Here is a 67171-nt window from a genome sequence, read left to right as displayed (position 1 = left end):
TCAAGAGAAAGCAAAAGCTATAGTTCTCTTAAGGCATCATTTACATAACAGTTTAAAAACTGAGTATTTAATGGTGGAAAATCCCAAAGAACTATGGGATAGCCTGAAAGGAAGATATGACCACCATAAAAGGGTACTCCTTCCTTCAGCACAGTTTGAGTGGACAAACCTGAGATTTCAGGACTTTAAATCTGTCAGTGATTATAATTCATCACTATATAAAATCGTATCAATATTGAGATATTGTGATCAACCAGTCACTGAAGTGCAAATAATAGAGAAAACACTCTTTACATTCCATGCTAACAACATTGTATTGCAACAGCAATACCGTGAAAGAGGCTTTGCAAAATATTCTGAGCTTATTTCTACATTATTGGTTGCTGAAAAGAATAATGATCTTCTGTTGAAGAATCACAACCTAAGACCAACTGGGTCTCAAGCATTCAATGAAACAAATGCTGTAGAAAGCTCAAATCCACCCGAGACAAATGTTGCTCATAGAGGTGGACGTGGAAAATATAATAACCGTGGCAGAGGTCGTGGAAATTTCCGCGGACGTGGCCGTGGACGTGGTTATGGCCGTGGTAGAGGCCAATTTCCCCCTAGAAACAACACTCAAAGGGGGCATCAACAAGGAAACAAAAATCAAGCCACCACAAAAGGAAAAGACACATGTTATAAATGTGGCATGACTGGACATTGGGGACGTACTTGTCATACGGCCAAACATCTGGTAGAACTATACCAGGCTTCCATTAAAGGGAAAGAAAAACATGCCGAAACAAATTATGTTAATGAAGAAAATGTCCCTGGAATTAGCCTTGATGTGTCTGATTTCCACATAGACAATGATGAAGCTGGTGGTGAATTTATCTTTGGAGAGAATAATCATGTTTAGATAATTCATCAATTACTATGATATGTATTATGTTTTCATTATGTACTTTTATTATATGTTTTTTTTTTTCATGTTCAAGTTATGTACTCTTAATTTTTCATCATTAATAAAGTAAGTCCAGTTTAATTATCTTAAACTAATCTTGTACTTATTATTTTATGAAGATATGGATCTGCCCGAAGTTGGTTCCAAATTTCAATGCCTTTTGGACAGTGGAACAACACACACTATTCTGAAGGATAGAAAATATTTTTTAAAGTTAAAATTATTTCAAGCAAATGTTAATACCATTTCTGGGTCGCTAATAGAAGGTTCTGGAAAAGCTTGCATAATACTCCCAAATGGAACAAAATTAATCATTAATGACGCTTTATATTCGAGTAAATCTCGAAGAAATCTTATAAGTTTTAAAGATGTGCGTCAAAATGATTTTCATTTGGAAACAATGATAGTGGATCAAAAGGAATATTTATGCCTCACGGCAGAAAAACATGGCAAGAAACATGTGTATGAGAAATTTCCCAGGGTTATATCATATAGATATACGACCAGTTGAAATAAATTCGATATCTAACCAGAAGTTAGATAATAAGAATCTACTAAATTTATGGCATGATCGTTTGGGTCATCCTGGTATAGGAATGATGCACAAGATTATAGCAAATTCAGTAGGACATTCAATTAGGAATGTTAAAATCTCTCGATCAGATGAATTAACATGCTCTGCATGTTCACTTGGCAAATTAATAATAAGACCATCTATGAACAAAATTGCTACTGAATCTCCAACATTTTTAGAGAGGATTCAAGGAGACATTTGTGGACCAATTAATCCTGCATGTGGACCATTCCGATATTTTATGGTATTAATTGATGCCTCAACTCGATGGTCACATGTAAGTCTCTTATCCAGTAGAAATGTTGCTTTTGCAAAACCCCTTGCTCAAATTATTAAACTAAGAGCACAATTTCCAGACCATACAATAAAAAGAATAAGGCTTGACAATGCAGGGGAATTTACATCCCAAACATTTAATGATTATTGTATGTCGATTGGAATTGTTGTAGAACATCCTGTAGCTCATGTTCATACACAAAATGGACTTGCTGAGTCATTAATTAAGAGACTACAATTGATTGCAAGGCCATTATTGATGAGATCAAAATTGCCTTCATCTGCTTGGGGTCATGCCATAATACATGCGGCAACTCTAATTAGGTTGAGACCAACTGCTTATCATAAGTTCTCACCACTACAATTAGTTTTTGGTCGAGAACCTAATATCTCACATCTAAAAATTTTTGGTTGTGCGGTGTATGTTCCTATTGCTCCACCCCAACGAACAAAGATGGGTCCACAAAGAAGGCTAGGAATTTATGTTGGGTTTGAATCACCCTCCATAATTAAATATCTTGAACCAATGACCGGTGATTTATTTACGGCCAGATTTGCCGACTGTCATTTCAATGAGACAGTATTCCCAGCCTTAGGGGGAGAGAAAGTGGACCCACGAAAGAAAGAAATAGAAATCATTTGGAATGCAACACAATTGTCAATGTTTGATCCACGAACAAATATGTGTGAACAAGAAGTTCAGAAAATTGTTCATTTACAAAGCATTGCAAATCAGCTGCCTGATGCATTTATAGATGCAAAGAAAGTGACAAAATCACATATACCAGCTGAAAATGCCCCTGCACGAATTGAAATTCCTTCTGGTGATAAGATCATTGAAAATGAATCTCTAGCACGCCGAAAGCGTGGAAGACCACTTGGTTCAAAAGACTCTAAACCAAGAAAATTAAAAAAACCTGAGAAAAAGATGATAATCCGAAAGGGGATGAACAAGATGACCATAACATCAATAACAATGAAACCTCAATAAATTTTGTTTCTACCAGGAATTATTGGAATAGAAATGATGTTATCGTAAATGAAATATTTGCATATTCCATTGCAATTGAAATGGCATCTGACGAAAATGATAGTGAACCAAGAACAGTGGAAGAATGTCGTTGCAGGCATGATTGGCCAAAATGGAAAGAGGCAATGCAGACAGAGTTAAAGTCACTCGAAAAACGAGAAGTGTTTGGAAAAATAACCCTTACACCAGAAGGTGTAAAGCCAGTTGGATACAAGTGGGTATTTGTGAGAAAACGAAATGAGAAAAATGAAATTGTAAGATACAAGGCAAGACTTGTAGCCCAAGGTTTTTCTCAAATTCCAGGGATTGATTATGAGGAGACATATTCTCCCGTAGTTGATGCAACTACGTTAAGATTTCTGGTAAGCTTGACAGTCTCAGAAGGACTAAAGATGCGATTAATGGATGTAGTAACCGCATATTTATATGGGTCACTCGATACAGATATTTATATGAAAGTCCCAGATGGACTAAAATTACCAGAAAACCACAAGCCTAGACATTTACTTTCCATAAAATTAAAAAGGTCACTTTATGGATTGAAACAGTCTGGGAGGATGTGGTATAATCGTCTTAGTGAATACCTTATGAAAGAAGGGTTCAAGAATAATCAAATCAGTCCTTGTGTTTTCATTAAGAGATCACAATCAGGGTTTGCAATTGTTGCAGTTTATGTTGATGACTTGAATATCATTGGAACCCCAAATGAACTTGAAAGAACTGCAAAATACTTGATGAAAGAATTTGAGATGAAAGACCTTGGACAAACTAAATTTTGCCTTGGATTGCAAATTGAGCACTTAAATAATGGTATATTCGTCCATCAGTCTAACTACACCGAAAGAGTGTTAAAACGTTTTTTCATGGACAAAGCGACCCCAACAAACACCCCGATGATTGTTCGGTCTTTGACTATGAAATATGATCCATTTAGACCTCGAGAGGAAAACGAGGATGTCCTTGGTCCTGAAGTACCATATCTAAGTGCAATTGGGGCTCTAATGTATCTAGCTAACAATACTAGACCAGACATAGCTTTTTCTGTGAATTTGTTAGCCAGGTTTAGCAACGCACCAACGAAGAGACACTGGAAAGGAGTAAGACACTTACTACGATATCTACGAGGAACAAAAGATCTTGGTTTGTTTTATCAATCAAGGCAAGATGCCACCCTCATCGGATATGCAGATGCTGGATATCTATCAGACCCACAAAACGCCAAGTCACAAACTGGATATCTGTTCACCTATGGTGGAACTGCAATTTCTTGGAAATCAACAAAGCAAACCTTAACTGCGACATCATCAAATCATGCTGAGTTGATTGCCCTTTATGAAGCAGGACGTGAGTGTGTATGGCTAAGGTCAATGATCGGCAATATCCAAGAAGAATGTGGGATGAAAGAAGTAACTGAAAGTCCAACCATCATTTATGAAGATAATACTGCATGTATCGCACAAGTAACTGAAGGATATATTAAAGGTGATAGGACTAAACATATATCCCCAAAACTGTTCTTTACACACGATTTGCAGAAGGAAGGGAAGATAAATGTCCAACAGATCCAATCATCTGATAATCTTGCAGACTTGTTTACAAAGTCCCTACCTTCGAAGAGTGTTGAGCGGTTGGTCCACAAGATTGGGATGCGTCGTCTTCATAAACTATGTTAAAATCAGGGGGAGCATTATATGCACTGCACTCTTTTTCCCTTCGATCAGGTTTTTATCCCAATGGGTTTTTCCTGACAAGGTTTTTAATGAGGCAGTACACTAAAGCATATAGTAATGTATTGTTGTACTCTTTTCCCTTAGCTATGGCTTTTATCCTAAAGGGTTTTACCTAGCAAGGTTTTAACGAGGCAACATATACCCTATTCTGTATGGACATTCAAGGGGGAGTGTTAAGAGTTAATTAAATTAGTCAAGGTGTGAATGTCCACACTCCAATTCTTCATTGCATTTAATGTAGTAGCCAACCCTAATTGCCACCCTCTAAGGTTATAGCCCACAATGTAATAGTGGTTCTTACTACTATAAATAGCCATGTAATTTCACTTGTATGATGCACAAAATATTACCAAGAGTAATACATAAAAGTAGTAATACTTCTCTTATTACCTTCTTCTCTTAATCCTCTAATTTCTATATATTTCATAACAAAGATGGTATTCCTCTTTCAATGTAGGATAGTCTGCTATTAGTTCCTTTTCAGTTTTTTTTATCAGCTTCTGAGATTGAGATTTGTTAACGTAAGTATGAATTTTCGATCTTAATTACGCGTATTATAAAAACCGTGGAGGGCCAGCAGGCATAGTGTTTGTTAGGTAACTTTCGTTATATTGTAATAGAAAGAATGAAGGCATTTGATGTTGATTATGAATCTGCAACGGAGGCGATAGAGGTTATCAGAAGTGATCAGTCTGCTGCTCTTTTTCCTCAAACTAGCCTTGGGTTTATGGAGTCCTTAACCATGCCGGATGTTAGTCGGTGAAGCCTGTACTAATTTTTTCTGTAAATGCATTCAGTTTTCAAAATGACAGTTATATCAGCTTTCATTTTGCTAACAGGTGCAGGAGGTTGTTATATCAGCAGACGTGAGATGCTCGGACTGTCAGAAGAGGATTCTCGACATGATCTCTCGTTTTGATGGTGAGTTCTTTCTTTTAGTCTGAATTCGATGCTGTTGTAGACTTGTAGTTGTCGTAGTAGTTCTTTACAGTACAAGGTAAATATATGCATGTTCGTTGTTTCTCTTAATACAGAAACAGAATCTGTGGTGGTGAATTTGTCAGAAAAGAAGGTGGCTATCACTTGTAAGTACATCAAAGGTTCAAAGAAACAAATTATTACCCGTCAAAAGATTACCTTTGGCAAGGTTGCTTTGATTAAGCGAATATTTGGATCGTCGAGTACTTAAATTTTCTGGTCTGAATCATCGATGTAGTGCCGTCATACAGTAGTAATGTAAGTAAACAGATTGGAATAGAGCAGGGTACCTGTATAGTGAAAACTCTTCATTTTCGTATCTTTCAGAACTTATTTGTATAAGCATCTCTCGTTTTCTCCTTTTTGGGTGTACTGTGTGAAGGTTTGTTACTTCAGTGTTAAAAAATTGATCAATTTCAGATGTCAATTCTTTGTTTCATATGTTATGCTTATGCTGGATATCGCGTCTCTTTGATATTTTCGGACCTCTTAGCATATAGTTATTTACTTCCGAAACCAAATTTTTACAATCTTTACATCATCTGTGCTATTGTAACACGGAAAAACACAGGCGCTAGCCTCAAGGTAGATGCCATTGTAACGCGCTACATGCAGTCTCGAGAATGATTAGGTTAGGCAAGCCAGATTCTTGAGAATAACCAAACTCAAAATTTTGTCTTAGGTTTTGTACAGGAGGCCAAGTTTATGGACGAAGAAACATAAAGGAATACTTAAGAAAACCTTAGCCCATCTAGGAGGATATTCTAATTACTTACCAATACACTATGATATGACACAAAATACCTACACCATATATATATGCAGCACATAATTTCATGTTAATAATCTAGAAGAATCAGATTCCAAAATGAAACCCCAAAAAGTAAAACAGAATTTCTTCAGTAAATTCTTAAATTTCTCCTGCTCAAATCCTAATAATAAAACAAAAGTTACAGGGCAAGTTGCTCCAGTTATTTGGTCCAACCCTCATGAAATGTCTATGTCAACAAAGGCAAGTTGAACCTCAAAACAAATTTTTTTTTTTTTAAATTTGTTGTTCTTGGATTTTATTATTATTATTTTTTTTACTCCATTATCTTAAAATTTTTATGTGAGATTATGTTGTTGCAGTATTGTTGCATGCTAATGAGAATCTCAATTGACTGCAAAGGGTGTTACAAAAAACTAAGAAGAACTCTTCTCAATATGAAAGGTGAGGTCGAATTGAGTTCATAACGGATTGTTTTAGTTACATGATTATTGGTTTGTTGGCTTTTGCGGCGCAACTTTGTAAACTTTTTTGATAAAGAGTTTAAAATCACGGTTAATAGGTTAATAGTCATTCTAAATAAGCTGAAGCTTTTTATTTATTTTTTTTTTTTTTATGAATAAATCACCATAGAAAAGAAAGTTCAAGTTCAAAAGTCATTTAGTAATTATAGTTTTTCCTTGTTTGAATTCATAAAAAAAATGAAAAATATTGGTTATCAAATTAAAATCAATAGATATTGTTCACAAAAATAATCACATGTAAACTAATTTTTTTTTAATTATAATTACCTCATCATTTTATTATTATTTATTTATTTAATTTTTTTGTTTTTGTTTTTGTTTTTGTTTTTGGGTATTGGAAGAGTTGGAAACACATGTGATAGAAAGACAATACAACAGAGTAAGCGTATGCGGGAGATTCAAGCCATCTGATGTGGCCATAAAGATTAGGAGAAGGATGAATAGAAGGGTGGAGATTTTGGAAATACAAGAGTTTGATGAAGGAATTCCTCAAGAACAACCCCTTGATAATCAACCTATGGGAAATGGTCATTCTCATGCTCATGCTCATGTTGCATGATGTATATTAAATTTTATTTATGAAACCAGCATTTGACCTACACTAAGTTGATACAGGCTGAAGTAGTGTTGGTTGAAAGGTTATCGGTTTGATGTTGGATAACAAAATTCAAATTAATAGTCCCTAGAATGTTAGAAATACAGATAAGTTGTAAAGTCGGTTTTATGTAAGTGTGAATATATACATACCAAACATTCTAGCTACTAATTGAATGCAGCTTGATTATTTAAACAATTCTGCCAGAAAAAAGGCTTAAATCAATATTAACGATTCTTTGTAAGTATCAATATCAATTTGCTCCAAACGAATTAAAATCAACTAATCTTTCGTATGAAGCATGTAAAGGTCTTTGACCACCATTTGGGTACTCTCATTGACTTTTTAGGAAAGATAAAAAGATAACTTCTGGTTTAACATCAACTAAATTCTGGAATTCTCCCAAGCTTTCTCAACCATAAACGTTAACTTTCATATTAACTCTGTCCGTGTAATGATGACTTCTCTTGTACTTTCTTGCTTTGAGCTTGTCATTCCTAACATTTACGCTTATTCTAGACGACTAAAGATAACAAAGAATTGCATTGTGTTAATATGGATACTATGCATCTTTTTCGCGAATAGGGAAAAAGATGTCCATCTACTTTGAACAAAGCTCTCCTCATGAAGCAAGTTTGGAGAACGTATCCCACACTACATGCTTGTTTCAAAAAAATTATTCAATGCTTGTACAAAAATTCCTTTCAAATGTCTATCTACGAGACATGATTCTTACAAATTTCGAGGGTTGTTTTAAGCGGACAAACCTCTGTTAAAAGGCTATGTTTGGAAAGTGGGTAATGGATGATCCATAATTAATAGCATGAAGTTCAAATTGGGTCCATATTACCAAACTTAAGTTTAAAAGAAAATTTAATTAGCATTGACAAGAATTGAACCATAAGTAACTTCATACATCCTCAGGCACATTATTAGAATTCTAACAAGGCATTGAACTGTTTTCAACATGATGTCACTACTATAATTCTTGCTATGGAATCTCTAGCGATTAAATAAAGAAGACTTTTGTTATTTGCTATTGGTCCCATGTCTTTAAGATGATATCCAATTAACACAAGTTTATGCTAGGCTCGGGAAGTGAATTTATCTTCTACTTACTTAACCTTACTCCGCTACTACCTTTTGGAAGATTCTTTGGTCCCTTAACATACACAACCAAATTTGAAACTTTTCTTATGGATGCTGCTTCATAATGCACTTGCATTTAAAGTTGAATTCAGCACACATGTGTTCTACTTCAAGATGTGTTTTGTGACCTTTATAACAAACGAGGAATTGCTTCATATATAGATCGAATAGCTTGGAGGGGTGGAGGCCTTGACATCCACTGTGAATTCAATGGAAAGCATTTTCTTTTAGTTTGGATCCAAGGTTATATCTGATTTATTATTAGTCTGGGAGATTCTTGCCCCTTGAACATTAATTGATGTTTTAATTCCTATCTTCGTTTTAAAGCCCTCACAATTCTTTAATGATGGTGGTGAGAAGTTTAAACTAAACTCGTGTTCTCATACATAAGCTCAAATGACATATTACATTTCACTTTTTTCTCTTACACCTCACATCTTGTTTATATCATAGGTTTCAAACACTATACCTTAGGGAAACAAGATCAAACTCTATTCACACACAGTTCTTTGATCATATTTTATTAATTATATGTTGGAAAAATCAGTCATGCAGAATCTTGTTAGCTTTATCTCAAACTACTTTCAAAATATCAACTTTTTATAAATTTGAATAAAATATAATTGAAGATTGTCTTAGCCAATTTTAAATCATGTCATCTTTATAAATAAATACAAATATAAATGGCAGCGTAAAATAAAAAGGAAACTAAATATGCAACTTGGGGAAAAATTAAACATTTCCCAAATAATGGAGAATTAAAAGTTGTCTTCCTATACTTTTTATTAATTAATAGAATTTTTAACAATGTTAAGTAGTAACATTATATATGTTTGACATTTGTGCACAACATACTCAACAACCTATGTTTTATTAATTCATCAATTATAATACCACAATTATAATACATATTTGACAAAATGAAAAAAAATAATGATAAAAAAAAAGTTCTTAAAGAAAAATTAATTAAAGCGGTAACCCGATACAACGCTCAGGTTGCACACTAGTTATAGTTTAAAAACAGGCTGCAACTTTGCAACACCAATGTATTCCAAACTTTGCAACTTTGGTGGTTTTGATATGCATGAATTTTGTATAACTACTCATACGCACTACATCCTTAGTCTTAATTACGTGCCCTATGTGTTTACTCCTCGTCCTATGTTACTCACCGTCACCTCAATGTATCCATATGGAAAATACATAATCCACTCACCATGTAAAACTTATTGAATCACAATTTTTCATTTTATTTAATTTTTTAATTTAATTAGAATATACCAAAAGCATTATATCATTCACTCACCTCGTATAACAAATATTTAATAATCGAAATTTTTCCAAAAATATGAGATTTAGACATGATTCTTTTACAAGACTTCAAAATAAATTAAGAGTACCCAAAAGATAATACTTCACCCGTTTTTTTTTACTTAACCTGTTTCTTTTATCACACTTACCATTGTAAAACTTTGACGAATCATAACTTTTATTCTTTATGAGTTAAAATTATAAAAGTTATATAGTATAACAATACTTAATGGTGCGATTTCCCTCAATAATGTTGAAACAAAAACAAATTCCCATTATGCACCCGTTTAACAAACTCCCAAAATACCGTCCATGTAGGATTGGTATTTGGTTTGGCTTGAAATCGCTAATGTTGTTAACGGTTTTATGTTAAAATCGCTAGCAATATTAGCGGTTTTTTATTTTTTTTAAAAGAAGCAAAGAGACCCGTAATTACTGAAATCTGGTCTCTTTTAGTTTAACAGGCATGGTTTCAGAAAAGAGACTATTTTTTTATTGACAGGTCTCTTTGCCTCCTTACTTTTTAAAAAAGGTAAGGAGGAAAAGAGACCTATTAATAGAAAAAGGCGGTCTCTTTTTTGAAACCGCTAACAACAGTAGTGGTTTTAAGCTGAACCAAATAAAAAAAATATACTCAACACCGATCCTACATGGATGGTATCTAGGAAATTAGTTTCTAAATCGACGCACAAAGGAAATTTATTTTTATTCTAGCAATATTGTGGGAAATTGCTCAACTTAATGAGACAAATTTAAAAAATCCCATGTATGTTTTTCCTTTACATATTATTCACAAAAGACGGTCAAAGGAAAGCTGGTGAATAGTGTAAAAGTCAAAGCGAGTCAAGTAAAAAAAATAGAGTACAAGTAATTAAAAGGAAAAATGAAAATTAAAAATCCAAACTTTGCACTTTCTTCTTTAAAAAATCCAACTTTAAGTTAATTCTACAAAAATCCGACCTTTATACCCCATCTTCACAGATAAATCCATTTGACCTGAAACCTGTTAAACTTGTTAAAATTGATTTATTTTATTTTATTTTTTATTTTTTTTATTCACTCTGCCCTTACCTCCCCATCCTCCTTCCATGCCCACCATAACCACCACCCCAAAAACACCTTGCCACCTGAACTGCCCCTTCCCCCTTTGCTGCCACCCTCCCACCCCCCTAAAACCCCTAGCCACAACCCCCCACTGCCCTGAACCCCAGCCCACTCCCCTGCCGCCCTGAAACACATAGCAGCACCCTCCTGCCGCCTTGAAACCTCAAACCCACCTTCCTGCCGCTCACCCCTGCCCCACACAAAGCCCCAGCATCACCAACTCCTCCTTCCCTTCATTCCTTGCTGCCCATACCCAACTTACTATCACCAATTCAGCCCACATTAACAAAACACAACTGTATCAATCACCTCGCATCTCCTCCAACTCACCGTCAACACCAGCACCGTCGACACCAGCACTGTTCATCGCCCACAAAACAATAACCTCACCACCCACCACCAATCCCAGTCCCACGAGCAACCACAACCACGAATTTAGATTGTTCAGAATTAATGAAATTGGAGGATTTTCGTGATAATGATGATGGTTGAGTGGTGAAGATCGCAAAGCAGCCAAGAGAAACAGAGGAAATAGCTGATTATTTTGGAGCTGATTATTGTGGTGCTTTCGGGGAGGAGGTCTGTAGGGTTGTCGGGGAAGGAGAGGTGGGGATGGGAAGGGGAAGGCGGTGGGCTGTTCCGATTGGGACGGCGGCAAAGTGGTGGTCATTTAGGCCGTAAAAGGGGGTTGGGGGCTTTGTATTTTTCTTTTAATTATATTTTGTTTTTTTTTAATTATTTAAAAAATAATAGACTTATAAAAAGCCGACACATGGCATATAAGTTATGAAAATCGGTCACTAAGGGGGCGTTTGGTTCACAAAGTGGTATGGGGTTGGAATCAGGAATGGGGTTAAGGTGGTATCGGGTTGGAACTTGATATTTAATACCATGTGTTTGGTTTAATTCTGGAATGGAATATCTCACTATTCTCTCCTTTTATTTGATACCTAAGGGAATGGAATGAGCCAAACCCAACTCCCCCCTAAGGTTTTTAAACCCCATACCTCATGGGTTTGAGGTATGAGTTTGAAATTCATATTTTTGTCAACCAAACATATGGTATGGGTTTTAGTCATTCTAAACCCATACCTCATACCTATATTTCGTGAACCAAACGCCCCCTAATAAGTAATGGATCTTCAAATTAAGATGGTAGAGAAGAAAGTGCGAAGGTTGGATTTTTAATTTCCATTTTTCTAAATTAAAAAAAAAAAAAAAACTCCAATTATCAATATTCCCAAACACGGCATTTATATACTCGTATCTAATTATCGTTATTCATCTCGCAATCAATCCAAACAATTCCTTTTCCCCATTCCTTCAACTTGCGAAATCAGTCCCGAACCCTAATTCTCCCAAACCCAAATCGAAACCCTAGGAATTCCTCAATTAATGGCGAGCGATTCCCATGATTCTCATCGAAAGCACAGCCGTTCTCCCTCCGATGACAATTCGCCGGAGAAATCGAAGCGCCACAAGCACCGCCATCACCGTCGCCATCGCCACCACCATCGCCATAGCAGCTCAAAGCATGGAGATGCGAAGAAAGATGAAATTGAGGTTGTTAATAAAGAGGAAGTAGTGGAAGAGGTGACGAAACCAGCTCCTCTTGTTGATTATGATGATATGGAGGAAGGTGAGATTGTTGATGATGAAGGTGTTCTTGCTGCTGAAGTCGATTCTTTCGATAAGAAGGTTGGGTCCGATGTCGAATCAGGTGAATTTAAGGCCGGTGATGATTCTTACATGGTGTGTTTCTGATTTCCCCTCTTTTAATTTCTTGCTTAATTGATTGGTTTTTTTATTTTATTTTATTTTTTTTATATGATTGTGGTAATTAGATTGAGTATATGATTAATATGAAAAGAAATTGAACTCTTTATTGTTGGATTATTTTATGAGCTGACAAAATTTAGAATTTGTGATATAGATTTTACCATATAGTATGTACATTGGATATGATTAATGGGGCAATGGGCATCCTAAAGACGGTTACGTAAAAGACAGCATGACTTCTTTTAGGGTGAATCATGAATCCAGAAGACAATGGTTTTCAGTGCGGATTTAAGTTGTAAGACTTAGTTACATGTTATTATTGCATAGTTTTTGTAGGGTGTTGCATTATTTATTTTGTGTTCGATTTGAATTTTTGAGTAATGTTTGCTGAGCTTTTTTACTGTTCCTTGTGCCACAGAGTGTTGATACTGATTTAGAAAATCCTGAAAGCAATCATAATGTGACGCGGAATGATAAAAGTGGAAAGTCTAAGAAGTATTTGAAGTCTCCTAGAAGTGATCGCAGTAGTAGTGAGAGCAAGGAAGACGGGAGTCACTCTCATCACGATGAATTTCCTGTGTCAGATAGGGTGGCCAATGGCGAACTTACTCGCAGGTCTAGAAAGGGAGAATCTAGGTCACATACAAAGCATGAGTCTCCTTTAAAAGAAAGAAGCAAGGAGAAGGACCATATTAGGACCAAAAGCAAACATGCCTTGGAATTAATGGAGGTGGATGAAGATGATCTTAGAGGTAGAAGAGATTCATATTCTCATAAGGTTAGGGATGACCGCCACGAAGCAAGGTATCGCTCCCCTTCTCATGGAAGGTACCATCTAGAGACTAGTGATAGGAGCAGGTCTAAATCTCCTGATCGGAAGAAAGAAAGAGAACGTTCGCAGAGCATTGCGAACGAGAGGTATTCAAAAACAAGGCATCACAATGAAAGAGATGAAAAGCTATATGATAATGGCCAGGTTGGTTTTGAGATGGATGATGAAAAGGATAGTCGTGCAGGTAAAGATTACAGATCTAATGGTGGAGAAAAGGTTAAGGATAAAGGAGGAGAGAGAAGTTCCAACCATCACAGGTCTAGTTTGCATGAAGGAAAGCATGAAGATGGTGATTCTAAGGACAATGAGACAGAGGAGAAGATGTACCGGGATAAGAAACGAGTGGAGCCAGAGCCAATAAAAGAGAGGAGCGAAAGGGATCGTGACAGGATCCGGAGCAGAGACTATGAACGGGAGAAGGATTTTGTGAGGGACAGAGAGATTCATAGAGAGGTAAAGAGTGATATTGACCGGAATAGAGATCGTGGTGGGAGCAGGGACAGGGACCAAGAAAGGGATAGAGAAAGAGAAAGGAGAAGGGAGAAAGATCGTGGAATGAGTCGGGACAGGGACCTTGGCAGGGAAAGAAGGAGAGATGATAGCACATTCAAGTATAAAGATAGAGATGCTGAGAGAGAACGGGATAAGGTAAGGGTCAGGTCTCGAAAGTCTGAGATGGATAGGGGAAGAGACAGATATAGTGGCAGCGATAGACATAGAGATAAGGCTAGGGATGACGAGGATGATAGGAGCAGTAGATACCATAAATATGATGACCGTGATGATGTATACAGTAATCGAGATAGGCGCCGTGGTTACGATGAAGCAGAATATTTCAAGGACCGAAAGACGAAGCATGATCCATATGAAGATAAGGCCACTAAAGATGATTCTCTGAAGGAAAATGAAGATGCAATGAATGGGTAATTTTTGTTCATCTAAGAGCCTCTGTTTACTGTTTGAGTTTCCATGTTTCTCATTTGCATTGTATTGAATGCTGATTCATTATTTTTCCTGTCAGGGATGATGATGACAAGGATACGCTAGAGTTAAAGCCTGCAGAGCCTGAAGAGGATGATATCGACAGAATCAAGGAGGAGAGTAGAAGGCGAAGAGAAGCCATTCTTCAGAAATATAAAGCTAAACAATCGCAGCAGCAGCAGGCTGTGCCTCAAGTCACTAAAGGTGTGTTCTATATCTTGGCATCTATTCAGGGAATTTGGTATTTAATTGTGTTTCCTTTTGTGTGCGGGTTTGTATAGTGTGTTCAAATGTTCTTTAGGCATATAAGATTGTGACTTATGGAATTTGAAGTAGTGTTGCAGTTGCCACGTGCTTGGTAATTGGTACAATTTTTTCCCTCTGAAAGAATCTGTGTGCTACCTTTCTGAGTTGCTTTTCTTTAAGCAGCTCCTTCTTGCACCTTTAGCCTTGTAGTATCATCTTTTATGGGAGAGCTTCTTGTTGAAAGTAATGCGTGGCTCCTGTAAATCAAGAGGAGTAAAGAGGAATGAAATGCAGTCTATTTTTTTTTTTTTTATTACTTGCATCCTATTAGGGACTCAAGATTATTGAAGAGAGAATTCCTTTTTTAAAGGATAAAAGTCAATGGAAGTATGTCTTTGTTGCACCACCATTGTGTCTCTAGAAGGCAGTGTTGTTGCCTTGTCTATTAAGCTATAGCATGTTTTCTTTGTTATACCTGCAATCAGGTAAAATTTGGTGATAGCTTCTTTGATATTGATTTTGAAATTACAAGTGGCTGTTTGCACAATGCCTACTACTTTTTAAAGCTTATCTCTGTTCTGTAGGCATCTATTTGTTACTTAACCATTTCAACTAGTCTTTATATTCTTGTTGTTATTCGTTTTCTACTATTAATCGTCTGGTAATGTTATCTGTCTGAAGGGCCTTAATATTTATCTTCTATAATGTGCAGTATCAGATGAGGAACTGACGAAGCAGCCTTCCCTTAAGTTGTCTTCTGCAAGCGCTGGTCAAAAAGAAAATAATGGTGCTAAGTGTGATGCTAACAAGGATTCTGTAGATGATACTTCCTTATACTTGGGGAAATCTGCTCCTGGAAATGACTCAGCTGCTGCTGAAAGGAATACTGTTATGCTGGGGGAGGGTTCTCCTAAGGTACGGATTTTTCCTGTTGTTTTATAATTCAATTTAGTTTCCTGAAGAATTTACCTTGTATAATGCCTATGCACGTGTGGCATGTTGTCTTCTCTCACCTACTGCCTTCCAATTGCAATTGAATACCGCCTGCTGTGACATTTATTTAACAAAGAACTATTGTGGGGGCTTATAGTTGTGTTTTTGCTAATTTTTGTACAAGATGGTTTGACGGGTCCTATATTTCTATATTGTCAGACCATGTATCAGTTAGACAAAAAGCTAAATGAGTTACCAAAAATAGGTAAAATGTTAGTCTTGTAGATTTATGTGAAATGATGTAATATTCCTTTGATGTTAAAATAATTTCAAAATAGGAAAAGAAGGGTTAAAGTTATTTAATTGTCTGATAGAAGATTACCAGCTTGTACTTGGATATATTTAACCTTTGAAGTAGTAATTTTTAAAATTATTTAACCGTCTGATACAAGACCACCAGCTCATACTTGGATAGATTGATATATTTAACCTTTGAAGTAGTAATTTTTATGTTTTCTAGGGTACAATTATGTGAACCTGCAATCTTAGTCTTTATTATGGTAGCTGATTTTAATCTGGTGTGGTGTGATAATATATGAAATGGGCTTTGGGTTTCGAGATTAGCAATGCCATTACACTGTATTGATGTGTTTGTAATATTCTATTTGTCAAGGCGAGAAATGTTTGCATTATCATAGCTTTAATGGTTTTGTGATTAAAATATCTGGCCCAGTGTTGATGGTATCTACTCATTTTAATGTATTATTGTGCCATTTCTACTGTTGTTTTTTAAGCTTATTGATTATATTTTTTGCAGAGTGAAAGGTCAAATGATATGTTCTGTGATGATATATTTGGAGATTCTCCTGCTGGAGTTCGTAAAATGGTACGTGTGCTTATTTAAAATTATTTGCAACTCCGTATTTCATTTTAGCTGTCACTTTAAAGTTTTAAAGTTTGGCAAGTTTTGCTTCGGGGGATAAATTCTATATATTGTGATGTTGGCAACATACCAACAAATAGTTTAATATCATCAACCTTGAAGGTGTTGTTGTAACACAAATTAGATTTGGTTGGCACCTTTGTTATCTATGGAAGATGAGGGAGAGTTATATTCATATCAAACACCAAGAACGATCTTATTTTTTTAGCTCATGTATTTTGCTTCCTGCCTTTTTTAAGTTTTCTAGAATGATTGTAGATATACTAGGGGTGTTATATTTTGATTCTTTTTGTATTGGGGTAGGTTTGGTCCATTGGGAATTTAGACCGTATAAAATTTATATAGAGTTAGTGAACATTTTGTAACTTACTGAAATTTTTATGTACTTCATATATAATGGCTCATGATTTTTCATTGACTTGACAGGGTAAGGGAGATGGTCTGCCTCTTGAAAGGAGTGGTCTTCATGATAATTGGGATGATCCAGAGGGATATTACAGTAAGTCTGTTTCTTTCTGATTTTGGCATTTACTTGTTTTAACTGCTTTGCATTGACTTTTATGTATGATTTTTCTCGTAATTTACATTGGGGTTGTAGGGGGGAATGTCTATTAATAAAGGATATGCGTTTACTTGTTTTCTTTTAATAAAATTCTGTAGGTGAAATTTTTTTACTTTCCCTTTTCCTTATATTGTATTTTATTTTTTCTTTTCTTTATGCTTTATTGTTCAATTATTAACCACCTAAAAAGGATGTTGCATAGGAAGACTTCTGTTGCATATTGAAATCAAGATTCTCCCATGCTTTATATCTGTTGCATAGGATGGCTTGCTGAGTTGCTGTGGTAGCTAATTGCTATTATTTGGGGTTATTGTACCTAATTATTGCTTTATGCGGTTATATAATCTTGTTATGTGCATCTTTTGGTATCTTGATTGATTGTAGATGTTAAGATCTGTAGTCTGTGTATCAGAGATCTTAAGTGGTGGCGTGGGTTTGTAAAAGCATCTATTTTGCCTTGAGCCCTTAACATGGAGTTTAATTTGGTTGATGGTTTAAAAATTTTGGTTTTGTTGACAAGCTGTGTGTGATAAAAATCTCCTGTTGTGTTGCAATATTAAGAAAACTTCATCAAGTTTGTCATGTTCTGACATTTTTTGGTGGGTGGCGTTTCTGAGGTTTTAAATCGAGGCTTCTGATATTTTTTTTTTTTAAAAAGAATTTCTGCTTACTGAACAGGGGATTGCTGTTTTGTAGTTGTCACTTGTCATCTATTGACTTTTTGGGAGATGTAGGCTGCCAGCTTCTTCTTTATAATCAAGTCTTATTACAGTTAGTGCCTTTTATGCTTCTACCCCGGCTAGGGCATGTTAATGCTACACTTTTCTTCCTGTTAGCTTTCTGCTCTTTTTAATTGGTTCTCTATTTGCTTCTTAAAGGTTTTCGATTTGGTGAAGTACTTGATAGTCGCTATGAAATCACGGCAGCACATGGTAAAGGTGTATTTTCCACTGTTGTTCGTGCAAAGGATCTTAAAGCTGGAAGTGGGGATCCAGAGGAAGTAGCTATCAAAATAATTCGAAATAATGAAACTATGTTAGTACCTCCCCTTGTTGCAACCTTTTTATTATTGAGAATTTGTGTTTTTGTGATTTTGGCTAAAGTCCTAATCTAATTACTGCTGTTCAATTCTTATGAAGGTTAAAAGCAGGGACAGAAGAGCTTGTGATTTTGAAGAAGCTAGTTGGTGCAGATCCCGATGATCGCCGACATTGTGTTCGTTATCTTTCAAATTTCAAGTACCGTAATCATCTCTGTATAGTTTTTGAATCTCTTCATATGAATCTGCGTGAGGTTCTAAAGAAGTTTGGTCGTAATATTGGCCTTAAGCTTACTGCTGTGAGAACCTATGCGAAGCAATTGTTTATTGCGTTGAAGCATCTCAGAAATTGCGGAGTTCTACATTGTGACATTAAACCAGATAATATGCTGGTAAGTTTTTGAAGTTTGTTAATTCACATCATTTATAAACAAGTCCAATTGTTTCTTATTTATCTACATCTTCTGTCAATTAGGTCAATGAATCTAAAAATGTGCTGAAGCTTTGTGACTTTGGAAATGCAATGTTCGCTGGTAAAAATGAAATCACGCCGTACCTTGTGAGCCGTTTTTACCGTGCACCTGAGATTAGTAAGTTCTTCAATTTTAATTTGTGTTACAAGACATTGTTGTTGATGAAAACTGTTATAATGTATTTAATACATATCATCGCTTAGATATCAATGTTTTGGCATATTGTTTAATGCTTGTAATTTTTCCTGGTGCAGTTCTCGGCTTGCCCTATGACCACCCCATGGACATTTGGTCAGTTGGTTGCTGTTTATATGAGTTGTATACTGGAAAGGTTCTCTTTCCAGGCCCCTCAAACAATGATATGCTTCGTCTTCACATGGAATTGAAGGGTCCTTTCCCGAAGAAGATGCTTCGCAAGGTACTCTACCATGGATGCCATTTTAGCATAACTAAGTAGTATTGTTTATTTATTTAATTTTATGCTTAGATTCTAAGATGCAGTTACCCTCTTACAAGAGGTGGGAAACTAATTCTTGTTAAGATATATTTAGGACACTGACTTTTGAGAATAGTTATATATTTATCTAACTATTTTATGTCTTGTCTTTATGTATTCTGCTTTTTCAGGGAGCTTTCATTGAGCAACATTTTGACCAGGATTTAAATTTTCTTGCGTTAGAAGAAGATCCTGTCACTAAGAAGGTAAGGCAGTAAGATTAATGATTATAGTGTATCTCAAATGAACAAAGCTACAGGCATTGTTTTATTAACTTAGAGCTATATATTTGCTTTTGTGCAGACTCTTAGGAAGCTGATTGTTAATATTAAGCCAAAAGATGTTGGTAACATCATTAGGGGTTCTTCTGGTGAAGATTCAAAAATGTTAGCCAACTTCAAGGATCTGCTGGAAAAAATATTTGTCCTAGATCCTGATAAAAGGCTAACTGTTTCACAAGCTTTGAATCACCCATTTATTACGGGCAAGTGAATTCAGATGCTGATTTTCTGACTCCACAATGCTGTAGCTCTAGATTTTTGTATATTACGGTCTTAGTTTATATCAGACTCTAATTATTGGGAATTTACTGTCTATCTTTTCTGCACTACTGTGGGCCTGATTGGGGGAGATTGCTTCTGGCGTCATTCAAGTTGGACTCAGAAGGCTGATATCTGTTGGGAGGTCACTTACTGGCAGTTCTCAATGGAATGTGTTCTGTTTCTATTGTAAGACAACTTGCCAAAGGCGTTTTTTCTTTTATTGTAATCATTTTTGATAATTTATTGTGCACTAGTACATTACATTTATCACATTTCTCTCTAAATATTTGCCTTGTGAGTTTAGTATATCTTCTTGTACTTTATTTTGGTCTGTTGCTTATAATCACACTGGATGAATGTTGCTCAAACATGGAGCTTAAATGCTCATGATAGTTATCCATTGGAAGCCGATGTACTCTCTGCGTTTAACTTTGGTTTCTTGAATGAAAGTATATGATGCTTACAACATCGGTGTTGCTCTTCTTACAATCTTTACTACTTATCTTTCTGAATATTTCTGATTATATTTATCTCTTATCTAGTGTTTGTAGTTGAATATTTCTATTTTCTTTCTGCTTGGAGAGTCTAATCTTGCTTTTGATTCAGGGATTTTCCAGTTCTTGGGGGAACCCTCCAATCTTTATATGCCTAGAAGGCACCATGGAGAAGGTACCTTTGTTGTTTACTGGGATCATTACTTTGATACCCTTGTTAGTTTGACTCATGAGCTAGTCATGGATTGCCCTTGTTAATAAACCTGAAGATTGAATTTATTTATTACATGAAAATTATTTCATGATAGTTTTGTGTTTTGCCTAAGTGGCCTAACACCCCAAAATAGCTCATCTGATTTCTCTATTGTTAAGTTTCATTGTGCATTTTATTTTCTTGGCTTTGTTATTTTCGTCGAGATTATGATTCCATTTGCATTCTTTTTTTCCTCTTCATGTCTGTATTGTTCTAATGAATGTACTACATCTGCTTTATGGCCGGTCATTATGGAGGCTTTGGCTTTGGAGATGTCTGGTGCTACTTGGAAATTTTTGCAGTGAGTTTCTTGTCATAGTTTATATGCTTTTTTTCAGGATCATGCTGAATCTTCTAGGCATTAAATGACCCTTTTTTTTTTTTTTTTTTCCTGTGATAGGGAATGATTCTTGCTCCTGCGACTCTTTGTAAGTTTCCTCATTATTTTTGGTATCCTTTCTCTATCTTCTTGTTTTATTGGTTATTATTAGGCTGTGTGCTGTAAGTTTCTTGGTTAATTGCGAAATGTTCCATTCCCTAAATTCTTTGCTGATCTTATCACATGTTACAATAGTCTAATGAGTTCAAATGTAGTGATAAACCTAATAGTTGATGCAAGTAATCTTTGTAACCACTGATATTCGCAATTCTTCCTGTTAATAATTTTCTGCTTATGTAGAGAATGTTGCAACTTCTGGTGTTAAATATTTCTGCTTATGTAGAGAATGTTGCAACTTTCATATTCTAGTAGATGAAATTGCTTATATTTTTGCATTTTGAGTGACGGGAAAAATTGCAGTGAACACTTTGGTCAAAAATGATATTGTTTGGGTTGTCACTTTTGAAGCTAGGTTTTTATTGTTCTACCAAGATTGGCCATAAACAGAGATTGTGGTATAATTACTCCTAGTCGATGTAGTGTAATAATAAGTTCTTTTTAGTCATTCGAATTTAGTGCAGTGTACAACTACTTCCTTGTGGTGGCTCATCTCTGCCTAGGTAAGGGATTTAACGAAAGAGAGGAAACATTTATCATAAAATGCAAAATACATGTCTTGATTTTTTTTTTTTTAAAAAAACAAATACCCTAAAAAGATTAATTGCTCTAAGCTTGTCATTGCTTTATAATTATATGATTGTCTGACAGCATTTAGTCATATTATATCTAATAATCCGTAGTAGTGAAGCAACTGAAACAATAAATTTTAAATCCTTTGTTAGAGGTGAAATTAACTTCAAGCTTTGGTATGGATGTTTTTCATCTGAATAGCTTTTGTACATGGATGGATTACATAAGCATAAACTTCATTTTCTTTATTTTGATGGTTTGTAGCTGTAAGTTGTACTCCTCTGTTTCGTAATAATCACTACACTTTCCTTTTACGTCCGTTTCTTAACATTTGCAACACTTATTTTATTTGGTAAGTACCCACTATTATCTTATTATTTTTCTCTCTTACTAACTACACTTTCTCAAATATTTTGTTATTTCTCTCCTTTGCCAACCCCACTTACACTATATTTTTTTTTTATCTCTCTTTCTTACTAACTGTACTTTGTATTATAAAAAAATTTCTTTTGGTCCCTACCCTATAATTTTCGTAAAACTTTGTGCATACCCTTCTATTGCGATTATTACGAAACGTAGGGAGTAATATTTTTGAAGTATGTCTGTGCACCTAAGGGCGAGGTGTAGAAGCAATCAACTTGTCGTGCCAATTGGTAAAGAAGGGACGAATGATAAACTTTACCTCGGCACCAAACTGTTTTATTTGCGCTTCATGATAGGTTAGAGAAATTAGAATTTTGGAAGTGAGAATGAACTCATTTACCGAGAAAGATATAGAATGAAGAGAGGAAGCCTACTCGCTGGATATAGCTGGAGCTCTTGATCATGGTGATTAAAGGTCACGATTTGGAGTAGGTAGCTGAAGTTTAGATCCTAAATTTTTTTTATTAATGTATATCGTATGGTTTTTTTTTTTTATTAGTGAAATACTAGAGTATAGCTAATTAGTTAACCAATGTCAAAGAGGCAATGAAGTTTACATATAGCTGGAGCTCTTGATCATGGTGATTAAAGGTGTCACGATTTGGAGTAGATAGGTAGCTGAAGTTTAGATCCTAATTTTTTTTTATTAATGTATATCGTATGGTTTTTTTTGGAGTGAAACACTAGAGTATAGCTAATTAGTTAACCAATCTCAAAGAGGCAATGAAGTTTACATATAGCTCAGTTTACAATAGCCCGAATGTTTTACCGAGTAAGGAGGGTAAAAAAAAAAAAAATAGCAATCTGCTTATCCTGAAAAATGGGTTGGGGTCCATGGATCTGGACCAGGTTTTGGACCCATTGCCATCCCTAGGTATAGCCGTATAATCACTTTGTGTATGGTATTGTAAACTGGGGGACAAGGGAGGAATTACTAAAGATTTAAATAGTCGAGAGTCAATAGAAAAGCTGCTCAAAAAGATTTGCATTATTGTATGTTCTTAGGGGGATTATTTACAAGAAAATTACCAAAGATATACTTCCTCCGTTTCTTTTTAGTTGACACTTTTTTTAGTCACGTTTGCTAATGCACAACTTCAACCATTCATTTCTTTAATTATCGATAATCAAAAATTATGAAAAGTTGATATTTCGAAAATATATATCGTGACGAATCTAACAAGATCTTACATGACTATTTTTCATTACGTATAAAGCACAAAATATGGTCAAAGGGGAGTGTGTGAATAGTGCTAAAGTCAAAACGTGTCAACTAAAAAAAGATAGAGGTAGTATTTATTATCATTTCTAGTTTTCAGTTATCTCGAAAATGTAAAAACAGTGTTATGGAACCAATTAGTTATGTCAATGGTATGTTTGTTATCTGTTTTTTAAAAAAAGCATGTTTAGTAAAGGTATGTTGCTTTTGAAATTCATCTGACTTACTCCATATATCTATTGGCTATAAAATACTTGCTCTGTACTACACTGTACACAAAACTGAAAACTGTCCGTGGTACCAAATGGGCCGGTCCCTAAATTATCTTGTTTACAATTTTGTTGTATTGAATTTAATTTCGTCCAAAACTTTTGTGTACACCTAGTATGTAATATTTAGCCAATTTGGTGTAACTTCAAACCTGATGTGATTTTAATGTAAAAAGGCAATGGGATAACCGGATAAGCTTTAAAAGGATAATGTAGCTATGTTTTACCCATTGAGATTTGATTTTCACTCATTTTGAAAAGAGTAAATCTATCATAAAGCATAAGTAACTTCTAATTTTATCAGGGTAACTTTTATATATATCGGGGTAACTTTTGATCATCTTAGATTTTTTGGGGCAACTTTACAACCGCTGTACAATATCACCCTATTTCTGTACAAGTTTGTGTAATTTTATTCCTCAAGTCGTGTACATTAAATTCTTTTTTGTCTGGGCCAAAGTTCATTGTTCCCTCTTAGGAGAAATTTGGTGCTGTTTAGATAAATTTTTTTGTCATATTTCAGCTAAAGCATGGTTATAGTGTGCATCTTTATCTTCTGTAGGCTGGGGCCTTCTAGTCTTTGGATTTCTTCTTTTGTTTGTTGTACTACGTATATGATACTTCTACAGGGTCTAGGAGAAGGCGAGAAGCACTGCTGTGGCAAATTCCCTGAATATCTTGTGATTGTTGTTTTTTTTTGTTAATAACTCGTGGGTTCTTTGCTTGATTTAGATTGTGGATTGAAATTCTGGTTAAGATTTATTTTTGCCCTATGTTTTGGTATGCTTTGAGTTTTGCCAAGGGGGATAATGATATAATTTAGTCAGATGTGTGTTATGTTTGAGCTGGTGACCCACTATCTTCCTGCTAATTTTCATTCTAAACTTAGATACCATAGCTCATTAGTGTTGGACTGTTGGTATTTTTTAACCATTCAAGGCAAAAGAGATTTTGAATTTCAAAATCTTGGGTGTGTGTTTGTCTGTTGTCCATGTGTGCATTCCATGAAATTGGCTAACTTGATTCTTTTGATCTGTAAAAATAAAACTAAGTGTTCAGAATGTTACAGCATTCTAGTAGACTGGAATTCTAGTAGACTGTTGATAAAAATAAAACCAAGTTGGCAGCATGTTAGTTAAGGTAACATATATTTTTTTTCTGACCTAAGCTTGTAGATAGCTGCTACTATGAAATCTTTTGTTTTTAGTGTACAAGCACTAATTTGGAATATTGACTTGTGCATATGGTGTTGTGAAGGCACCACCATACTTATCAGAGTAGAACAAGAAAATAACTGAAGCTCTGGAACTAGATATGTTAGAATTGGTTGTAGTAAAAATGTTCAGTGATGCATGTTGACTGAGTTGGTGGGTGTCCTGTGTTCAGTTCTAGTTTTCATACTGTAAGAGGAATATTGTTAAGGGCTTAGGGCCCTCTTTTATTTATTTATTAGATATGTAATTTTCTATAAAAGTTTAATCCATTTAAGTATATAAGTAATTTCAGTCAATAAAATACAGCTGTTATTAGTAAATAATCAGTTTTATTTAGTGAAAAGTTATAATCAGCAATATTTTAGCAACTTGAACTATCAATGAAGGATGTATTAGTTATTTGTGGTGTAAAAGGAGAAACTGTATTTCCTTATAGAGGAATATAAAAGGTAGTAGTAAATTCGTGGAATTATCCTTAATAATCTTTTTTTTTTTTGTTTTGTTTTGTTTTTTATTTTGTCTTATTTTTTTTTTTTTTGGGAAACAACATCATATTCTTTATATATTTATTTTTATTTATGTGATTTTTATCATGTAGCCGACCCCACATATGGGTTTAAGGCTTTGATTGATTGATTGATTGATTTGATTTTATCATCATCAATGTATATATATCTGCTCTTTGTGCTATTACCTTCAATTTTCTATTCTTGCGGTCTTGCCTGTCCATCCCTATTTTAATTTCCTTGTTTTTTGTAAATATTTCTTATAATTAAATTCACTCAGTTAAGCACAGGTCATTTCGGAGATAAGAAAACTCTTCTTCAGAGTAATGTTTTAGAGTAATGGCCGTATATGTTTAAATGTTTTACTTATATTGAGAGTTTCTACCTCTGCCAATCTTCAATGGCCTGCAATCATGCTTGGCTAGTTCGCTGAACACTAGATGCTTGTGAGGGTTTTAGTAAGTGGTAATATTTTTTGCACTTGACGCATTTTTGCTCTTTGCCCATAAAGGTGGTGTCTTCTGATTGTGCCATTTGTTCGGGCTATTTGTCCATTTTGTATTATAACTTGAAGGTTTTGGTATATTTTATAGGCACTGATTGTAAAATACAAACATATGGATTCCTGGAGTGATATAGAAAATAATGAAAGTTACATTCTTTTGAGTTCTTAATCCAGAATAAACATAGATGGGGTCCTGAACTCTGAACTATTCCTGAACTCTGAACTATGTTGTTTTAAGTCCCGGTTAAGGATTCTAGTTTATGTTCTACAAGATTTGGCTCAAGGGCTTTATGCTTAACTTTTGACTTGACTTCTATCTGCAATCTAATTTTTTTTTTTTTTTTTTTTTTTTTTTTTTTTTTGGGTTTTTCTACATGGTACCTCCAAATTATTGTGTTTTCTATGTTTGCCCTTTTAAATCCAAACTTCTACATGGTGCCCACAAGTTTAATTAACTTAATCACTTTTAAGTTTTAACCATTCATTAAACACTTTTAATTGACTACTAGCTATGGTTAGCAATATATAGTTTTTTCCCTTTTTTTTTTTTTTTTTTAAATAAAAAAGGTTAGTAATATGTTATTATAACTTTATAAGATAATGTGGTTATATTTCCCCCAAATTCACGATCTTCCACCATTGTTAGCTTCTTTCTTCTTCTCCATAATAAACATTGATAAAATGAACTCTTTTTCTCTGAACTTTCTAATCTTCTCATCACTAATTGAAATCTGAATCCTACATACAACAATGAATTAGCAAACAACCTCAGCTCAACCAATTTTTAATCCGCAACCTTCCCTGTTAAAACCCAGAATTCTCTTCCCTATAAACCCCTCCGATTCAGTCCCAATATTCTCCGTATCGTCATTCTTCGATGTCAAATCGACTTAAATGTAATTGTAAGATACCAAAACATGCGAAATTGTATGTGTCTTCTACGAATCGCAATTTCAAGAAGGGGATGAATAGCAATTCATCATTATTTTCTGGTTATTTTGTTGTGGAAGTAAAATCATTAGATTACATGGCATGGCAAATATACAATAGATTGATTAATTGGACAATCAACTCAACAACGAACTAGTATGAAATTTACCAACTCTTTTAGTTAATGTAATCATTTTTAATTATTGTATACATAAAATAACAAGAAATTAATTATCAATTTAGGATGAAAAATGTTGTTCAATCATACCTTTCTGAACGAAGAACACCAAAAATCTGGTTTCAAAAAAAAAAAAGAACACATAAATTCTGATCGAAAAAAAGCAAAGAAGAATTCTGGATTTGTTATTGTATATATTAATCAATCCTTATTAGCTTCGAATTTTTGAGCAAAAATCTTAGGGTTTATAACAATCGGGAATTCAATGAGATAACCGTTCTCAATAAAAATAGGGGCGCGTGAAAATGGGGTTTTAATTTTGTTTTTTATGCTCTTGAAATTTAAGTACTAGTAATTAACTAATTAGGTGGGTGGTTAACTTAACCACAAGTTAATTACTGTTAATAAAATAGCTTATGAAGAGCATATATAAAATAATATATAAAACTTGTGGGCACCATGTAGAAGTTTAAATTTAGAAGGACACAACATAAAAAACGTAATAATTTGGGAGTACAATGTAGAAAAATCCCTTTTTTTTTTTTTTTTTTAAAAAAAATAAAATAAAATAAAATTAGAGAGGTTTTTCCATCTTCAATTGAATCATAATATGTTGCACAAGTATTTTCGATCAATATGATGATGTAAGCTGTTGTATTTTTTCCCCAAACATTATAAATTGAGGGGTTAAATCGAGGTGCTGAGACATTGTAAAATGTGCTTGCAATTTAACACCCGTTGTGCATCATTCCCTCGAATTTTATTGTTTGGGGACTCCATGGGAGTGAATTCTGCTCATGTGAGATATACAAATAGGAGATTAAGTCATCCTAATGAATAATGATGGAGCAGAGTACTATGGATCATGGTACTCCATACCCAATATGTTTGAGTTATTTTGCCTAAACTTAATTTTTTTTTTTTTATTTTTTTTTTTTTTGAGAAATTATGTTATTTTGCTCAAGTCTTGTGTTATTATGGTAAAACAATATGTTATTTACTTATTTACTTCAACCTTAGTTCGTGCTTTTTTACATAAAAGAACATGTACTTATTTAAAAACAACATATATTTCCTCCATTCGTATTATCTGCAACAAAATGAGTTGCACATTTCCCAAGAACAAACTTTTAAGGGAGATTAATTAAGGAAAGAAAAAATAATTAAGCTCATAACAGAATAGTAACACCACCACCAGAAACCACCAACACCCACCTTGCTGCCACCATAAACTCCGACCTGCAGCAACCACCCGAGATCTACCAGACCCACAACCACCCAAAATCGACCAGACCCATAACCACCCAAAATCGACAAGGCTCAACCACCAAATCCAAAACTCGCAACCTTGTAAACACCCTCAACCCTCCGCTCTCCACCCAGTCAACCACCAACCACCCACGTCTCCCAAAACCACAAGCACCCACCCTCGCCTCTCACCGAAACCCACAACCACCCACTTACCCTCCCCTCTACCCGAAATCCACAACCACCCAGCTCCTTCCCCTCTTCTCGAAATCACTCCACGATTGAAGTAAGGGTCTTTTAGTAAATTTACTCAGAAAAATTTACTTAATGGAAACTTTTTTTTTGTTGCACGTAACTTATAACATCCCAAAAGGCAAATGTTGCACATAATACGTAACGGAAGAAGTATATAAATTGAAATAATAAGAAGTTCACATCAAAATAATATTAGCAGCCATCGTTGAGTGAAACCTAGTAAATTGAAAGAAGAAAAGAGGAGAGAGAAAGTGTGTTGATTTCTGGAAAACCGAAAATTGGAAGAAGAAAAGAGAGAGAAAGTGTATTTGATTTTGAGTTGGAGTAGGTGAGAGGGAGAGTGAGAGGAAGAGAGAGAGTGTGTGGGAGGTTGATTTCACGGAAACCTAAAAAAATGGAAGAAGAAAAGAGGAGAGAGAAAGTGTTTGATTTTGAGTTGGAGTAGGTGAGAGGAAGAAAGAGGAAGTGTAGGAGGAAGATGATGTACTTATTTAAATACTAGGGTGGTTCCACGCGCGCGATGCGCGCTAAATTGTATGGTTAAACTTCTAGGATGTAACATTAAGGTGTAGTTAGTTACCATATAATGTTGGTGTGCGATATGATGGACTACACCGTATAATAACTATGTAGTATAAGTATAGTTAGCAAATACTGCAGACAACATTGTTTGGACACGAGACATTATTCATATGTGAAATGATAAGCACTGTTAATAACAAATAATCGAATTGTCCGACATTTTTTACATCATTTATGCTAGGTAATTGTAAGTAAAGTAGGAAAAATGACTTCTTTAGCCTAATGGTTTCTGCATAGTTTTATGTAATTTACAGGCAACAATAGCCAACAAAGGCAATAATTGATGAAGCATAGCATCCCAGCTGAAAGCCTGAAACTATTAGGCAAAGCAAATACGAAGTACAAATTAGTAGAAGACAATACAGAAGTTGGTTTTGCAAGAACATTTACTTAACTTCTAGGCCAATTATTTCATTAATTAGCATCAAGTCATAAACTAAGCCAAATAGTAGAAGTATTATAGCAACAGCGGAATTATACAAAAAAAGAAAATAATTAACATATCAAATAATATTAAAAAATAAACTTGAAACCATCACTCATCGGTGTTCATCTCATCCCTTCTAACATATTCAACAACTTTAACAACGCTCTATATGTGACAAAGAGTAGCGCTCATGTCAATTGCTAATTAATGACTAAGTTGTAAGTCGTGGCGGGAATAATTTATGGTAATGACGAGTAAAGTTCTGTGATTCATTACTAAGTTTTAGTTCAACAACATATGACTCTGTATAATTAAGTAAATTAATTGATTTAATTAATATAAAATAAATTTTATACAACATAAGTTTATGAGCAAGAACACCCAATCTAAATAGTACTCCCTCAGTTTTTTTTTATTTGTATCACTTTTCTTTTATGAGTGTTTTTTTTTAAATGCATCACTTTTATATTTAGTAACTTTATATTATATTTTATCATTTCTTTCTCTTACTTTAAACCCCACTCAACTTATTTTATCATTTCTCTCTCTTCCATGGTCCCCACTAAAATAATAAAAAATATCTATCATCTCTCACATACTTTTTCTTTCACGGTCCTCATCTTACTTTTACTATAATAATTTATTCATCCACTCACAATATTATATTACTCTCCTAAAACTTTGTGCAATCCAAAGTGATGCAAAAAAAAAAAAAAAAAACAAAAAACGGAGGGAGTATGTTTTATTCATCTCTAACCCTTTGTTAGGTTTCAAACTTCCTACTCTTGTTTTTGTTGGTGTCATCAAAGTAACCTGCATATGGACTGAGTGACTTTCAAATCATCAATATGTGCATCATGGGAAAATTACAATTTTTTTTTAATATTGTATATTCCTTGTATTCTCTTAATCTTAATTTTAAAATCATTTTGTATCTTCTCTAATCTCTAAGTATAAGAATTAAATTTTGACTACAAGGTTGTTGCAAGAATTAATTGCTAAAAATAAATAAATAAATAAAAAACCCGAAGCCACTTAATGTGCTTCCTCAAGAAACTCTATCAATGCCCATCAAAAGAAATCAAATTGATCTATGTGTAACAAGTGATGGTCTATATTCAAGTAATTTCCTCCCAGTAAATACTCCCTACAGGTCAACTACTAAGGTCTCTACTTATCTGGGCACACTACTTCACTACTTATCTGGGTAGAATATGAACTAAACAAATTCAAGCTAAGCAAAGGAGAAAATATCCAACATTTTGCAGCTACTCAGAAAACAAAGCTCTAAACTGAGTAGTTCAGATAAACAACAGTTTGTGCAGCGTTAGAGGAGCAAAACCAACAATGATATCAACTCCATTTGCTTCTCCCAAAGCCCAGTCTCTAAAGATTTCTTCGTCATAGCTTGTTGGTCCACCAGCAGCACACCTATCACCACCTCTTATGCCTCCATATCTCTATCCCGACCATATCCATTTTAGGGGCATCAATCCATATATTTATCGCTTCTATAACAATCACCAACAGGTGGGGGTACCTTCAGTGCTGCAACGATCACGGGAACACATACCCATATATGTTCTCCAAACGGTCTCTACTATCATAGCAACCCCCAGCAGCGCGCTCATAATAACAATTATAATCACAATCTCCCTAAAGACCAAAGCTACCAAATTCAGATTATGAAGGATACCTGCCACCACCACTCGATGGGCAATCCCTAGCCCTGCACGCTCACACTTAAGAGGATGAGAATGCTACAATATCATCATTTCAGTAAAGGAGAACAAAGAATTGTAAACGAATATATTCAAGGGCAAAAAAGTTAGCACACTAAAATAAATAATAATAATTATCACCCCTTCCCATCTCTATTTCATAGCTTTTCTATTGCAAATTCTCAGTTAATTATAATAGTTCACCATCTAAAATTCATTGGTATTCTAATCAGCGTATAATCACATATTACTATTTGGGTTCTAAAATCCTACAATTTTCATTCACCAATCTAGCATGATAATTATTCTACTTCATAAATGATATAACATGTCATGAAAACAAATAGTTAACAAACATCTATAAGAAGCAGACCTTGGTGACTATCCTCGTACTCACTTCGATTTTATAAGAAGCAGACATTGAATTGGTGACTAACCTTGTACACTGGTTGAAAAATGCTTGAAGTTTCACTGCTTAATTTCTGCATGAAGAGATTGCATATAGTTACCTTCAAACTAAGAGACAAACTGTGCTGCTGCAAATGGAAGTTTTAGCTCGATGATATACTGGACAACATAGTTTCTATAGAACACAATATTAAAATTAGCGTCACAACAAGTAAATAGCATATTATCGACCGAAAAAATCAGTCTGTAAAACAGCAAAATCGGTTGCTAAAACTGTTACCGACTGAATTCAGTGGGTAAAAATCGGCTAGTAAAGGCTTGGTCGGTAAATACGACTGAAATTCAGTCGATAAATATGTAGCGACTGATTTTATAGATTTATCGTCTGAATTTTAATCTGTTGGTAAAAACCGACGAAAATCAAACAAGTCGGTATTTACCGACCAATTTCGGTCGCTATTTTGCAACTGATAACAATACAGTCGGTAAAATTGTTAGGAATATTAAAAAAATAAATAAAAGCCTGCAAACCAAACACATGACTACAACTCTGTATTTTTTATACGGTACTCAATTAATACATTTTGTTCATCGTATACCATCTTCACTAATTATTCAATAATTTTCACAATTTTAAATAGTTCTCAATAAATTTTACAATTAATACAAATCAATTTAAAAATTACAAAAACAGAAGTTCAAGCATGATCCAATTTTGTTGATGTTGAACATTGAGTAGAACCTACAACAACACAATTTTCAGTAAATAAATTAATCAAAAATCATAAAGTATGAAAAGACAATATACTAGAGATAGTAATGAAATTAAAAAAAGAACTCAATTGTGAAATTTAGGCAGTCAAGAAAATCCAAAACAAAAAATTAAACAAAGACCAAACCGATATACATATGCAAAAACCATAAAACTGGGCTTAAAAAAAAAATAATAGATCGAAAAATGCAAAGGTAAAAATAATATCAACCCGAATTTACGAAACTCAGATCTGAATTACCCAATTTTTTGTTACTCTGACATACAAATTTTAACACTTAAAAATTGAAAAAGCAAAACAGATCTATGCCAAAATATACTGCAAAAATAAGAATATTATCACTCAAAAAGGAAATCCCAAATCGAAAACGCAAATCCAAATTAAAAACGAAAAAAAAGAACATTAGATAAAAATAACGAGAATTAATGTTAATAAGGGCCTATTCTCATTGACTGAAATGAGCTGAGCTGAACTTAACTTATTAGAGCTGAACTGAACTGAACTGAACTTATTAATTAGTGATTTTTAACTACGGATTAATGATCTTTGATTATTTATTATTATTATATATATATGTGTATATACAAATATACATATTAAAATATTTAAGAAAAATATACTATATAATTAAAATATTTATGAAAAATATATTAAAAACATGAAATCCCAAAATATTTTAAAAACATATAATATATAATTAAAAAATAAAATATTAAAATGAAAAAAGAACACAAAACACTTTGTGAAAAGTTATCAAAATTAAAAAAAAAAAATAATAATAATAAAACCAAAAAAAAAAAAAAAAAAAAAAAAACATAAAACTGGAACGAATTTAAAACAGAGTCAACCGTCAACTAATCTCTTTATTTTTATTGTTATTGTTATTATTATTGTTATTATTATTATTATTGTTGTTATTGTTATTCTTATTATTATTGTTATTCTTATTATTATTATATTATTATTGTTATTCTTATTATTATTGTTATTATTATATTATTATTAATAATATTATTATTGTTATTATTATTATTAATTATTGTTATTATTATTATTATTATTATTATTATTATTATTATTATTATTATTATTATTATTCTTATTCTTATTCTTATTGTTATTCTTATTATTATTATATTATTATTGTTATTATTGTTATTCTTATTATTATTGTTATTATTATATTATTATTAATAATATTATTGTTATTATTATTATTATTATTATTATTATTATTATTATTGTTGTTGTTGTTATTGTTATTCTTATTATTCTTATTATTGTTATTCTTATTCTTATTGTTATTATTATTATATTATTATTATTGTTATTGTTGTTATTCTTATTATTATTGTTATTATTATTAATTATTATTATTATTGTTATTATTACTATTACTAGTATTACTATTACTAGTATTACTATTACTAGTATTATTATTATTATTATTATTATTATTACTACTACTACTACTACTACTAGTATTACTATTAGTACTATTACTACTACTATTACTATTATTATTATTATTATTATTATTATTATTATTATTATTACCACAATTATTACTATTATTATTATTGTCGTCGTTGTAATATAAGCTTAGAAGTATGAAATTTGGCTTTATATCATTAGCAATATCATTAGACATAAATTGAACTGAAATGAAATTAATCTGATGTGAATAGGCCCTAAATAAAATTGTAAACTTAGTAAGCAAGATCTGATATTAAATTCATTAAAATTGATAGTTGAACACAAAATCAAAGTAAAAAAAAAAACGGATTCCATACAATATAAAATATAAAAACTAAAACGAAACATGGTATTATAAAAATAAAAAAATCTGATTCCATACAAAAGTTTTATAAAAAAATGAAACACGAAACATGGAATATAGAAACCAAAATATAATTTCATCAGTCGGTAATTGCCGACCGTTATAAAAATCAATCGAAAATGTTATTTTATTGACTAAAATTTAACCCGTCGGTAAAATCAGTCGGTAAAAGCGCGTTTTTTTGTAGTGCATGTGATCCAGCAAAGATTCATGTAGTGAGTGTACTGATCACAAACCCTTTATCTGTTAAATTTGGTTGAACAAAAAACCACCCCCAGTCCCCCCTACCTCCAAGATATTTTTCAGGGTGCACATATGTAAAGAGGTCCTGCTTATATTCCAACAACACCTAATCTTTTCATATAGATCCTCATCAAATCAACAAAAACACACAAGGAATCTAAAGATTTTGTATGATTCAATGGTGATGATCAAGGAATGTAAATATTTTGTTTGCTTCACAAAATCGTTTTATAGCATATGCAACGGCAACAAGATTCCTGCAAATCAAGCCAATCGACAAGACTTTTCCATACGTATATCTGCTCCTAAGTTACTTTACATACTTTTCCAGTAAAACATAATTTAATCCATAGACTTTTCCGGTAAAAGTGTAAAACACTCAATAGATGATCAAATGACAATGAGAAGTGCAAGCAGTGAGAATTAGGAGGCAGCCCCAAAAAGAAGTTAGAATTGAAAATATCCTTGGATTATACAACTACAAATTAAACAATGTTTTCAGTATGATATATCTAACTACGATGAACCTGAACACAAACCCATTTAATATAATACAACAAACTAACCATAATTAAACCAAATTCATACAAACATTAAGAAAATCGATACCAGTAGAAAAATGAAAGAAAGGGAAATTAAAAAGAAAAAGACAAGAAATCAATACCAGTAGAACAATGAAAAAAGAGAAATTAAAAAGAAAATTACCTCCTTGTCCAAAACCATTCTTTTAAACTTCACTCGTCAATTTAAACTGATATTTGCAAAACAATCAAAGTATACCCACAAATAAATTCCATAAAATCACAATGTCCGACATCCTCACCTTTAATTCTCTTTCATCCTTCTCTTAACCGGTTTTTTGTGTAGCCTTGAATCGCTTCCGAAGCTCCTCAATCTGCAAAACAAGAAGATCAAAGAAAAGAAAGAGAAATAAAAAACAAAGGTCAGATCTAGTAGCAACTTTATAAGAAGGGGTGATTTGATGCAATTTGGGGGTGACTTGATGCAATTTGGGGTTGATTTTTTGTTACGTACAAAGCAGATGTTTATCACTTTTTCGCTATAACAATAAAAAAATAAAAAAAAATAAAAAAGTATTTGCATGTACCCACACCAAGATATATGAAGAAAATATCATTAAGAGGCCTAAGTTCCATAAACAAAGAAAAGAAAGTAGAGACACAAGCAATATTGGCCTGAAAATTTCATGTGTTAGCCAACAAATCATCAATTGTAGCTTTTTACACAAAAGATTATTATGCATTAGATTCAAAAATTACAGAAACCATGCATAATATTATTAATCAGACAAACCTGATAATTGTACATAAGAAAGACGTTCATCTTCAAGCAGGAAACTAAACTCAGGACCAAAATCTAAGAAATCACCATGATCTGTGACCTAATCCCAATTGAAAAATCTATTATAACTCAAATATTCTAGCATCCCATGTCCTCCACTTAATAGGGAGATAAAAATCAGCATATGCCATTGCTAATAAAGGTCATATAGGCATGATGTGGGACAAAATCTCTAGGAAGATCACAGGTTATAGTTTCCATTGTTCCACCACATAAACCTGACACTGATGAAAAATATCAAATCTTGAAGCTACATGTTTCTTGTATTCTTGGTGACTATTTGAATGAACTTCTACTTGGCGGCTTTCATTAGTTCAGAAACTCTAGCACCCATTATCTTAGGAATTGGCTCATCTATTGACTGCAACAGCTTAAGTGCTGGATAATACAAGGAGAGATTATGTCTAACAAAGATTTAACACCCTTTTTTTTTTTTTTTAATGATATTCAAATATGAACCTGAATTGATGACCAATAATGTTTACATGACATAAGAATAGGTAAATTCACAACATAAAGGCAAAAGATATGATCATATGATCTATAAGTTTGCCCAAAAAAAAAAAAAAAAAAAAAAAAAACAAAAACTGAAAGTTTTGCTCTCTTGAATAATGCAATTTCATGGTTAATGCAAACAGTTAGGGTTGAATAATAGAAGCATGACATTTCAATAATCAGCTTAGGCATGTAGTTAAAAGAGTGAATCCTGAAATTCAGAGGGTTGAATAACTGTCTGATAGACTGCTAGTGCTGACATCTATACTCAGGTAGAATTTCACCAAGGAGGCAAGGATTCGTCAAATCGCAGGTAAAAAGAAATGCGGAGAAATTTATATGCATAAACTAATCAAAACAGAAGCAAAATAGCTTAAGCCTAATGGATAGAGGATATGAATCTAAGCTGGTCAAAGATATCAAACTTTGACCAGAAAAAGGTTAAATGAGAAGCTTGAAGAGAGAAACAAGCTGGTTATGCATAACTTTCATTCAACTTTTAGCTGCTTTCCAACAAGGATCAGAACAGCCAAAGTTGTGAAATTCTTCAGCCTTGCTTTCAAATAATGAAAAATAAATACAATTTCAATAAGATATTCTTTGAGTTTTATGCAGTTTCTTTTAGCTTTATGGCCCAATTGGCCTTTATCCACTTATTTTTGGCATATGCCAACAACCAATCTATCCTAAACACCGCAGGATATTCTTGAAATCAAGAAAACTGGCTCTTAGTGATTACTTTTCCAAAAGTAGGATCAAACTTGACTAAACAAATCTTAACGCATTGATGAACTCGATGAAAACAAAAAAAAAAAAGTTCAATAAAGTTTAATGTCTTTCTAAAAATCCAGTCAAGTACTTAAATTTAGCGGACTTAAATTTAGCAGCTTTAGGATCATACCCATATTTCTTAGCCTCAACAGGAAAAAGATCATCGTACTTCATCTTCTTTGCAGTGTCATTTGTATAAATAACCTCTATTTTCATCCCCCAAATTCTTGCTGGTTATGTTCATTTTAACAAAATGTAATCACACAACATTAATTCAAAATACCAGTATTTGTCCTGAGGTTAACAACAATGACATCATTACCTCAATGTGTAATGCTCCCGCTCCAAGTAGGATATATGGGGCCAATTATACTTAATCTTAACCCAGCAATAACATGTAGGAGTACACACATAATATATGAGATACTCATGGATTTGCCAATATTTGAGCATTCAAAATACCAAAATGCAGGACTCAAATCCACACGAACCACAATCAATTAAGCATAATAGCATGAAAACTCGGCTTAAATTACCTCTTTTATGATTTTCACAGCAATCTTGTCCTTGACACTTCCTCTGGGATTCAAGAACTCGGCTTTCCCAAGAATCTGCCCAAACAAAAACTACTTAGGGCTTATGCTTTGATAATTAAGGTTATATAAAAATAAATAAATAAATAAATAAATAAATAAAAAAAATAAAATTCAGCTACTACTGGTATTTGTTTTAAAATCATCAAAAAGCACAATACAGAATCCTCAATTCTAGACTATTAGTAATTTAGTAGATCTTCCCTTAAAAAAAAAATTTATTAGATCAATTCTATCAAAATAAATTAACAATTTAGCACATATTGGCAAAATTAACATCTAAAACTTAATCAATCGAACCCACAATAAAAATTAGCAATTAACAGGTAAAAACAAAAATCTTGACCAATGATTTCACCTTCACCTTCGTTCTAGATCCGTTTTCTATCTCCTCATTCAGCGGCTATTTGTCCTTCCGTTCCTTGGTCTCTCGGAGTTTGATAGTGCCGAGTGGTGACCGTGGATGGCAGACGCATTGTAAATGAAGACAATTAAGGTTCCGATGACCCAATCACCGTCGCCGGCTCATTGTTGATAGTTGTATAGAAAGTGAAAAGGGAAGAAGAGAGAGAAAAGGGGCGTATGGAGGAGGAGAAAGTAGGGGAAGTGAAATACAGATTCCATTGTTGGCAAGAGCATGCTAAGTTGATGCAGTCGAGGTGCAGGAGCTCTTGCTATTACCTTGCAAGCAATATACATTGGCTAAATTTTCAGCCCAAAAGCAACTCATTAGAGACAAAAATGAAGAAAGAAAAAAGAAGAAAGAAATTATTATTTTGCCACATCACAATAGCTGCCTCACATGCCCTCCACACATGTGGACACTGTTCATAAGGAGAACAAGTGAAACATTTTAATGATTGAGGATAAAATTTTTCAAAAAAAACCTTTTAAATGCATCATTTTGCGAAAAAAAACCTTTTAAAAGCTTTATAGTATAAAAAAAACTCGAAATTAAAAAAAAATTTGTTCAAAGAAACCTAGTACCACTAATTCACTTGATTAACCTCTAATATCTTCTAATTACTCTCTAACTCTCACTTAATAATTTAATAATTAAATTAATTTATAAATTAAAAAAAAAAACCACCACCACCACCACTCTAACCACCAACCCAGCCACCCTACTCTCTTTTCCCTCCTCTGGCAGCAGCTCCTACCACCGTGACCCAACTCCACCGCAACCCCCCTCCATAAACCCCGACAACTCCCTACCCAGTACTTACCTCCTCCTCTGTTCTGCCATCACCAGAGTTCCAACTTCCTCCTTCTATCTGCCATTATCATATCGCCGATTGTTAAAAATTAGCAATTAACAGGTAAGGGAGATTATCAGAGGAACATGGATAATGGGTTTGATTGAGAAGGTAAGAAGAAGGAATTGGAAGAAGAAAGTCAATTGGAGGAGAAAGGGGAGAATTGACGAGGGGAGTAATAGAGTTGTGATATTAATGAAGATGACGACATTGATGGAGCTTCGAGATCTATCAATGGTGCGCGGAACGGAGGAGGAAGTGGGTAGGTGAGTTGTCGGGGTTTAGGGAGGGGAGAGGGTTTTGTTGCGGTGGAGTTGGGTTGCCGATGGTGGAAGTTGTTGCCAAGGGAGGTGGAAAGGGATGAGGGTGGTTGTGCTGGTGGTTAGAGTGGTAGTGGTGGTGGTTTTTTTTTTTTTTTTAATTTATAAATTAATTTAATTATTACATTGTTAAGTGAGAGTTAGAGAGTAATTAGAAGATATTAGTGATTAATCAAGTGAATTAGTGGTACTAGGTTTCTTTGAACAAAAAAATTTTAACTTCGGGTTTTTATATACGATAAAGCTTTTAAAAGGTTTTTTTTTGCAAAATGGTGCATTTAAAAGGTTTTTTTTTTTGACAAATTTGCCTAACATATATTACCTTCGTTTCATATTATTTGCAACGATTAGACATTTTTCCTCTCTATTTTATGTCAAATTGTTGTAAATAATATAAAATGAAGGTAGTACATAAATGGAAATAATAAGAGTTTCACATCAAAATAACACAAATTTTATAAACCTGGAGTACTGTTAGAGGCCTCAATAAGATTTTGTAGATGGAAGCTAAGGTGTGGCTAGGTGAAAATTACTAAAGATTTCTAGCTTTGGCTTAAGATTTACCTATGTTGTACCACCTCCTAAAGTACTTTTCATTCTATTTTGTTTTGGTGTTCTTGTTTAGAAATTATACCAATTTGTTAAGAGTTAATCAATTTAGTCAAGGTGTGAATGTCCACACTCCAATTTCTTCATTGCATTTAATATAGTAGCCAACCCCAATTGCCACCCTCTAAGGTTATAGCCCACAATGTAATAGTGGTTCTTACTACTATAAATAACCATGTAATTTCACTTGTATGATGCAAAAAATATTACCAAGAGTAATACATAAAAGTAGTAATACTTCTCTTATTACCTTCTTCTCTTAATCCTCTAATTTCTATATATTTCATAACACGTTATCAGCACCATCTTCAATCAGGTATACTTATACCGATTATCCAATTTTTACAAAGATTCAATTTCCTTCACAAAATATATTTTGAGGAGTATGCTCTATAGTTGCCCATATGGGATCCTCTATACCAGAAACTCACAATATATTTCTCCACAAAATTACTCTACATAATTAGCCATGTTGATTAAAAATGAGGATATCAATACATACCTTATTTATGATACTTAGTTTGGTAACTCTCATGCATGGTTATAGAAAGTAATATATAATTACTTTTGCATGTGGAAATATTTGTTGTATGCATGTTAATAGAGTAAATTTCATGGTCACACAAATCATGTTTATACTTACTTACTTGTGCATAATTACTAAAATGAAAAAAAAAATGATGCAGCCTTTATATTTATTTAATTTTTAGATTACACACTTTTATGTTTCTTTCAATTTTCGAACCCTTGACCTCATGAATAGATTAGGGTTCTCGGACCACTACGGCTTGCATCCCAGTGTGATACTTATTTACGTTTGTAAATATTAATAGTTTGATTACGATTATTTTACCAGTCTACTAGAACATTGTATGATATTTTTACAGTAGTGTAAAGCTGAAACGGATAATTTACCCCCCTATAAAAGGCGGATTACACCCCCTTATTTCACCATACAAACCTTATCCCCTCCTTAAACTTTACCCAAATTATCTCCTCTTCTTCTTCCTCCATTTACACCGGTCACACACCATGTTCCCCGTCGACAACCGACAACCACCACACCCCTTTACCTTTGAAGAAGATTTAAGGAAATTAAAACTATATTTAGTTTTAATTATGGCCCTAGTAGTTTTATTAATGGCAATGATGATTTTCATCATTTTACATAAGTAACGCTCGGTTTTTCGACAAAGGGAATTCATGCATGTAATCTCCGTAGTACTTCAAGTTTTTTTTTGTCTTCTAGGTAGATTATAAGTGCATTTTGTTATAATAAATGTTCCTTTTGTCTTATCATTAATGTATGTCATTAATATTATTATTATTATTGTTATTATTATTATTATTATTATTATTATTATTATTGTTGTTGTTGTTGTTGTTGTTGTTGTCGGTGATGTAGTGATAGTAGTAGTATTTATTGTTATTGTTATTATTATCATTGTTATTGTTATTATTGTTGTTGCCGTTGTTTAATTAACGTAATTATCATGTTTAATTTTAGCTTAACTTTATGTAAATCATAATAATAACCCAAGGGGGAGAAGCAAATATGTTTTAAATGGATTATTATTATGATTACAATTTGATTACTTTAATTATCACTTGCTTAATTGGCTTAATAATAATTACCTATTTGATTGTAGTTAAAATGGGAGACTTGATGAAAGACAATTTGACGTATTAGACTTGTCCGGACATAATTATCTTGAATGGACAGTTGATGCCCAAATGAATTTGAAGGCTCAGGGATTGGAACATACAATCAAAGAAATTACCATCCCAGGAAACGAAAAAGATGCCCCTGCTCAAGTTAAAGTTCCAACTGATCAAGAGAAAGTAAAAGCTATAGTTCTCTTAAGGCATCATTTACATAACAGTTTGAAAACTGAGTATTTAATGGTGGAAAATCCCAGAGAACTATGGGATAGCCTGAAAGGAAGATATGACCACCATAAAAGGGTACTCCTTCCTTCAGCACAATTTGAGTGGACAAACATGAGATTTCAGGACTTTAAATCTGTCAGTGATTATAATTCATCACTATATAAAATCGTATCAATATTGAGATATTGTGATCAACCAGTCACTGAAGTGCAAATGATAGAGAAAACACTCTCTACATTCCATGCTAACAACATTGTATTGCAACAGCAATACCGTGAAAGAGGCTTTGCAAAATATTATGAGCTTATCTCTACATTATTGGTTGCTGAAAAGAATAATGATCTTCTGTTGAAGAATCACAACCTAAGACCAACTGGGTCTCAAGCATTCAATGAAACAAATGCTGTACAAAGCTCAAATCCACCCGAGACAAATGTTGCTCATAGAGGTGGACGTGGAAAATATAATAACCGTGGCAGAGGTCGTGGAAATTTCCGCGGACGTGGCCGTGGACGTGGTTATGGCCGTGGTAGAGGCCAATTTCCCCCTAGAAACAACACTCAAAGGGGGCATCAACAAGGAAACAAAAATCAAGCCACCACAAAAGGAAAAGACACATGTTATAGATGTGGCATGACTGGACATTGGGGACGTACTTGTCGTACGGCCAAACATCTGGTAGAACTATACCAGGCTTCCATTAAAGGGAAAGAAAAACATGCCGAAACAAATTATGTTAATGAAGAAAATGTCCCTGGAATTAGCCTTGATGTGTCTGATTTCCACATAGACAATGGTGAAGCTGGTGGTGAATTTATCTTTGGAGAGAATAATCATGTTTAGATAATTCATCAATTACTATGATATGTATTATGTTTTCATTATGTACTTTTCTTGTATGTTTTTTTTTTCATGTTCAAGTTATGTACTCTTAATTTTTCATCATTAATAAAGTAAGTCCAGTTTAATTATCTTAAACTAATCTTATACTTATTATTTTATGAAGATATGGATCTGCCCGAAGTTGGTTCCAAATTTCAATGCCTTTTGGACAGTGGAACAACACACACTATTCTGAAGGATAGAAAATATTTTTTAAAGTTAAAATTATTTCAAGCAAATGTTAATACCATTTCTGGGTCAGCCAAGCTAATAGAAGGTTCTGGAAAAGCTTGCATAATACTCCCAAATGGAACAAAATTAATCATTAATGACGCTTTATATTCGAGTAAATCTCGAAGAAATCTTATAAGTTTTAAAGATGTGCGTCAAAATGGTTTTCATTTAGAAACAATGATAGTGGATCAAAAGGAATATTTATGCCTCACGGCAGAAAAACATGGCAAGAAACATGTGTATGAGAAATTGCCAGCATATTCTTCAGGGTTATATCATATAGATATACGACCAGTTGAAATAAATTCGATATCTAACCAGAAGTTAGATAATAAGAATCTGCTAAATTTATGGCATGATCGTTTGGGTCATCCTGGTACAGGAATGATGCACAAGATTATAGCAAATTCAGTAGGACATTCAATTAGGAATGTTAAAATCCCTCGATCAGATGAATTAACATGCTCTGCATGTTCACTTGGCAAATTAATAATAAGGCCATCTATGAACAAAATTGCTACTGAATCTCCAACATTTTTAGAGAGGATTCAAGGAGACATTTGTGGACCAATTAATCCTGCATGTGGACCATTCCGATATTATATGGTATTAATTGATGCCTCAACTCGATGGTCACATGTAAGTCTCTTATCCAGTAGAAATGTTGCTTTTGCAAAACTCCTTGCTCAAATTATTAAACTAAGAGCACAATTTCCAGACCATGCAATAAAAAGAATAAGGCTTGACAATGCTGGGGAATTTACATCCCAAACATTTAATGATTATTGTATGTCGATTGGAATTGTTGTAGAACATCCAGTAGCTCATGTTCATACACAAAATGGACTTGCTGAGTCATTAATTAAGAGACTACAATTGATTGCAAGGCCATTATTGATGAGATCAAAATTGCCTTCATCTGCTTGGGGTCATGCCATAATACATGCGGCAACTCTAATTAGGTTGAGACCAACTGCTTATCATAAGTTCTCACCACTACAATTAGTTTTTGGTCGAGAACCTAATGTCTCACATCTAAAAATTTTTGGTTGTGCGGTGTATGTTCCTATTGCTCCACCCCAACGAACAAAGATGGGTCCACAAAGAAGGCTGGGAATTTATGTTGGGTTTGAATCACCCTCCATAATTAAATATCTTGAACCAATGACCGGTGATTTATTTACGGCCAGATTTGCCGACTGTCATTTCAATGAGACAGTATTTCCAGCCTTAGGGGGAGAGAAAGTGAACCCACGAAAGACAGAAATAGAAATCATTTGGAATGCAACACAATTGTCAATGTTTGATCCACGAACAAATATGTGTGAACAAGAAGTTCAGAAAATTGTTCATTTACAAAGCATTGCAAATCAGCTGCCTGATGCATTTATAGATGCAAAGAAAGTGACAAAATCACATATACTAGCTGAAAATGCCCCTGCACGAATTGAAATTCCATCTGGTGATAAGATCATTGAAAATGAATCTCTAGCACGCCGAAAGCGTGGAAGACCACTTGGTTCAAAAGACTCTAAACCAAGAAAATTAAAAAGACCTGATGAGATCAACAATATTCCCCTTACAGAAGGTCAAGAAAGACAAAGTACAGATGAGAATAGAGAAAAAGATGATAATCCGAAAGGGGATGAACAAGATGACCATAACATCGATAACAATGAAACTTCAATAAATTTTGTTTCTACCAGGAATTATTGGAATAGAAATGATGTTATCGTAAATGAAATATTTGCATATTCCATTGCAATTGAAATGGCATCTGACGAAAATGATAGTGAACCAAGAACAGTGGAAGAATGTCGTTGCAGGCATGATTGGCCAAAATGGAAAGAGGCAATGCAGACAGAGTTGAAGTCACTAGAAAAACGAGAAATGTTTGGAAAAATAACCCTTACACCAGAAGGTGTAAAGCCAGTTGGATACAAGTGGGTATTTGTGAGAAAACGAAATGAGAAAAATGAAATTGTTAGATACAAGGCAAGACTTGTAGCCCAAGGTTTTTCTCAAATTCCAGGGATTGATTATGAGGAGACATATTCTCCCGTAGTTGATGCAACTACGTTAAGATTTCTGGTAAGCTTGACAGTCTCAGAAGGACTAAAGATGCGATTAATGGATGTAGTAACCGCATATTTATATGGGTCACTCGATACATATATTTATATGAAAGTCCCAGATGGACTAAAATTACCAGAAAACCACAAGCCTAGACATTTACTTTCCATAAAATTAAAAAGGTCACTTTATGGATTGAAACAGTCTGGGAGGATGTGGTATAATCGTCTTAGTGAATACCTTATGAAAGAAGGGTTCAAGAATAATCAAATCAGTCCTTGTGTTTTCATTAAGAGATCACAATCAGGGTTTGCAATTGTTGCAGTTTATGTTGATGACTTGAATATCATTGGAACCCCAAATGAACTTGAAAGAACTGCAAAATACTTGATGAAAGAATTTGAGATGAAAGACCTTGGACAAACTAAATTTTGCCTTGGATTGCAAATTGAGCACCTAAATAATGGTATTTTCGTCCATCAGTCTAACTACACCGAAAGAGTGTTAAAACGTTTTTTCATGGACAAAGCGACCCCAACAAACACCCCGATGATTGTTCGGTCTTTGACTATGAAATATGATCCATTTAGACCTCGAGAGGAAAACGAGGATGTCCTTGGTCCTGAAGTACCATATCTAAGTGCAATTGGGGCTCTAATGTATCTAGCTAACAATACTAGACCAGACATAGCTTTTTCTGTGAATTTGTTAGCCAGGTTTAGCAACGCACCAACGAAGAGACACTGGAAAGGAGTAAGACACTTACTACGATATCTACGAGGAACAAAAGATCTTGGTTTGTTTTATCAATCAAGGCAAGATGCCACCCTCATCGGATATGCAGATGCTGGATATCTATCAGACCCACAAAACGCCAAGTCACAAACTGGATATCTGTTCACCTATGGTGGAACTGCAATTTCTTGGAAATCAACAAAGCAAACCTTAACTGCGACATCATCAAATCATGCTGAGTTGATTGCCCTTTATGAAGCAGGACGTGAGTGTGTATGGCTAAGGTCAATGATCGGCAATATCCAAGAAGAATGTGGGATGAAAGAAGTAACTGAAAGTCCAACCATCATTTACGAAGATAATATTGCATGTATCGCACAAGTAACTGAAGGATATATTAAAGGTGATAGGACTAAACATATATCCCCAAAACTGTTCTTTACACACGATTTGCAGAAGGAAGGGAAGATAAATGTCCAACAGATCCAATCATCTGATAATCTTGCAGACTTGTTTACAAAGTCCCTACCTTCGAAGAGTGTTGAGCGGTTGGTCCACAAGATTGGGATGCGTCGTCTTCATAAACTATGTTAAAATCAAGGGGAGCATTATATGCACTGCACTCTTTTTCCCTTCGATCAGGTTTTTATCCCAATGGGTTTTTCCTGACAAGGTTTTTAATGAGGCAGTACACTAAAGCATATAGTAATATATTGTTGTACTCTTTTCCCTTAGCTATGGCCTTTATCCTAAAGGGTTTTACCTAGCAAGGTTTTAACGAGGCAACATATACCCTATTCTGTATGGACATTCAAGGGGGAGTGTTAAGAGTTAATTAATTTAGTCAAGGTGTGAATGTCCACACTCCAATTTCTTCATTGCATTTAATGTAGTAGCCAACCCTAATTGCCACCCTCTAAGGTTATAGCCCACAATGTAATAGTGGTTCTTACTACTATAAATAACCATGTAATTTCACTTGTATGATGCAAAAAATATTACCAAGAGTAATACATAAAAGTAGTAATACTTCTCTTAATCCTCTAATTTCTATATATTTCATAACACAATTCACATTTTAAGGGTATTTTTAAATTATTACCAATCTATACTGATATATTTTTAAAAAGTGTTTATAAAAAAAATGTCCATGTGCCACGTAGATCATTTTAAATTATGTCATATCACTTCACAAACACTTTATGATGTCACATCATCTACCCAACGAACATCGATCTCTTTATGCCACATTATCATATAATTAACCTTAATCGTTACGCCATGTCACCTAAACAACCCACATTACTTTATATAAAAATAGAAGGTTAAGGGGATTCGAACACCCAACCACTTATAACAAAGTTGGCTATTTAACCATATTAGTCCATTATCATGCATGTTATAAATAAGAAAAAGAAATTTACATAAGTGTAAACGACATGATTTAGTTACTGCCTTCATTACACATTATGTGCAACAATTGAGTATTTTATGTGAGATATAAAAAATTCAATTGTTGCACATAATATGAAATAGAGGAAGTATTTAAAAAATAAAAAATAAAATAAAAATAAAATAAAAAAACCAATTGCATGATTACAAAGTAGAAACTTTTTTTTTTTACAAGAAAAAAAAAAAGATTTCATTAATGAAAGAAGTCAATCGACACTTACAAACAAATCCAATGAAATCTAAAATTCGAATACAAGTACAAATCACCTTAGAACTAGTTACATCGCAGATGCAATCAACGATTGCCTTAATAAAAATCTTCATCCGAAGCAATACAATCTATGAGTTAGCTCTAATTCGGCTTGAGATCCACGGATGAAAAGTTGTTTGGGTGAAGAAACTCATATGACCTTCTAGATACTTCTGAAGATTGTGAAACCTTAAATCTTTAATTTTTGACAGACGAACAAAAGAAGAAATTAAACGTAAAAGGATAAACACCATCATAGAGATGGGATTCATTTATTGAAAGCAATTAAAAATTTTTTTTGGGGCTTACCACCGATAAAAATACCAGTGGAAGTCGCAACAAAAATTTACAATTGAGACCAGAAGAAAAGAGATGAAAGAGAAAGTGGAATCGTACCGTGTCGGGCCACTGCGGGTCGTGCCGTGCCACCTTTTGGCACATCCCAACCCACGGCACGGCCCACATGGTTGGCGTGCCGTGCCGGGCCGGGAAGCGGGCCACTCCGGATTTTTCAATTTTTTTATATTTTAAATTCGATGTATATTTTTTTGAACAACTTTAAAAATGAGTATATTGAAATAATTTTATTAATTTATGTTTTTTTATTATTATATTATTAATTAATAAAAGGCAACAATGCATATAATTAAAAAATTTACGAGTGCGATAAAACAAAAATTGATGAATAACTTATTTTATTATATGCCGGTACTTAATATGGCTGTTGTAATATAGCCGTTTATGGCTGTTAGGCTGTGGAAAGGAGCCATTGAGCACAGGTCCGGCCGTGTCGTGCCGTGCCTGACGGGTCGCTTGCCATGCCTGGTCGTGCCTCGTGTCGTGCTCACGGGTCGTGCTGGCGTGCCGACCTACGGGCCAAGTACCGTGCTGCCCACCGTGCCCGGGCCGTGCTCGTGCCGCTTTTATCAAAATTTTGTTCACGGCACGGCCCACTGCGGGGCCAGCGTACCGTGCTGTGCTCGTGCCGCCCGCGTGCTGGCACGGCCCATGCCAACGTCTAAGAGAAAGAGAGAAAAGGAGAAGAGTGAAGGTACCCCTTTAAAAAAAGCAAAAACAAAATCTAGCAATTGAGACTAGAAAAACCCTTTCAAGGGAGAAGCCCTAGAGGGAATCAAAACACCCTCCCAAGGAGAAAAAAGAAAGTAACTTGGGACAATGCCGGACTACTCAAAAGTATATATGAAGTATATAAAAAGAAAGTAACATTCTTATGGTTGTTTGTTTTGCCTTGATGAGTGCATTAATTTTATTTTATTTTATTTTTATTTTTATTTTTATTTTTATAATTTCTACCACTCCATTATATAATTCGATACATTAGTGGTCAAATATATGTTTGCGCGGCCAAAGTAGAGTTATACAAAAAAAACATTCATATTAATTGACACTTTTTTTATAAAGTCATTCATGTTTCTTATTAATGACATGTATTATCTTATTATTTTTCTCACCTTACTTTTTACCCAATACCTAATTACCTACTAACTATAATACACGGAGTAGTAAAAATATTTTCTATAACGATCATAAAATTATACCGGACTATCCTATAGCTATTATAAAATATAATATACAACTACTCACAAATTGACACAAGATCGTTGTAGACTAAATATATTCAGTTAGGGTTAAGGTTGGAGCGATGATAATGGCCATGGTACGATATTAAAGATGAAAGATAAGCATGTGAATTGGACTCCAATCTATTTTCAATTGTTATAGTTATCATATATTTACAAAATACTACTCCGTAACAACTTCATAACCAATTTTGATGATTAACCCTATAATGTTAATATAAATTGCCATGAGTATTTTAATAGTTAATGGCTAAATTCACCACACAAGCCTTAGGATGATATTTTAGTGTATGTTTTGTATACGTACATGAACATATGAAAACCAGGCCAAAACTTCTAGAAAATGTGAAAACTAACCTACATAAATTAAACTAATTTTTTTCTTTCTTTGTTAGGTAATTAAGATTTATTGAAGAAAATCCAACCGCGTTAGTATAATAATTTTCTTAGCCACGATTTTCTCAAAAACCCAAATAAAATATTTTTTACCAAAAAATAAAAGCCAGCTGTTCATGCTCTTCCACAAGGTCTTTGCTGCTCCACTATATATCGTTCTCTTCAACCCTAAGTAAGCAAAACCTCGTCAAACACGTTTGTTTAAACTTCTTACAAAAAAAAACCGTAAAAAAAAATAAAATAAAAAAAAATAAAAGTCCATAGTTTTACACATATTGTGTCATCACATAAAGTTGCCAAGCAGCCGTATCTCTTGTCCTCATCCCTGCAGCCAAACTCGCAGCAGCAGCAGCAGCAGCAGCACCTGCCGCTGGGGAGTCTCGGGACTGTTGCTGCTGGCTGCTGCATTCACCTGCCGCTAGGAATATCTCTTTGTAGGCTTTACACACACTCTTAGCGTTGGAAGTAAAAAGTTTAAGCATGGGAAAAACGCTGGATGCATTGCTAGGAAGAAGCTTTAAGGCTTCCAAATTCAAAACCCTTGTAAACCTTGCCATATCTCGGCTTTCTGTCCTTAAGAACCAAAAACGAGCGCGGTGTTCCATTGCTCGCTCTGATGTTGTTCAACTCCTCCAAATTTCCGAACACGAGCGTGCTCTCATCAGGGTAACCACCATTGCTTCCTTCACAATATATGATATCTGACACAAAATAGATTTTGATGCATGATTTTGTACTTTTATTTGCATGTTTTTATAGGTTGAACAAGTGATCAAGGAGCAAAATATGTTGGATGTGTTTTCCATGATTGAGAGTTATTGCATTCTTTTGAGTGAGAGGGTCAAACTTATTGAAGATGAAAAGTTAGCCTCTTTTTTTTTCTCTTTTTGTTCTAATTTATTATCGTGGTGTTTCAGTCTTCTACATGTTTGACACATGAATAATTAAATATCATCTGATTTCAGAACCTGCCCTGAAGAGCTTCAAGAGGCTATATCAAGCCTGATTTTTGCGGCATCAAGGTGCGGAGAATTACCAGAACTACAGGAGATACGCCATATTTTTTCATCCCGCTATGGCAAAGAGTTCACCCTTCGCGCTACTGAATTACGTAACAGATGTGGAGTCAACCTCAAGGTAAATGATTTCCACTTACATGTCAAGAATTCAAGAATAAATGTTAATTGTGTGTTAACGGGTGTTTTTCTGAGCAGATCATCCAGAAACTATCAACTAGGCAGCCAAGTTTGGAAAGCAGAATGAAGTTACTGAAAGAAATAGCTGATGAAAATGGCATCAGTTTGCAGCTAGAGGAGGCTCCTTCAGTGGCAACAGAGGTACTGCTTCTTCCATTCGTTGATAAAATCCTCCAGCTACTCAGCTTTATTAGTCTTCCCTACTATGATATTTGATATTACGAAATGGCTTATTCAATTTGAATTCTCAGAAATGTTACTCTGTTCCTAAATTATACTTTGTATGTCACGTTTCAGTATAGAGTCCTCCAATACCAATTTAAAGTGCAAACTTTACCATACTAAATTTTTTTAAAATGAACTCTAATCATACGAAGTATGTAGCTTGTGATTGATGGACAGGGGAGTATCTGCACTAGAATCTAGAGATAACCTTAAACAGCAAGTAATCACAATGTATGCACTAACTTTGTGCAGGAAAATAAAGAAGAGGACAATCGTAGTGTTAAAAACCAATCAGTTAGTTTAGGAGTTAATTTTGGAGATGATAGGAAGGACTACCCTGAAGAAATGTGCAGGGTTGGGGATTTAAGTCTTTCATTGAATAGGGGAAAACAATATAAAGATGTAGCAGAAGCTGCCCAAGAAGCTTTCATGTCAGCAGCGTATGCAGCTTCTGCAGCAAGAGCTGCTGTGGATCTCTCTAGGTCGATTTCTGGGGGACCACCAGATGATCTCAATCATCCAAGTAATAAACAGAGAAAGCAAGTCATGGATTCGAATAGTGAAGTAAAATCAAGAACAGTTAATAGTCAGAAAAATTATTCACGGGAACTTGAAGACTCTGTTTTGCGGCATGAAGAAGTTCATCCATTCGACAGTTATAGCCTTAGTTCTGACGAAGAGGAAATCTGTCAAAGCGACGAGATGATTAACGTCAAGCAAGTAGATCAAATAAGCATTTCTTCAGCTAGAGCAGAGCAGAACCTGAAGTTCAATGAAACTATCAACGAAGATGTAGTTAAGAGTGAGACCTATTCAGTTGGAAACAAAGATGAACAGGAAAAAAGAGAAACCAAGCTGCTTTACTATTCTCCCAAACAAACAGCTAATAACATTCAAGCAAACTCCAGGAAAGATAGCGAGGAACACATTTCTGCAAGAATGGCTGCGAAGAGTTCACAGAGATTGAATACAGTGAAAAGGCCTGTTTCTGTGAGGACCAGAAGATAGCATTGATACCTAAAATGCTATTGAAGTTATCTCTAGATGAGCGAGAGGAATGTCTGAGTTTTTTTTTTTGTTTTTTTGGCCTACTTTTTTTTCATTGCTACTCTGCAGAACATATATAGAGGCAATAGTAATTTTATTTATTATTATAAAAACTTAAATGTAGCCTTAAATTTTGCAAATCTGGAAAAGAATTTTGTTTACTGAGCTCGAGTAAGCTTCAAAGCAGTTCATTACTATCCGGTCAATGTCCCAGAACTAGCCACTATTCTAAATCTATTGTATTAAGTGCAGAAATAAAAACTGAGAAGTAATCCTCTTGTGCATGGATAGCCAGTCAACATTTCTACTTTCCAGACATTATGCATTAGTACAGAAATGCTCATCATTGAGATAATCTTGTTTTCACTAAATAATGCAAGCAGTTCAGATAAAGTTTCTTGGGTAGGTAATAAGTAACCAGTAATCCAGTATACTTAAGTTATGTTGATGACACTGCACATAATTTGATAATGAAACCAGCTATGTGAAGCTGGTCTTTTTGGTACAACTGAAAGAGGACTCTATAGATATCAAGCATATATAAGCTTATAAACACTAATAAGTGAAAATGCTTTTACAACTATGAATTATAGTTCTAGTAAAACTTACTGATTAAAAAACCAACAACATCCAGCGTACCTGAACGATCTATTCTGGTGCAATACTTCCCAAATGCATAAATATATACCATGAACTTTGTTGCAAGCCACTAGTAAAACTTCAGCATTGACTGCAGCATGAACTTTACTGACCTCTTCCCCGCTTTTTGCTTTGTGGCATCAAATTACAAAAAGACTGCAAACTCTGCCCAGCATCTTCATCATATTCAATACCGAGTTCCTCCTGAAATAAATGGAAGGAGTTGAATCAGTGAAGGGGAATATTTTTGGAGGCCTATAAAACTATAGAAGTGAGGAAGAAAAAGACCTTAAGCTCTTTTAGATCCCTCGGTAAATTTTCAGTTATTGTATCCCATATGTCTTTGAACATCCTTTTGCGCTTTCTCCAATGACTAATTGCATTCACATACAGATCTTCAATAGCCTTCCTGTCCTCTGGTTTCACAAGGGTGACTCCTCCACGCAATTTAGTCAACTTATCCTCCATTTCCTCAACCTAGTTGAGATGTCAACAGAGAAATCATCAAGTTCAAAATTCTCCCAAGTTCAGCTATTTGTTTTAAAAAACGCAAGTTAATATCCTAATAAAAAAATCTTCCTGCAAATCATGCAATATACCTCTGTCTTAAGCCTTCCCAGCTTGGCTTGCATATCTTCTAGTGTCAAATTTGACTGTAAGGATTTGATTTCTGAAAACAAAATTATCAAGGAGATCAAATTAAAGCCAGCACAGATCACTAGCATTGCATCCAAAATTCCAATTCAATTTTCATTTCTCTTTCATAAATAAATGAAAAGATGAGTAAGAACCATGTGGTTTATCAAAGTGTAAGGTTAGAAGTTTAGCCTACCTCCCTCAACCTCGCTAACTGCTTTCTTCTGTTCGTTAACTTGTTCCTGTAATTTAGCATTCTGTTCCTTCATCTGATTAAGCTCTTCACTGTTTGGAATCTCAAACTGGTCTTGACGTGCAATGTAGATCTTCTGCTTGCCATACTCTTTAAACGCAATCTTTCCACTATCAGCGAGTGAATCAAGAGCTTTTTGAACTGCAGTCTTTTTGAGATTGAACTTTTGCAATGCATCAGCAGCATTCTGTGCATTTAAAGGCCTATTTTGCTGGACAAGAACAGCAAACATAATACAGATTAAGACAAACAAGTATAGCCAGCTAAACATAAGTGGGCAGTGGCTGACAAATTGACGAATCTTAACTAAAATATTTAAAATAAACATTTTGCTAGTTATTGAAAAAGCCCCGACATGTCTTAATATTTCAAATGACTTCTATTTCATTTATTTATTTTCAGCTTAATCATCAGATTATGCGTCTAATAACAAACATGAAAGTGCAATTTCAGGTCTTTTATCAGGCTGTTAACCTATCTCATTGAAATCTTTTCAACTTATTGTTCTTCACTCCAACCTTACATTTCTCCAAACTCTTAAAATACCAGACACAACACGATATCCAAGTACTTCATAATAGACCTAATGATACTTGAATCCGCAAATAAAGCCAGTACTTACCCTTAGAGTTACAAACATACAAAAACTAGTAGGGATATCATATGAAAGAATAATTCACAAGTCCATGAACTTTAATTCTTTTGTAAATTCTAGAATCAGAGGTAAATTAGCACAATAACTTCGAAATGATGCTCATGAATCATACACTCGAAAATCAGTTTCATAAAAATATCATTTCATACTGCAACTTTCAACTATAGAATTTATTAAAAAAAAAAAAAAAAAAAAAATCAAAATGCAGGAAATAGTCCTGATTTTAAATTTCAGCTAAACGTCCTAAACCTACAATAAGCTACTTTGTTTTTGCTATACTTATTTTACAGAAAAATCAATCAATTTCCAAACAACTTGAGCTCTAAAATTACAAGCTCATACATGTTGTATACAATTTCAATCACAAGAATCTGAAAATAAACAATTTGACGAACATAACTATCAAATATTTTGCCACAAAATCGGTAAAATAAAAACTAAGGGTTTAAGGAAAGTGGATTACCTCGTTGACGAAGTTGAGTACTATACCTGAACAAATTACATCCACCAAAAAAATTCAACAATGTTAGAGAAATTAACACTGAAAAAACTCATAAAATGGTGAAATTAAGAGGAAATAATACGAATTTAGCAAAATGAGTGGTATAATGAGAAGATTAAACCTTAAAAAGAAAAAAAGGAGTGATTGAAGCTGAAAATGAGTTAAGGAGAGAGAGAATACCTTCAGCGCTGTCGGGTTTGGGGGCCATGGTGGAGAAGAGAAAATACGAAAGTTTGGCGGAGTGAAGTTGAGTTGCAGATGTTGCGCGGGAAAACTGACAACTATGGGATTGGGAGGAGGGAGGAGCAATAGAGGGTGCTTCAGCAGTGTTGCGTCTTCTATTTCTGTTTAATGCGTCGTCGTTTTAAGTGTATTGTGCTCCAAACGGTGCGGTTTTGTTAGATTGTAGCTTGCCGCCTACGATTTAGGGCAATTAGGGGTAAACAGATTATTTAAAATGTTAAATCAATGGGTAGGATTTTCGTTTTTGCTTTTTGATCAATGTTGAGGAACTAGGAGGAGATGGGTGGGGTTCCAGACTTCGAATCCTCATCACCCATTCCTATGATTGGGTTGGGGGCCTCAATCGATTAAAAAACATATAATTTGTCTTAACTTAAAATGAAAAAATAACTTTGTAGCTTTGGTTTACTAAATTTAAGTATAAAATATGGGTTTAGAATGATTTACATTCATATCCCAAACTCTCAAGGTATGGGGTTTGTAAACCTAAGAGTCTGTTCTAATTAACTGAACTTAATTTATTGGAACTGAACTGCAAATAATTTGAAGAAAACAGGCCCTAAGAGTAAGGTGAATTTTGCTCAAACCCATACTTTTAGGTATCAAATAAAACTAAAAAACTTCATCTCATAATCTAAGCAAATTACTAGTATAAAAAAACTTTTACATATAAGTAATTAGGCTTTGTTTTATTCCCTTGATATTGATTGAAAATATAAATAATTTTTGCTAATTCTCTATTATACGCAAATAACACAATTCACTAAAATGAACTACTCTCTAATTTTTAGTCAACTAAAATTATTGGGTTTTTTTATTATTATTTTTTTATTTTAAATAAAGAAAAATATCTGCTCTAAATTAAATTAACTTGACTTATCTTAGTTACCGTCCCAAAAAAAAAAAAAAAACTATTTGTAATATGGATTACGGAGTATTAGAGCATCTCTAATGGTTTAATTGTAAGGACTTGCTTGCCATATAAATAAAATTCCTAGCTACATGCTTTCCATGAAGGAACAAAAAATTAAGCAACACGCTATCAATTGTAGCTTAAATAAGCTACATGCTTGATTGAAAATGAGACAAATAAATTTCATTCATATTATAACATGTATATAATTATTTATTTATTTTTTAATATTTATTTTTTACAAACTAAGAGATGTTATAACTTACTAATGGAACACTTTATTGTTAAAAAGTGTTATAACTTAAAAATTAATGTGGAAAAGCAAGGTACAAAACATTGTATCTGTTGGAGATACTCTTATCATTTTCACGGTTTAGTGGAAACTCCTTTGGGTAATACGTGTACTCCGTAAAACTAATCTCTGATGAATTTGGCGCCACGTTGCCATGAAACACAGAACCAAACCAATAACCATTCTCTCTCTTCTTCATCACAACTTTCAGCAGTACCTTGAAGATGACAACAATGGCGTCGTCAACAGTCATTCCACTTCGAACTCTCTTACTCCACACCTCCCAACCACCTCCTAAACCTTCCATTTCTCGACGCTTTTCTCTCTCTCATCATCATCTTCCACTCAAATTCCCCCAAAAAACTACCCTTAATTTCCCGCCAAATCGCCATTGTCAACTCACAATTCCTTGTTCTGCAACTCGAAGTTCGTCGAATAGAAAGAATTCTGGGTTAGTTGGTGTTGAAGTTGAAGATGAATCTGAATCTTTTCGTAGAAAATTAACTCAAGCAGTTTTGTGGGTTATGGAAGGGGTCTACATTGTTTGGCTCTTTTTGCTTCCTTTTGCTCCTGTTAGTATGCTCTCTTCCTTTTTATGCTCTTCAATTTTGCCCTAATTTTCTACCATATTTGATTTTTTTGGTTTGATAGAATGTAGGATAAGGTATAGATTGATTGGAATAATGTTGTCGTGAATTGTGATGCAGTTGATTGCATTGTATTTGGATTTTCATTGTTTATATGTGAATGATTTGTCAAACCTAACAATTTTCAATAGAAATTGACAATTCATATAATGTACTTAATTGTTTCAATTGTCTCAAATTATTGACAATTACTAGCAATGTGCTATGCAAGTTTGACCTCTTTTTCTAACTATAAAAAATGAACTTGCACATATGACAGGGTGATCCTGTATGGGCTATCAGTTCGGACACTATCAATGATCTTGTGGGGCTTTCTTTGAATTTCTTCTTTATCTTACCGATAACAAATGCTGGTAAGTATCACTTTGATGGTCTTATATTCTTGGTAAGTGTAAATAATATGTGCTTATGAGTTATGACCAACTTCAAGCCAAGCAGGATGTGTAGCTTGTGCATGACTACTTGGCTCTTAGATTCAGAGAAAGGGTGAGTAGGTTGATTGCTGGGCTATGTTACATTGACTCTTTATTTCACCTTAAGCACCCATGTCGGACCCTCGACACTTAGCGTTTGAGTAGCTTTTAGTGGTTTGATTTGGTCAAAAACCACTACTTAACAAAAAATGTAAGTGTTTGGCAAAGTAGTGGTTAGGGTAGCTTTTAGTGGTGAAGGTAGGTTTTATGAAAAGTTAGAAATATTAGCTTTTGAAATTAGAGGTAGCTGTTGAAAATTTAATCTTGAAAATGAGCTTGATTTAGCTATGTGGCTACTTCAGAATTATGTCACACTGCTAGTGAAGAGCTGCAAGAGATGATTGTTTGTTTATATCACCAACTTGGCATCCCGAAGTCTTTAAGGTGTCAGGAATCCTTCATCTTCCTTGGGTTATCAATTAATTATACTCAAATTCCCTACTTACCATAACGTCAATAAATAAAATAGGTTGTTTTTAACTTCAATATTATATTACTATATCGATGTTGTTTGTTACTCAACACCTATCATAGATTCCAAGATATCCTCTTTATTTCCGCTCAACATTCCCATTTTGTTGTGGTGTGCCTACACAACTAGTTTGGTTTATTATAAGGAAGCCCATGTTTAATTTGACACCTAAATTCAGCACCATTTCCTAAATTTTCACGTCTTTCACGTGCAACCATAACATATCAAGTTGAGGAGGTTTCTGCCTTTATAATGTTTTAGGATTGAGAATCACTCTTAGCAAGGCAAAAGCACATTCAAGGCAAAAAGCACACTTGAGCCTTCTTTGGAGCACATGAATACCTCCATCTTCATTATAAGCAGACCTGCACTCAGTATTTCAAATATTATCGGCAAAATGGCTAGGTAACTTTTGTTCTGGGATTTAACAACTTATGGCAATTTTTGCTCCTTTTTCTGCTGTTGAGGGAATGAAGAATTAACTCATGGGATTGACACGTGGGGGGTGGGGGGTGGGGATAGCTATATGAGAGTGAACTCCGGCGAATTTGAAGCACATGGATGCAAGTAGCCAGGTAGGGCTAGTCGTTATGAAAAGGAAGATGTAATTATCATCTTACACATTATGACTTACGACGGAATGAGGTTCATAGGCCAATTGCTTTCATTAGGGCTGTGACTGTATACATCAACAAAATAGAGCTGTCACTAACATTTCATCTGTACACAATTACTGATTTCATATGGTTGTTTACACCTGTGGCATTTTGAATTTATGATACACTAGAAGCTGTATACTTCCATAGCATGAAGCTTTGTTCTGCTGTCTATGATAGAAGCATAAAATCTCTGTCCCTATGATTAAAGCATAAAATATATATATATATATATTTTTTTTTTGGTGTATAGAGAGCCACAAGGGCAGGGATTAGAATCGATCCCAGGATCTCCTGGAATCGGGAGGAAAGCTTTAATCACTTGAGCTATCCCTCACTCTCATTAAAGCATAAATTATGATATAACATTTCTGCATTTTTTAATATATGCCCACCTTTATCCTCTTTTGCATAATATAACGTTTCTGCATTTTTTAATATATGCCCACCTTTATCCTCTTTTGCATAGACAGGTAATTATACTCTGCTTTGTCTTCTGTTAACCTTGTGAGGTACCAGAGCTCTAGTACTAATCATTTGTACTGTGTGTGTTTCTGACAGAGTAGTTGGTATTCATGCTGTAGAAGCCCCAGTTCTTCACCCAGTAAGTAGTGTGACTGAAGTTCAAGACCAATGCATTCAATATCTTAATTGCCTACTCTGATTGAGAATTTTGATTTCAATTTAGATGTCTGAAGGACTCTTCAACTTTGTTGTGGCATGGACCTTCATGTTTGCTCCTCTACTATACACTGATTTTAAGAACAGTAGATACAAGGGATCCCTGGATGCGTTATGGGGCCTTCAGATGTTCCTGACAAACAGTAAGTTCTACTGATGACTCTTTTGCTTAGTTTGGATTATCTTGCCTGATTCTGCTCTGTTGTTCTGATGAAGTTGAATAAAATTCATTTTATGTAATGGTTGTCATAAAGTAAAATTTTGAAAGAGTATTAGTACATTAGAAAATCTAGAGCAATATAACAAAATCGCTCACCTTGGAAATGTAAACATTGTGTGACATGTAAACATCAATTCACATTTTAAAAATGTTTCTTCATGTTGATAATTAAGGAAGGCTTAGTTCCTCGTAATTCCTCTTAGTTTTATCCTCGTAATTCATCTTTGTTCCATGTAGTTTGCTTCCTTTTCAACAATTGGAGAATGTGTCTTGGTTATTTGCCCTAGAATTTGTCCTTATATTTAATATCCTGAATTCCTGATAGCTACAGGCACTCTGATGTAGTTACTGTAAAGTTGCTTCTCCAGTTTTCTTACATTAAGTTATACTGGTAAAAATCAGTTATCTTGATTTCCTGGTTTAAACATCTTTTAATTGTGATGCATTATAGGATTCGTATTTTTCTGTGACTATGCTTTTATATATAGATATATGGAGTATATATTTTACGCAAGAGTTGTTGAGTACCATTGTTATTTTTTGTTCATAGCATTCTTGATACCCTACATGGCTATCAGACAAAATGGAGCTGATGCAAGTGACTACCCAAGAAAGCCCTCTCAATTGGGTACTGTGATGATCAAAGGTGCTCCAGTAGTTGGTTTGATTGGTGGGGCTGTGTGTGCAACATCCATTCTGTGGGCTCTATATGGAAGAATGGATGGTGATTTTGGAAGTTTAAATGAAAGGTGGAATTTCTTGTTGAGCTATCTGGGATCTGAGAGGCTCGCTTATGCTTTTATCTGGGATATTGTTCTTTATACAATCTTTCAGCCTTGGTTGATTGGTGAAAACCTACCAAATGTTGCGGAAGACAGACTTATGTTTGTAAAATACGCTAGATACATACCAGTAATTGGCTTGCTTGCTTATCTTCTTTGTCTAAAAAGAGAGGTGGTTGAAGAGCTGCTTGAATGATTGATTAGGAGAACAACTCAAGATGAGAGTTTCAATTCTTGAGTTTTCCTTTGTAAAAGGCTTAACTCTGATGTAAAAGGCTTAACTCTGATGTAAAAGGCTGAGAATACTGTTTCATTAAAGTGACAGTCGGCAAATCTAGCCGTAAATAAGTCACCAGCCAATGGTTCAAGATATTTAATTATAGAGGGGGATTCAAACCCGACATAAATTCTCAGCCTTCTTTGTGGACCCATTTTTGTTTGTTGGGGTGGAGCAATGGAACATATACATCACAACCAAAGATTTTTAGATGTGAGATACTTGGTTCTTGACCACAAACAAGTTTTAGTGGTGAGAATTTATGGTAAGCTGTAGGTCTCAATCTAATTAGTGCTGCTGCATGCATTATAGCATGTCCCCAAGCAAATAATGGCAATTTTGACCTCATTAATAATGGTCTTACAATCAATTGTAATATCTTAATTAGTGATTCAGCTAGACTATTTTGTGTGATGAACATGAGCTACTGGGTGTTCAACATCAATTCCAATTGACATACAATAATCATTAAATGTTTGGGATGTAAATTCCCCAGCATTGTCAAGTCTTATTTTCTTTCTTTATCGTATGATCTGAGAATTGTGCTCTTAATTTGATAATTTGGGCAAGTAATTTTGCAAAGGCAATATTTCTACTTGAAAGCAGACTGACATGTGACCATCGTGTAGAAGCATCAATTAAAACCATGAAATATCGAATTGGTCCGCATGTCGGATTCATTGGCCCACATATATCTCCCTGAATTCTTTCCAAGAATATTGGAGATTCAGTAGCAATTTTGTTCATAGATGGCCTTATTATTAATTTGCCAAGTGAACATGCAGGGCATGTTAATTCTTCTGATCGAGGAATTTTGACATTTCTTATTGAATGTCCAATTGTATGTGCTATTATTCTTTGCATCATCCCAGTTACTGGATTTCCCAAACGATCATGCCATAAAATAATCAAATGTTTGTCATCTAACTTCTTGTTAGATATCATATTGATTTTCACGGGCCGTATGTTTATACGATATAACCCCGAAGAATATGCTGGCAATTTCTCATAAATATGTTTCTTGCCATGTTTTTCTGCCGTGAGGCATATATACTCCTTTTGATCTGTTGTCATTGTTTCTAAATGATAGCCATTTTGGCATACATCTTTGGAGCTTATGAGATTTCTTCGAGATTTATTCGAATATAAAGCATTATTGATTATCAATTTTGTCCCATTTGGAAGCATTATACAAGCCTTTTCAGATCCTTCAATTAATTTTGCTGACCCAAAAATAGTATTTACATTTACTTGAAACAACTTTAGTTGTAAAAAATATTTTCTATCCTTCAAGATAATATGTGTTGTTCCACTGTCCAAAAGGCATTGATATTTGAAATTAACTTCAGGCAGATCCATATCTTCATAAAATAGTATGAAATTAGTTTAGAATAACATCATACAAACTTTTATTGGTGATAGAAATTAAAAGTACATAACTAGAAATTTAAAATACAGTACATAACAGAAATACATTAAAACATAATATATATTACATTAGTAGATGGGAAATCTAAGCATTGTTATTTTCTCTAAAGACGAAATCATTTCCAATTTCAGCATTATCCATGAAATAATCAGACACATTGAGGCTGGGACAAGGAGCATTTTCTTCGTTAACATAATTTGCTTCTGCATTTGTTCTTTTCCATTTACAAAATCCTGGTAAAGGGCTACCAAATTAGCCGTACGACAAGTACGTCCCCAATTCCCTGTCATGCCACATCTGTAACATGTGTTTTTTTTCCTTTCGAAGGAATTTGTTTGTGGCTTCCAGATGACTGTCTGATAGGGGTGTCGCGTACTTAACAAAAATTACCTAACAAGACCACTACTATGTAGACGGGCAAGTAAGGGTCGGATCCCAAGAGACTATGGTTCAACTAATTAATTAGACTCAAGTAACTACTAACCAAGTAACCAAATCAAATAAGTGAGAATTAATAACTAATTAACAAAGAAGAACGATTAAACTGAATAATATGATAGATCAAATACTAAACATCCAAGATAAAGCATTACCACGAATACAATCAATGCAATAATCGTTCTACTCCTAACATATAATTTAATTGATTAATGAGGAAAAGTAATCCTTGAATAGTACTAATGGTCTCTCTCGAGTTATCAATGGCTTCCCTAATCACAATCAAGCCTACTTCCGTAGAATCATGTAAATTAAAGACTTTGAGCACATTACTCTAACTTCCTAATCATCCATTCAACTACTCCCGTGATGAACTTCAAACCCTTAATTGATTTATTCAAACCCGTCAAAACCTAACTCCCGTTGCGATTAAAATAATGGATTAATAACAATACCAATTATCCCTAATTTAGTATTGGCATAAGCATAATCAATTAAGCATATCAATTGCAATTATCATTAGAGAATTTAAAGAATTAAATCATGCATCAATCATATTCGGGTTCCGCAAGATCCCGGATTAAAGGACTACTCACACATATTAACGGAAGCAAAAACAATATTCAATGAAGAAAACATGGTTAATAAAAAAATAAAAGTAAAAGAAGAAGTAAAGATGAATACCAATTACTTGAATGAAGAAAAGTACCAATTGTTGATAAACAAAGATCAAAACTTGAAAGTGCAAATTAATCTAGATCTAGAGAGAATATTAGGGTTCCAATGAAGGTTTAAAAGCTGCAAGATAATAACTAAGTGTGTTTTAGTCGGGGTTTACAAAGGGTATTTATAACCCATAAAATAATTAAACTCGAAAACGTAGGAAAATAAGGTTCCCGAAACATTGCTCGGGCAGCCAGGGCAAGGCTGCCCGGTCGGGTGCGAGAAGCAAACTCGACCTTATGCCTTCAAGAGATCCTTCATATGTAGCGCTTTTGTCCGCCCGGTCTGCCAGGGCAATGCTGCCCGGTTGGGCGGGCAATACATACTCCACGACTGACCCTCGAAGCTTATAATCAACATAAATCCTCTCCGCCCTGGTTGTCAAGGCAATGTTGCCCTGCCAGGGCGATAGGAGGAAGATACTTCATAGGAATACTTTTCTTGTCTCTTCTCCTTCTTCCGCCCTGGCTACCAGGGCAATGTTGCCCCGCCACGGCAATGGGAAACTACTCCTTCATCGTAACAAACTCTCGTGACAATCCAAATTAGCGTCGTTCATCCTGAAATACATCAAAAACAACGAAACTATCCATAAAAGCATAATATGATCACAACTAAACCAAATCAGGCTAAGATAAGCTATGAACAACTAATCTAGACTCGAAAACTACCTAATGGACTCTAAAAACACGCACAATATATAACTTATCACTGTCCCTTCTGTTTTTTAGAATTTTTGAAATTACTGTTTCTTTGAAAATTGTTTCTACCACGACCACAACCACGTCCGCGATAGTTTCCACGACCATAGTAATTTCCACGTCCACCTCTTCGTGTAGCATTTGACTCGGGTTGATAAGAATTTGTTGCATTTGCCTCATGATGTGTGGCCAAAGACCTAGTTGGTCTAAGATTATGATTTTTTAACAAAAGATCACTATTTTGTTCCGCAACAAGCAATACACTCATAAATTCATTAAACTTTTTAAAACCTCTTTCACGATACTGTTCTTGCAACAGTTTGTTGCTTGCATGAAAGGTAGTGAGTGTTATTTTTCAATCATCTGTTCATTGGTGAGTGGATGATCATAGTATCTCAATATAGATATTATCTCATGTATGGTTGAATTGTAATCAATTACAGATTTGAAATCTCGGAACCGTAAATTTGTCCGGTCAAATAATGCCTTAGGAAGGAGCACCCTTTTGTGGTGTCCAAATCTTTCATTAAGGCAATCCCATAATTCTTTGGGATCTTCAACCATCATGTACTTAGTTTTAAAGCCTTCATGTAAATGATGACTTAACAACATTAAGACTTTTGCCTTATCTTGTTCAGTTACAGATTTTACAACCATCATTGCAGAAGTGGTAGTATCAGTTGTTTGATCAGAGGGACTTTTATTTTCTTTAACAGTGTACTCCAAGTCTTGAGCTTTCAAATTCATCATTGCATCTACTTTCCATTCCAAAAATTTCTTTCCAGATAAATCTAAGATGTTGAACTATCTTTTCATTAGGTCTCCCATTTTAGTTACAACAAATTACGTGATAATTAGTTTATAATAATAAATCATATCTACAACACAAATGTTTAATTATTTCATATTTATAGTCAAATTAATAAAACACATGATAATTTAATTTAACAATAATAAACCATAAATAATATAGTTCTTTCCTCCCCGTTGGTTTATTATTGTGAGTACGTAATTATATAATTAGGCAAAAATAAATCTTGTTATTAGTCGCAAAAGCAGCAAATCGACAACAATAATATTAGTAACAATAAATATAAAATTATGACGGTATATTTCATACGATGATGATTTATATCAACGAAACAACGTAATACAACAAAAACAAACTTTTAATCTACTAAAACGACAAAATAAGTGAATTTTACTTGTACATAATGACAAAAATTAATATTGATACTAATTAAACTGCAAGCATCGTAATTAGAAGGAAATATTGTTTTATCTTCCTTAAATCTTCCTCAAAAGTGAAGGTGTGGTGTTTTGGGTGTTTTGGTTGCCGTCGTCGGGGAACATATCGGAGAAGAAGGGGGTGAAAAATTTTGGGTGATTTTTGGATAAAAAGTGGGAAGTGATAAGGGATTTGTGGTGAAATCGGAGGAAAATCTGCCTTTTATAGAGGTAGGTTTATCCGTTATTATTCTGTACAACTGTAAAAATATCATATAATAGTCTAATGTATTGGCAAAAATTATGGTCTAAATATAAATGTTTAAAATTGTAAAAGGTTATCATACTGAAAATGCAAGCCATAGTGGTCCAAGAGCCGTAATATCTATAAAAGATCATGGGTTCGAAAACGGAAAGAAATACAAAAAGTACGCAAAAGAAAGAAAAATAATAAGTATAAAAAGGCTGCATCTTTTTGTCAATTTAATTAATAACATGCGTGCAAAGTTACTACTAAGCAATTATAATAACTAAAATCAAACTTTACGTAAAAGATGAGCATGCAACATGTATGAATCAAACAAAAACAAGCAAGATACCAACATGAATAAAACAAGAGAGGATAGCAATGAATTCATAATTAAGAGAATTTTTCACCGTTGTTTTTAAGATATATGATACAATAAATGTTTGAGTTTCTGGTATAGAGGATCCCAAATATGGGCAACTATAGATCATACTCTTCAAAACACTTAGAAATAGATAGTATTATTTGTTATAAATTTTTAGTAGTATAAATATACCTGATTGAAAAAAATGGTGCTGATAACGTGTTAAAGTTTTACCGATAAAAAGTTTTGATCAAAGTAGTAAAAGAAAATAGGTGAAATGGTAGAAGTATTGCTCTGGTAATTTTGCTTGTGTTGTTCACAATAGTGAACTTGCCTTTTTATAGGCAAATTTTCTTATTAAAATATTTAGCATGATTGTACTAGTTTACAATTATTGTACTAGTTTACATACTCATGTGAACTTCACTTGTAATTTTTCTCAACAAATGCATTATTTTGTGAAAAAAGCAAAACTTTAAAAATCTTTTTGGCAAATGAAAACCCGATTTTTAACTTTTTGGCAAAAATAAAAAAATTCGATTTTAGAGTTTTTTTTTTTTTGTTGAACCTAATGCCTCTAATTCACTTAATTAATCTCTAATTTCTTTTAATTAATGACTATCTCTTACTTAACCATCTAATTACTAGCTATCTCTCGCTTAATTAACCTAATGAAATTAATATGCATGATGCACATATGATCTCCATATAATGAAATTTTCACCGTAGAATTGTGCTGAAATTTTGTCAACGAGGACACATATGATCTCCATATAAACGCTATGGTGGTATTCTTCACTTTTGTTCTTTTATTTAGATGTTGTGCTCTATTTCGACTTTCATAGACATGATACAGTAATTAACTAAACACAAAAAGTGAAGGATAGCTTAAGTGGTTATAGCTTTTTCCTTGATTTTAGGGGATCATAGGATCAATTCTCATCATTCGTTCATATGGCTCGCTAAACGCCAAAAACAAATTTGATAATCAAACACGACTTGATATTTTACTGAAATTATGGGATTCAAGCCTTAATGCAAGCACTAAGCAAGAGTTCTACCTTACTCTATCAAGTAAGCAATAAATTTTGGGTTTTTCTACACAGTACCTCTGAGGTATTCACTTTTTCAAGCTGTGTCCGCCCATTTTTAAAATTCCACGTTGTAACCCCAAGGTACCTTTAGTGTGTAAGATGTAACTCTGCCGTTAGCTATTGCCTTAAGTTTTATATTTTCTCGCCACCAAAATCCAGTCCTCACGACCCACCACCCACCAACACACCCCAGGCCACCCACCGAACCCCACCTGCAAGCCGAACCTCGCCAGCGACCTCTACCATCACCTATCACGGCCCCTCTACCACCCATCGGAGGCCCACCACCACCTAGTGCACCACCAAAGAGGGTGTTAGAATGCAATGTAGGAGTTTAATTCAAATTGAAATTTCGACAAATTGGTTTAGGGCTTTTGTTTCATTGGATTCAAATTGCAAAATTAAGTTGTTAATTGTTGTTTTCGTTTTGAAATCAAAGAATTTGGTTCAAAACAATAGAAAACCCTAATTTTTTCCCCCAATTTGATTTTAATTGTTAAATCATCAATTTTGGTTCAATTAGGTTGAGATTAAATACACAAAACTTGTTTTAATTGATTTTTCCAACGAAAATCTGCACGAATTATGGTTCAATTGGTCGAAATTGTTCGACGTTTGCCCAAAAATTTTCAAAAAATGGTCGAAAATCTGGGCATGAAGAGTTGAGAGAGGAGAGAAGAAGGTCACGCGGTGGTGGGTCGAGGAGAGAGGAGCGAGGCGCGGTGGTGCGGCGGTGCGGATGAATGAGAGGTGCGGCGGGAGGTTTGGCGGTGGTGCGGCTGGAGGTTCGGCGGTGGTGCGGCTTGTAGGGAGGAGATCGAGGGAGGTGTTTGGGTGTTTTGGGGTTTTTT

The 67171-nt window shown here is 34.1% G+C and overlaps 5 protein-coding genes and 2 long non-coding RNA genes across 13 annotated transcripts; 5 read left to right on the top strand and 2 right to left on the bottom strand.

Annotated features, from left to right (window-relative positions):
- The first annotated feature begins 4989 nt into the window (after positions 1 to 4989).
- On the top strand, positions 4990 to 5961 carry LOC145563693 (uncharacterized). The gene is made up of 3 exons (XM_081624127.1): positions 4990 to 5307; positions 5396 to 5477; positions 5591 to 5961. Exons 1-3 carry the CDS (start codon positions 5182 to 5184, stop codon positions 5743 to 5745), a joined length of 363 nt encoding a protein of 120 aa, XP_081480253.1. The 5' UTR covers positions 4990 to 5181; the 3' UTR covers positions 5746 to 5961.
- A 308-nt stretch (positions 5962 to 6269) lies between these two features.
- On the top strand, positions 6270 to 7686 carry LOC145563694 (uncharacterized). Its single transcript, XR_014094581.1, has 3 exons — positions 6270 to 6546; positions 6666 to 6747; positions 7169 to 7686. It is a non-coding gene; the product is annotated as an uncharacterized LOC145563694 (long non-coding RNA).
- Positions 7687 to 12127: 4441 nt separating this feature from the next.
- On the top strand, positions 12128 to 20840 carry LOC145562297 (uncharacterized). Of its 2 annotated transcripts, XR_014094314.1 has the most exons (13): positions 12128 to 12738; positions 13184 to 14520; positions 14619 to 14782; positions 15537 to 15739; positions 16575 to 16643; positions 17127 to 17199; positions 18141 to 18297; positions 18402 to 18693; positions 18777 to 18891; positions 19029 to 19192; positions 19402 to 19476; positions 19574 to 19998; positions 20419 to 20840. XR_014094314.1 is itself a non-coding variant. In XM_081622521.1 (12 exons), exons 1-12 carry the CDS (start codon positions 12382 to 12384, stop codon positions 19760 to 19762), a joined length of 3195 nt encoding a protein of 1064 aa, XP_081478647.1. In that variant the 5' UTR covers positions 12128 to 12381; the 3' UTR covers positions 19763 to 20082. The 2 variants fall into 2 exon arrangements, 1 of the variants encoding a protein (XP_081478647.1); XM_081622521.1 differs by lacking the exon at positions 20419 to 20840 and having other exon boundaries at positions 19574 to 20082.
- An 11162-nt stretch (positions 20841 to 32002) lies between these two features.
- Positions 32003 to 38839, bottom strand: LOC145563691 (uncharacterized). Of its 4 annotated transcripts, XR_014094579.1 has the most exons (5): positions 37949 to 38839; positions 37534 to 37608; positions 35193 to 35264; positions 35075 to 35120; positions 32003 to 32255 (listed from the first exon to the last, which is right to left on the bottom strand). It is a non-coding gene; the product is annotated as an uncharacterized LOC145563691 (long non-coding RNA). The 4 variants fall into 4 exon arrangements; XR_014094578.1 differs by having other exon boundaries at positions 35075 to 35264; XR_014094580.1 differs by lacking the exon at positions 35075 to 35120.
- A 10929-nt stretch (positions 38840 to 49768) lies between these two features.
- Positions 49769 to 51717, top strand: LOC145564928 (uncharacterized). The gene is made up of 6 exons (XM_081625080.1): positions 49769 to 49954; positions 50048 to 50151; positions 50254 to 50425; positions 50503 to 50625; positions 50736 to 50739; positions 50927 to 51717. Exons 1-6 carry the CDS (start codon positions 49769 to 49771, stop codon positions 51715 to 51717), a joined length of 1380 nt encoding a protein of 459 aa, XP_081481206.1.
- Positions 51718 to 52256: 539 nt separating this feature from the next.
- LOC145563690 (homologous-pairing protein 2 homolog) lies at positions 52257 to 54845 on the bottom strand. Its single transcript, XM_081624126.1, has 6 exons — positions 54622 to 54845; positions 54403 to 54428; positions 53228 to 53495; positions 52995 to 53065; positions 52684 to 52872; positions 52257 to 52599 (listed from the first exon to the last, which is right to left on the bottom strand). Exons 1-6 carry the CDS (start codon positions 54647 to 54649, stop codon positions 52501 to 52503), a joined length of 681 nt encoding a protein of 226 aa, XP_081480252.1. The 5' UTR covers positions 54650 to 54845; the 3' UTR covers positions 52257 to 52500.
- Positions 54846 to 55992: 1147 nt separating this feature from the next.
- On the top strand, positions 55993 to 60527 carry LOC145563689 (uncharacterized). 3 transcript variants are annotated; one of them, XM_081624125.1, is made up of 5 exons: positions 55993 to 56461; positions 56796 to 56889; positions 58704 to 58741; positions 58826 to 58961; positions 59617 to 59807. In XM_081624125.1, exons 1-5 carry the CDS (start codon positions 56114 to 56116, stop codon positions 59673 to 59675), a joined length of 675 nt encoding a protein of 224 aa, XP_081480251.1. In that variant the 5' UTR covers positions 55993 to 56113; the 3' UTR covers positions 59676 to 59807. The 3 variants fall into 3 exon arrangements, with proteins under 3 accessions (XP_081480251.1, XP_081480249.1, XP_081480250.1); XM_081624123.1 differs by having other exon boundaries at positions 56006 to 56461; positions 59589 to 60527; XM_081624124.1 differs by lacking the exons at positions 56796 to 56889; positions 58704 to 58741 and having other exon boundaries at positions 56008 to 56461; positions 59589 to 60526.
- The last annotated feature ends 6644 nt before the right edge of the window (positions 60528 to 67171 follow it).

The sequence above is a fragment of the Chenopodium album genome, chromosome 10, assembly GCF_948465745.1.
Source record: "Chenopodium album chromosome 10, dcCheAlbu1.1, whole genome shotgun sequence".
Taxonomy (NCBI): Eukaryota; Viridiplantae; Streptophyta; class Magnoliopsida; order Caryophyllales; family Amaranthaceae; genus Chenopodium; species Chenopodium album.
Note: the sequence above shows the minus strand (reverse complement) of the source record. Positions and strands in the feature narration are given on the sequence as shown.

What these genes read in the sequence shown, in the direction of transcription:
- LOC145563693 (XM_081624127.1), top strand. Translation starts at nt 5,182, where the DNA reads ATGAAGGCATTTGATGTTGATTATGAATCTGCAACGGAGGCGATAGAG. An exon ending in AGTCCTTAACCATGCCGGAT is followed by an intron (nt 5,308 to 5,395) that starts GTTAGTCGGTGA and finishes TTTTGCTAACAG; the next exon opens with GTGCAGGAGGTTGTTATATC. An exon ending in CATGATCTCTCGTTTTGATG is followed by an intron (nt 5,478 to 5,590) that starts GTGAGTTCTTTC and finishes CTCTTAATACAG; the next exon opens with AAACAGAATCTGTGGTGGTG.
- LOC145562297 (XM_081622521.1), top strand. Translation starts at nt 12,382, where the DNA reads ATGGCGAGCGATTCCCATGATTCTCATCGAAAGCACAGCCGTTCTCCC. An exon ending in TGATCCAGAGGGATATTACA is followed by an intron (nt 17,200 to 18,140) that starts GTAAGTCTGTTT and finishes TGCTTCTTAAAG; the next exon opens with GTTTTCGATTTGGTGAAGTA. An exon ending in TTACCGTGCACCTGAGATTA is followed by an intron (nt 18,892 to 19,028) that starts GTAAGTTCTTCA and finishes TTCCTGGTGCAG; the next exon opens with TTCTCGGCTTGCCCTATGAC.
- LOC145564928 (XM_081625080.1), top strand. Translation starts at nt 49,769, where the DNA reads ATGGGAAAAACGCTGGATGCATTGCTAGGAAGAAGCTTTAAGGCTTCC. An exon ending in ACGAGCGTGCTCTCATCAGG is followed by an intron (nt 49,955 to 50,047) that starts GTAACCACCATT and finishes ATGTTTTTATAG; the next exon opens with GTTGAACAAGTGATCAAGGA. An exon ending in AAACTTATTGAAGATGAAAA is followed by an intron (nt 50,152 to 50,253) that starts GTTAGCCTCTTT and finishes ATCTGATTTCAG; the next exon opens with AACCTGCCCTGAAGAGCTTC.
- LOC145563690 (XM_081624126.1), bottom strand. Translation starts at nt 54,649, where the DNA reads ATGGCCCCCAAACCCGACAGCGCTGAAG. An exon ending in CAAACCCGACAGCGCTGAAG is followed by an intron (nt 54,429 to 54,621) that starts GTATTCTCTCTC and finishes TAATTTGTTCAG; the next exon opens with GTATAGTACTCAACTTCGTC. An exon ending in AGTTAGCGAGGTTGAGGGAG is followed by an intron (nt 53,066 to 53,227) that starts GTAGGCTAAACT and finishes TTTTGTTTTCAG; the next exon opens with AAATCAAATCCTTACAGTCA.
- LOC145563689 (XM_081624123.1), top strand. Translation starts at nt 56,114, where the DNA reads ATGACAACAATGGCGTCGTCAACAGTCATTCCACTTCGAACTCTCTTA. An exon ending in TTTTGCTTCCTTTTGCTCCT is followed by an intron (nt 56,462 to 56,795) that starts GTTAGTATGCTC and finishes CACATATGACAG; the next exon opens with GGTGATCCTGTATGGGCTAT. An exon ending in AAGCCCCAGTTCTTCACCCA is followed by an intron (nt 58,742 to 58,825) that starts GTAAGTAGTGTG and finishes ATTTCAATTTAG; the next exon opens with ATGTCTGAAGGACTCTTCAA.